Source organism: Dermochelys coriacea, chromosome 19 (genome assembly GCF_009764565.3).
Source record: "Dermochelys coriacea isolate rDerCor1 chromosome 19, rDerCor1.pri.v4, whole genome shotgun sequence".
Lineage (NCBI taxonomy): Eukaryota > Metazoa > Chordata > Testudines > Dermochelyidae > Dermochelys > Dermochelys coriacea.
Window position 1 is genome coordinate 9167226 of NC_050086.2, and position 72089 is coordinate 9239314.

The 72089-nt window shown below is 40.3% G+C and overlaps 1 protein-coding gene across 5 annotated transcripts; it reads left to right on the top strand.

Moving 5' to 3' along the window:
* The first annotated feature begins 1305 nt into the window (after positions 1 to 1305).
* Positions 1306 to 54858, top strand: MACO1 (macoilin 1). Of its 5 annotated transcripts, none has more exons than XM_038377662.2 (11): positions 1306 to 1603; positions 17649 to 17790; positions 20096 to 20222; positions 22576 to 22699; positions 26045 to 26223; positions 29333 to 29831; positions 44266 to 44424; positions 45555 to 45737; positions 49070 to 49190; positions 51407 to 51581; positions 52961 to 54858. In XM_038377662.2, the coding sequence occupies exons 1-11, from the start codon at positions 1524 to 1526 to the stop codon at positions 53161 to 53163; spliced, it is 1992 nt and encodes a 663-aa protein (XP_038233590.1). In that variant the 5' UTR covers positions 1306 to 1523; the 3' UTR covers positions 53164 to 54858. The 5 variants fall into 5 exon arrangements, with proteins under 5 accessions (XP_038233590.1, XP_043361987.1, XP_043361989.1 ...); XM_043506054.1 differs by lacking the exon at positions 20096 to 20222 and adding an exon at positions 11737 to 11871 and having other exon boundaries at positions 1461 to 1603; XM_043506053.1 differs by lacking the exon at positions 20096 to 20222 and adding an exon at positions 17504 to 17550 and having other exon boundaries at positions 1470 to 1603.
* The last annotated feature ends 17231 nt before the right edge of the window (positions 54859 to 72089 follow it).

Consider the following 72089-nt stretch of genomic DNA (forward strand, 5'->3'; position numbering starts at 1 on the left):
CACCCGGACACTTGCCCAGACGGATCTCAGGGCAGCAGGGGGTGAGGGATAGCTCAGTGGTTTGAGTATTGGCCTGCTAAACTCAGGGTTGTGAGTTCAATCCTTGAGGGGGCCGTTTAGGGATCTGGGGCAAAAATTGGGGATTGGTCCTGCTTTGAGCAGGGGGTTGGACTAGATGATCTCCTGAGGTCCCTTTCAACCCTGAGATTCTATGATTCTAAGAAAATCCATCAGCAGGGCTTCCGTTAGGACAGAGCAGACAAGCTGCGGCTCAGAGAGAGCCCCCGCGACTGGTCCCCTCCCCCGCCTCCATCTGCAGGGTCCTGCCCGCCCAGGCCCTGGGGAAGGGGGCCTGCAGGGAGGGGCGGGCGGTGACTGCCCCGGCGACAGGGAGCAACACTGAACCCCCTCCCTCAGCAGGGTCCCCGGAGCGATGGTAACCCCAGGCTGGCGGGGCCTCCTCGGGGGCCGGGGGCCAGGCGCAGCTCGCACCGGCCTCGCCCCTCCTGCCGACCTCCCATTGGCCAGGCAATTGCCACCCTTTCACGGCTCGTCCTATGGCCCAACAAGCCAAGGGAGGTAACCTCTGATTGGCCAGACGCTGGTCCCCCGTCCCTTTTTGATTGGCCTATTATAGGCCACGGTCCCCTCTCTGGTCCGACAGATGGAAAGGGTTGGACGCGTTCCCTTCCCCGTTCGGGGATTGGGCGGCTCAGCTGCCATTCTCCTGTGATATCTCTTCTGGCTGATTGGTCAAGCTGTCCGTCAGTCACTCTAGAGGCAGGGCTATGCGGCGTCCTGGGCGGCTGCGTTATGAGAGAGACGGAGCGGGACAAAGGACCTTGTGTCTTCTTACTTTTGGATACTGGGATTTCGCTCTCGCGTTCCTGATAGCCTATTGGTCAGTGAGGCTGTCAATCAAAACGTGGGGGGTGGGACTCTGTCAGTCCAAGATGGAATAAGCCCTCTTTTTGTCCGTTTCCGAACGGATAAAGTCCCGCCCACTCTTGTTTTTCTCTCCGATTGGTCAACCTTGCTATCACTCAGAATGTGGGGCGCGTGCCTGGTGCGAACGCCCGGGTGGGTGCGGTGAGAACAAAATCCCTTCAAGTAATTGGAGGGTGCGCTGTCAATTCACCCTTCTTTCTCTCTTCCAGACGTCACTCAGAGTTTGGGGCCGACCTGTGACCTGACGTCATGGAAGGGGCGGGATAAACCTTTTGATTGGCTCTCTTGCCCGTCCGTCCGACCGTCGCTGTCATTGATTGGTTTGACCTCCCGTCGATCCCATTCTGTCAGCCTCGGATTGGGTGTTGTCGGCCGAGGCGGGGCGGGGGCGCGGCGTCTGCGCGCGGGGACGCGGCGGGGAGGGACGGACCTGAAATTATTTTTATTTCTTTGTTTCCAAAGGGGGGAGGGAGGAGGAGAGAAAATCGGAAAAAAAAAAAAAAAAAAAAATCTGCCCGGCCTCGACTGGTGGCGCCGTGAGCCAGGCGGGTCCGAGCCAGCGCGGGGCCGGGAGGATGAAGCGGCGGAGCGCGGACTGCAGCAAACTCCGGCGGCCGCTAAAGCGGAACCGCATCACCGAGGGCATCTACGGCAGGTACCGGCCGGGTCCCCGCCGCCCTGCCTCGGCCGGCCCGTCGTCCCCTCCCCCTGCCGCGGGTCCTCCTATCCCGCCGCCCCTCCCCGCCGGGCCCCGGCTCCGCTCCGGCTGGCCCCTGCGCTTGCCCCGGCAGGACCCTTCCCCCGGCCCGGCTGCCTCCGGCCCCAGCGCCGCTCGCTCCCCCTCCTCAGGCTCCCCATTCCCGGCCTGTCAGTGTCCGCCCCTCCCCCTGCCAGCTCGCTCCCCACCCACCCGAGGGACGCGGCCTGTCAGGGTGGAACCCCCCCCCCCCCGCTCGCGGCGCCTCGCACCCCACCCCCGCCCCGGCCTCCTCGCGGGCAGCTGGGTCCCGGCCGGCTCGGCACCCGCCGCTAGGCCGCACTCGGGGCCCGGGCGGGTCGGCTTCCCGGCGGTCCTGCCCTGGGCCGAGCCCCGACGACGCCGCCTCGCGCCCCAGCACTGAGCCCTCCTGCCCCGTGTCTTCTGCGAGCCGCGCATCGTCTCCCCCCAGCCCTCCCCCATTGTCTCCCTTCAGCCCCTCACCCCCCACTGCCTCCTCCCAATCCTCCCCCATCCTCTCCCTTCAGCCTCCCACCCCCCACTGCCTCCTCCAAACACCCCCCCACTGCCTCCCCATCGTCTCCCTTCAGCCTCCCGCCCCTCACCCCCACAGCCTTCCCCCAGCCCTCCCCCATCGTCTCCCTTCAGCCCCTCACCCCCCACTGCCCCCCCCAGCCCTCCCCCATCGTCTTCCTTCAGCCTCCCACCCCCCACTGCCTCCTCCAAACACCCCCCCACTGCCTCCCCATCGTCTCCCTTCAGCCTCCCGCCCCTCACCCCCACAGCCTTCCCCCAGCCCTCCCCATCGTCTCCCTTCAGCCCCTCACCCCCCACTGCCTCCCCCCAGCCCTCCCCCATCGTCTTCCTTCAGCCTCCCACCCCCCACTGCCTCCTCCAAACACCCCCCCACTGCCTCCCCATCGTCTCCCTTCAGCCTCCCGCCCCTCACCCCCACAGCCTTCCCCCAGCCCTCCCCCATCGTCTCCCTTCAGCCCCTCACCCCCCACTGCCTCCCCCCAGCCCTCCCCCATCGTCTTCCTTCAGCCTCCCACCCCCCACTGCCTCCTCCAAACACCCCCCCACTGCCTCCCCATCGTCTCCCTTCAGCCTCCCGCCCCTCACCCCCACAGCCTTCCCCCAGCCCTCCCCCATCGTCTCCCTTCAGCCCCTCACCCCCCACTGCCTCCCCCCAGCCCTCCCCCATCGTCTTCCTTCAGCCTCCCACCCCCCACTGCCTCCTCCAAACACCCCCCCACTGCCTCCCCATCGTCTCCCTTCAGCCTCCCGCCCCTCACCCCCACAGCCTTCCCCCAGCCCTCCCCCATCGTCTCCCTTCAGCCCCTCACCCCCCACTGCCTCCCCCCAGCCCTCCTCCATCGTCTCCCTTCAGCCTCCCACCCCCCACTGCCTCCCCCCAGCCCTCCCCCATCGTCTCCCTTCAGCCCCTCATCCCCCAGCCTCCCCCAGCCCTCCCACATTGTCTCCCTTCAGCCCCTCATCCCCTACTGCCTCCTCCCAATCCTCCCCCATCCTCTCCCTTCAGCCCCCCACCGCTTCCTTTCAGCTCCCCCATCGTCTCCCTTCAGCCTCCCACCCCCCACTGCCTCCCCATCGTCTCCCTTCAGCCTCCCACCCCCCACTGCCTCCCCATCGTCTCCCTTCAGCCCCTCACCCCCACAGCCTCCCCCCAGCCCTCCCCCATCGTCTCCCTTCAGCCCCTCACCCCCCACTGCCTCCCCCAGCCCTCCCCCATTGTCTTCCTTCAGCCCCTCACCCCCCACTGCCTCCCCCCAGCCCTCCCCCATTGTCTTCCTTCAGCCCCTCACCCCCCACTGCCTCCCCCCAGCCCTCCCCCATCGTCTTCCTTCAGCCCCTCACCCCCCACTGCCTCCCCCCAGCCCTCCCCCATCGTCTTCCTTCAGCCCCTCACCCCCCACTGCCTCCCCCCAGCCCTCCCCCATTGTCTCCCTTCAGCCCCTCACCCCCCACTGCCTCCCCCAGCCCTCCCACATTGTCTCCCTTCAGCCCCTCATCCCCCAGCCTCCTCCCAGCCCTCCCCCACCCCCACTGCCCCCGTTCAGCCTCCTCCCAGCCCTCCCCCATCGCCTCCCTTTAGCCCCCCCAGGTCTTCTCCCAGCCCTCCCCCATTCACCTCCCTTTAGCCCCTCCCCGCCTCCTTTCAGGTGCTCCCATACTTCCTCCCCTTTGCCACTGCCTCCCCCCTGCCTCCTCCCAGCCCTCCCTCATTGTCTCCCTTTAGGGCCCCCCCATCTTCTCCCGGCCCTCCCCCATCACCTCTCTTTAGCCCCCCCACCTCCTTTCAGGGGCTCCCATACTACTTCTCCCCCACACTGCCTCCTCCCAGCCCTCTCCCATCACCTCCCTTCAGGATCCCCTCCTCCATCACCTCCTTTCAGAGGCTCCCATACTTAGCCTCCTCCCAGCTCTCACACATACACATTGTCTCCTCAGGCCCACCTCCCTCACACATTGTCTCCTCTCAGAGCCACGCTCCTCCCTTCAGGACCCCACTCTACTCAATTGTCCCCTTACCTCTCATAACTCCTCCCCACCCCCACACATAGACCCTTCTTAGAGCACCCCCAGGGCCTCCTCTCAGAGGTTCCCTTCCCCTCGCATTGCCTCATCTTCCTGCTCAGGGCCTGATCCCCTTTCCCTTCCTCAACAACTGTCTGAGACCTTTACCCTCCCCCTGTCCTTTTTACAGACTTAGTTGGGATGTTGTTTTGTTTCTATGTAGTGGTTTTCCCCCACCCTATCCTTTTTATATAAACCTGAGTGAGGGTGATTGGGGTGGGTGGGAGCTGCTGGCTAGGGTCCTGTTGGTGCTAATTGAAGGAGGCAGCTTGGGGAAGGGGATTTGTTCAGAGTTTTTGCAGTCCTTCCCCCCACATTTATCCTTCTGGACCATTACATCTGTGGTTCTCAAACTTTTGTACTGGTGAACCCTTTCACATAGCAAGCCTCTGAGTGTGACTCCCCCTTATAAATTAAACACATTTTTATATATTTAACACCATTATAAATGCTGGAGGCAAAGCGGAGTTTGGAGTGGAGGCTGACAGTTCGCAACCCCCCATCTAATAATCTCGTGACCCCCTGATGGATCCTGCCCCCCAGTTTGAGAACACCTGCATTACATGGTGTAGTGAGGGATTTAGTTTAATGTGCATATTTCAGGGGGCTCTCTGGTTCAAAGCTAACATTGGGGAGAGTTGTCCACATACCTCAAACAGAGCAGAATAATGTGACTTCAAGAGGTGCAACGTTGTAGATAACTTTCCATAACGGTTTGACAGCATGAATTTGCATGAGTGGCATTGTGGGTGCAAAGTTTTGGCGGACGGCAGCATCTAACATGTTAGCAAGGTTATGGAGTAAGGTTTTTCTGTAGGGTATAAAACCTCAGCTAGAAAGAAATGAAATTGACATATCACTTACTATGATGATCTTATTCTCAGAGAAGTTTATAGGACTTATAAAGAAGCATTTTGAAGAGTAAATTGGCTTATTTTAATCGGAATTAGTGCAAATTGTTTTCTCTAAAGGGACTGTCAATTTAAAAACATAATTCTTTATAAAATCTTATAAGAAACACCTAAGTTTAGTGTACCTGAAAAGGATGAGAGAAATACTTGTTTCTTTTTCAGCTTATTTATTTTGTGCTTTTGACAAGCTTTTATAGTCAGTTTCACTGTTTCTCTTGTTTGTGTGGGGATTTTTTAACAGAGGAGATAGACATTTTTAAAATATAAGAAAGTATGATTGGGTAAATAAAAAAAATGGTAGCAGCTTCAGGTACAGTCCAGGAAACTGACTTTTAACTCATTTAAAAAAAATTTACTAGATTACAAGTTCATGTGTCCCTTTTAAACTCGAAGAGTTTTTTGGTGATAAACATGAGTCATAAGTTAAAACGAGTAAGAAAATCTCAGATTGAGAGATCTGTTGATGGTGCTTTACTGTAAACAGTAACATTTTGGCGTGTGTGTGTGTGCTAGAAATTTGATTTTTACAGAGAGAATGGTGAATAGGTAGAATGGGTTTCCCCTTGATGTAGAGTCAAGTACTACTAATATATTTGGGCAAAAATTGAATGACCATAGAATTTGGTTAGAGAATTAGATATTTTGGTGCTTGGGAGTAACTACTGGACACTCTCTTTTGATGGTGAGAGGGTTGCAGGAGGTATTTTTTGCACATACTTCCCCCTTCCTCCCTGATAAGAGTGTGTTTGCCTTCCTTTGTCATAACCCTAAAATACTAAAGAGCTGTGTCTGCACAGAACTTTTTTATTAAAATTTTTATTAAAATTGTGGAGCTGCACCCCTAGTAAAAAAGATTGGAAGGTTTTTCATATGAAGTCATATGTCATTACTGCTCAGAGTAAATCTAGATGACTTGGTGGTAAAAAATGCCAGCAGCTGCCAGCTCCTTGTCCATGTTAGAACTTCTGGCTGTGGAGCTGAAACAGTGAGAAACTCTAAGAAAAAAGACTTGCTAGACAAATAAAGGAAGATAATTTGGTCAAGAACGGTTCTGAATATACTTGCATTCCATATAATGGCACGAGTCTTGACTTGTTAAATAAATAGCACTAGTTTTATTTTAAACTTTAACTTTAAATAATAATTCATTTGTAAAGATGGAAATTACAAGAATATCTGTACTATTTAGATGGCAAAAGGCACCTGACTTTTATGTGGTGTGAAATAACTGCATGCATTGAGGTGTTCCATTTATGATACATGTCAAAAAACCATAGAACATCTTTTTGAACAGCTGTTTTATAAAAACATGTTTTAATCTTGAGTATTTTAAAGAGCACAGTTAAATTAAGTTATACTTTATTTGCATATTAAACTTGGTAGCTTTCTTAAGTGGACAAGACACTGTCAACTAAAGCCCTAAACAATTAGGAGAAGACAACATTTTTGAGCTAATAAGAGAGGGATGTCAAACTCAGGTACACAGTAATTATACAATTCTTGACTAAGAGAGAAATTGATAGTCTTGAAACATCTATTGTTGAAAATTATGAGCTGTGATAATATCTCATTTATAGTTCAGTTGAGGTCTGTATTTGCAGTAGGTTGAAGATCTGACCAAATGTGCATAATATCAACATTAGCTTTAAAAAAGGGAATCATTTCATAGTGAACTCTGATATCATGAAATTCCCACAGAGTTTTGCTTCATTTCAATATGCAAATTGTGATTATTCTGATTATAGTGACCCTCTGCTTAAAAGAAAGTTGTTCTGTGAGAAATAGTGTCACTATAAAAGAGTTCCTTTGTATTTCTATATTTGGCTGATATCTGAAATCCCTTATCTATAAATCTTATTTACAAATAATATACTGGCACTTGTTTGCTAGTTTAATAATTTCTTAAACAAATTTTTCAGAAAAATATAATTTGTTACTGCTTACTTCATTAGATTCTTTTGATCCATTCTCTGTTTAGTCTTTTGTTCATGTCAAATTGACTGAAAATCTAAGAAAGAAGAAAAGGAGTACTTGTGGCACCTTAGAGACTAACAAATTTATTTGAGCATAAGCTTTTGTGAGCTACAGCTCATTTCATCGGATGAGGTGAGCTGTAGCTCACGAAAGCTTATGCTCAAATAAATTTGTTAGTCTCTAAGGTGGCACAAGTACTCCTTTTCTTTTTGCGGATACAGACTAACACAGCTGCTACTCTGAAACCTGAAAATCTAAGGACAATGTTAAATGTAGTATAACAAAATACTTCATTAATAATTTCAGAGTGTCTGTTCTTGAGCAAAATATGATTTGGAAGTTACAAAGTAATTTCATCTTCTGTTTATAAGATAATATTAAGGGAGCACCGTCTATTGGAAAATAGTTTATATGTAGGCAGAGCCTTCTAGAATCCTACGATCGGTTGCTTTTAAACAGAAATTCAACATTATATACCTTCTCTTACATTGGAACAGATTGAGGGGGCAGGGAGGTGGGATGGAATATTAGGTGGGTGGTTGCTTTTTTAAAAGAATCATACACACCTATGCTAGCTGTAGGTGTATCTCCAATACAGAGCATCACATTTCTTGTAGTAATTGTTTCTCGTGGAATTCTTTATTTTACACTTAGTTTTCATTTCATGTTGATATCTTCTGTTCTGAAAATTCAGACAGCTTCAAAGTACTATTCCAGTAAGAATAGTAGGCTAAGCTAGTGTGGAGGATTTGCTGCTTTGGTAACCTAATCAGCAAGAAGTGCTTTATATGGAACGTTTTTTCCTTTTTCCTCATCCCTGCTCTTGTTTCCCTTCCCTCTTACCATTTTCACTCATAGTTCAGTATATCATGATATTATGTAAGTAGTCTCTGATGTGACTTGACAGGGTTCTTAAACTTTCAAGATTGGTAAGCAATATCTGTGACCCACCTGAAAAATGGCAATAATCATTTTATAATATCTGGATGATAACTTAATAGGTTTTAGAATAGCAGCCATGTTAGTCTGTATCCGCAAAAAGAAAAGGAGTACTTATGGCACCTTAGAGACTAACACATTTATTTGAGCGTAAGCTTTCATGAGCTACAGCTCACTTCATCAGATGCATGTGTCCGATGAAGTGAACTGTAGCTCACAAAAGCTTATGCTCAAATAAATTTGTTAGTCTCTAAGGTGCCACAAGTACTCCTTTTCTTAATAGGTTTTGTTTGGTGAAATGGAGCCCCCAAATCTGATAGGTGAAACAAACAGACCATTGAATGCATCCTGACTCTATTGAAAACAAAAAACCTCCATAATGCAATGTTGTCTCCTCGATTTTGTACAGCAGCCAAGTGTCATTTATAAGACTCCTGCTCACCTAAGTGCTCAAAGCAGCTCAAAGACCCACTTCTGCCCTGCTGCCTATGCAGAATCTAGTTGACTTTTATTAAAAATCTCTATTTGTTTTTCCCCTTCCACTAACCACTGTCTGTATCTGTTAGACTGAGTTCTTTGAGACAGGACTCTGTCTTCTTGGTAGTTTGGAATGTGCCTTACGCTATTAATAATATTTTAATTTATTATACCAGTGGCATCTGAAGGCTCCCAACCAGGGTCAGGATCCCTTGGTGCTAGACATTATCAAAAACAAACAATGATAGCCTATGGTTATTCCTGGATTTGGTGGCTGAACACTAATAATAATATCTAATTGTTAAATATCTGGGATGAAATTGGAGAAGACAAAACTAAAAGTAAAATTAAGTAATGGTTAAATGGAAAGGACTCTAAGCTAGTTTTGAGGAGATGGGTACAGTGGTCCCTATGTTTGGTTTTTATAAAGATATTCAGATAACACTTAGACAGGTATTAGATTTCAATGTGAAATTTAATCTGGAATGCATTTGAATTTCTGTTAAAAATGTAACATGAAATTATACTATTTATCCTTCCAAATTTCTGAAGAGGACATGGTGGTTAGTACTTATACGTACCTAAATTTTAGGTAGTTTAAGGTACTGATTGGAAGCTGTATAGTTTAGTGAGTACATGCTAGACAGTTGGAACAATTAAAATTTGATGATTCTCTCATCTCTCTGCAGTGACTGTTTCTCAGTTTTACAGATGTTGTGGAGCCTCATGATCAATATATTTTAGGCAACAGGAAAGGAATTTATTTCTTCATAAATACCTTGTAGAACAGACCCTCAGAATTGTCAAATCGTAATTTACATGTGAAAATGTGAACTTCCTGTCTCAATGACTGGATACTATGTTTGCACACTCAAACTTGTGCAATATTCTTTTACTTAACTAATTAGTTTCAATGTTTAAGGCGTTTAAAATATGGAATTAGTGATACGTAACTGTACTACATACAGTGCTTTTTCTAGTGTTCATTCCATACATTAAATCAGCTATTTGTGCCTCAGGCCTTCAAGAAAGGGCCATTAAACTCTGTCTTTGAGCTGGTCTCCTCTTGTTTTTTTCCCCTCTGCAATTTTCAGCAGTTGCTCTCCTGCTTCTTCCTTTCTACTGTCCTTTCTTTTCCTTTTTTTCCCCATTTAGTCTGGTTCTTCATGTCCGATTTGAAGCTACTTCGGGCCATGATTAAGTGCTGTGTAACATGGTATGCTGGCACAGTTGCTGGCAGCTTTGTGCTTGTGTACTGCAACTGAAGCTTCAGATGCCAATGGTGCAATCTCACAGTTTAAAATGATCATTGCTTCTGAAGTATTGTGATAATCTGGACAGGCTAAAACTCCATCAGTACTATGTGCAAGTGTGATAGTTCTGTGCTGTATTGCAGGATTTACTGTACATTTTAAAAGAACTTCACTACAATTTAAACATACTGTGTTCTCCTAAATCTTCCAGTCAGCTTTCTAGAGAAGCACTTGCTCTTTTATTTTTCTATGAAATACAGTCAAAAGTCTGCATTTCCATTTTTTAAATTACCTATTCCCTATTTCACAATCTTTCTTGAATGGATCAGGTCTTTTACCCTTTGTACCGCACATATATTAAAATCTTCTTTATTAATCAAAGTACTCAGTGCAATTTGACACTAATTCTTTTTACCTCAAGTTTTGTTTTTTGTTTTGTTTTTTTTTTTGTTAGCTTGCTGTTTCTTGGTTTTTAGTAGTCCTCCCAAGACTCGTTCTTTCTTGATCTGTTTAAAATATTTCAGCTTTATTGCTGATACTGCTTGTTATATCCCTACTTAATCATGTTGATGCTTGATGCCAGTTTTATAGCTGGTTAAGATTTGAGATGAATTCCAAATGTACTCTACAACTGGTTTAACTTCCTCTTCAGCTGACTTTCCTTATATATCGTGGAATTCCAAACAACTTTCCCTAAAGCATTTTGTATGCATTCAATGTTGGCTTTTTTTAATACCATATATTGCCCTCGATCACAGGCATTTCCCTGGGCTGTCAGCCACAGGAATGTTTAGGAGGATGTGTATATGTCTGAAATCTTCAAGCGGGTAGTGAGAGCGCCACATGTCAAGTGGGGACAATATGTGCCTCTGATTGTCCAATATTTTTGTGCTGCTTTTCTTGGTGGTATGATCACTTTTTGATGAAATATTCACTAGATTCTGTGTTCTGCCTAACTTCTGATTTGGCATATATCCAAGTGATAAGCCTTTGACTATGCTGACGGCTCAATAAACTGTAAGGAAAAATGGTACGTTCTAACTCAAGGAATATGGTCTCATTTTAGGCTTTTTTTAATACATAAAGATTCTTCCCAATGATGATTTAATCTGGCACTTTTTAATCATCATCCTTTAACAGGAAAAACATTTCCTGTTCACCCTTCTCAAACTGCCCTGGAGATCTGTAACAAACCAACAGTACTACCTTTTTTGACCTTAACTTAAATCCAGATCTCAAATACAATCGGGCTTAAATTTAAATGTTCTACTATGTCATCCCCAATATTACAGGTAATATTGCTTCCCTCTGCATATGTGTCTCATTTTTCACACATTGCAGTTCCTCTGTCTGCTTTACTTTTACCTGTTCTATACTTTGATATTTTCAGCTAAGTTATTTTGTGGGTCTGACTGTGTCTATTTTTCCAATAATATCATACTTGTTGCTGAATGCATGCCTCCAGTTCAGCCATCGTGTAACATTCACTTCCAGAATTTTTGTAAAAGATATGTAACTTTTCCATTTCATCTTCCCTTACTCTCATTCTTCTTATACACAGATTTTCTCCATCTGATGCACTGATTTAGTACCAGGGCAGATCCCTCTCTGGATTCTTCAAATATCTCTTCCATATTGTAAAATATTTTCCATACACATTGCCATATTAGCCTCATTCTGTTTACTTCATGCCATTTATATGTATTCTGTCCTGTATTCTTGTTTACCTGCTGTTCTCCTTATACGCATCTTGTCCCTCCCCATTCTGTGTCACTTCTCTCCCCAAATCACCTTTGCACATATAAAGCATTTTTTTGATCTGAGAATCTCCATTCATATTTTCTAACTATGCAAAGTATTTTGGCTAGACTCAGCTAGACAGGCTTGAGATTTTGCTGACTGACTCTGATCTCTGTAGTAATTCTGCACAGGTGCTGCACTTCACCTCTCTGAAGCCTACCTTTGCATTTGGCACTTTGCCAGTTTCAAGATGCCTTCCAGTCCATTGTGTTGTGTGAGTCAGACTGCAAAATGAAACATGCCATCAATTCTGGTAAGATTCACTTTGCCGCCTTGGGGACTCACGGATCATGAAGGAATAGAGTGGATCAGTGTAGCTTGCTATTGCTTTGGATTTTGTGTGCACTGCAGATTGTAATATAGTTCTCACCAATTATTTTGGACATTTTTTTACCTTGCAGCACCCACACAATGCAATGGTGTAGAATAGTAAGGAGAAAATGAAGAATGAGCAAATAAGGGAGCAGCTCTGGCACTTAGGAAAAGATTCAGAAGAAATAATCTTTCGAAAATCCGAAGGGAGAGAGACAATTAATGTGCGGTTCAGAGTAAAATTGCATATTCATTGTATGAATATACTAGTAATCAACCTTTTTATTGGGTTTGCTATACTGGATCAAGTCACTGGTCCTTTATGGTCAACACTTCCATTTTGTCTTTACCCCCTCCAGCCTTCAATTGTATAATTAGACCCTATGTCACTTTTATAGGGAAAGCCCTGCCCTTGTCAGTTCTTGGGAAGATCACTGATTTCAGCTTTTTGTATGATGTAACAGACCAGAAAATTGAATATCTAAAATGCAGGGTAATTATCTACAACCAATTTGAGCATGAGAGTTCTTAATATAGAAGAGAAGAAACAACTTGGGGAATTAAAATGGGTGCAGGGTGATGCATTTGAGTCTAAGGTTAGAGAGCATTTTTCTGTGTGATAAATATCTGTAAGCGAGGATACTGACACAGCAGCTATCAAAACTGGAGAGACGTGTGGATGTGCTTAGAAAGATCAATGAATATGAGAGGGTCATAGATAATAAATGGCTGATGCTAGACACCAAAGGAATACCAGCTGTTTGACTTGCCAGATGTGCATATTGGAGGTGAGGCACAGTAGGGACAGTGACTAAAACAGTGAGAGAATGTAAAGAAGAATAGTGTCCAGAAAATATCGGCGCTTGAAGAGTACAAATGTTAAGGCAGTAGAGGGAAATAGTACAAAGCCAAGGAAAGGAAAAGAGCAATTGAGAAATATTGTTAGTAACGCCATAATAGAATATTATTTTTGTCATAAAGCTAACAGAATTGTGATTCGCCTACCAGAACAAGAGGTCATAGCATATTTTTTTTCTAATAGAGCTTAATTTTACCTGTACATCCATAACTATTGGAGACGTTTAAAGCGTACGGGCACACCAGCATAGGGGACAGCACTGTTTGTCTACTTAGCCCCTCTGATTTGGGTGACAAAAACTGTTAAGTAGACAATACAATTTGTCAGGAATAGCAAACACAGGTACATCATATCTGGGTGGAACAAGGGCATGCAAAGGTTCAGGTACTCTCTTTTTACTCCTAAGGATCACAACCATCTGGCCTACTAACTGGAAGAAATCACCAGTGTCAAAAACAGGATTAGTTTTCTGTCACTCTTTTTAACCCCCAGGTAGGATTATCAGAATGTGTATGTATGATTCTAATGTATATTGTGTGTGTTTCATGCATATTTAGAATACACTGTACAATGATACTTCTGCTTTCAAAGGCAGGTATTTCTTGAGGCACATACAAGTGTATAGCATCCCCTTTTTAAAAGAATAACCCCTTTGCATTCCAGTCCTATTTGATGAAGCTCTTAATTATCTTGAGTCCCTTGAACAACAATATACATCTGAAAAAATAGACTTTTTAATATTGGTGTGAGCAACCTTCTTGTATATGTTACATTGTAAGAGGCCCTCTTAAAAAGATGGGGAAAGTCAGCATGACTTTCAAGAGTTAAATGAGTTTTAATGGCTGTATTCAAAAGCTCTGCATCAAAAAGAGTTTTAACTCAGAGACACTAAATGATTAGTAGATTTGCATTACATTTGGCAAAACTAATTTGTTAGAGAACATGTCCATTATTATGGACTTCAGCTGCTGTAAAGTGCACACTGTTTCAAATGTCTTTGTTTCCCAAACAGTGCTATGATGGGGCAGTCAGGTACATTTGGATTGGCAATGGATATTTTTATATGTCATTCTCTTACTTTAATTTTTCAGTCAAGAATCTAGGAATGGAATTCTCAAATAACACACCTAACCTGAGCAATTACGCTTGTGTCCACCCTGCACATTCAGGTCACCCCTACCCCGCCCCAGCCTAACCCCAAGTGCAGTGCATGCCCTCCACAGCTGTTTTTTCCAGCCTAGTAGCTATAATAGCATCTGCATGAGGGTTCCTGGTTGTTGGATCTGCTTAGGTGCAAATCCAGTGGTGTATTCAGAACTGCCATGGATGGAATCTGCTTCCCTGGCGCACAAGGTTTAGAGGTTCTACTACAAAACCACAACACCTGTCCCCCTCATACCTGAGTATTGGAGAGGTTCTCTGTCATGGAGGGTCTTTGTACAGGTCCTATGTCAAAGGCTGAATTTAACCCCAAAAGAGTACAACATAGTATACAGCCAAAACCCACCTTACCAGATACTTTTTTAAAAGAAAAAAGTTGAAGTTATGAGATTTTTACGGTCATGCTGCTGCTCTGCTATCCACTGAGGGCATTATTTGAGTGCAACACTATTAGCAATGCTGCAATCACCTAAGAAATGTTAATCTCCTAGGTTAATGCCCTAGCATTATGTTAATGCTTGTTAATTCGTTTGAATGGGACTAGTCGCAGTGAGTGAGAGTTGCAGAACTGGGCCTTTAGTAGGTAATGTAATAACATATTAGGTGAGAAGGGAATATCCACTGTTCCTCTGCTCTCCAAGAACAGTGGAGTGAAACAGAAAAGTCCGTGAGTGTTCAAAAATGTCACTTTCGCATCCCATATAGTAATTTGATTTAACCATATGAACCCAACCATTACAAGAAATTAAGGTGGAGGAAGTATGGTGTTTTCCTAGTCTTAAATCTTGGAATCTGACCTAATTGTAGAGGTAAATTGTATGATGCATCACAGGAATGCACAATGTACATATCCATGCCTGACGCCTTTCACTTTAGCTAAGGAGTGGGCAAACTTTTTGGCCTGAGGGCCACATCTGGACATGGAAATTGTATGGCAGGCCATACATGCTCACAAAATTAACAATTCAGAGATATTCAAATAAAACATATTTAATAAAGATACATTTTAGTGGAAATAAACATATAACCTTACTTATTAGTATAAATATACCATCATAACAATGTATTACAATAATTAAACCAAATTAGCCCCCTTTCCACACTTGGATGTTCCAGCGTGTGAGGTGCATTTGGGTTATGCAGCTGGAGTAATATGCGTGCCCTCATGCCCATCATGCAGGTCCTGAACACGTGGGAGCGCCAGGCGGAGCGGGGCAAGCTCCCAACCCTGTTCCCCAGTGGGAGCGCCGGAGCGGGGCAATGGAACTCGAGGGCCAGATTAAAAGGTCTGATGGGCCAGATGTGGCCCATGGGCTGTAGTTTGCCCACCCCTGCTTTAACTCATATGGACCCCATGTGTACAAAGGGAATATTCCTCTTGTAACTTGCACTAACTTATTACTGGAGTATCTTCACACTCATTCATAGTGCAAAGAATCCAGCTCTTCATTCATATAAAAGGGGATGAACTACATAATGTATTTCTTTGTATAGTACCAGCTGAGTACTAGGCACTTTACAGACAAGTGTGAGTGTATGGGTGTGGGATTACTGCATACCTGTGTTCAAGCTTGCATTTCCTATTGATACCACTATAATCACTTCCAAAATACTTTAGCATTTTTGTTGTGGTTAGTAAAAAGAAAGTGCCACTCTTCCTCCACATCACAGTCATTCCATGGCTGCATACATTTGAAACTTCAGTGTTGCTATTTAAAGAATTACTGAAATGGTTACAGGTTGGAGGTTTCTGAGATGCACGGAGGGTTGTCTTGTTTAAAATAGTTGCTAATAGAGGCTATCCAGAGCATCATCATCTTTGATGTACATAGCAAAAAGGTGGGCAATTGCTCAGTATTTAGCCCAGTAAAAACTGTAGGTGGTGCACTTGTGGCACCTTAGAGACTAACACATTTATTTGAGCATAAGCTTTCATGAGCTACAGCTCACTTCATCGGATGAAGTGAAGTTGAAGTGTGCAGTTATTTGACTGGTTTCAGAGTAGCAGCTGTGTTAGTCTGTATTCGCAAAAAGAAAAGGAGGACTTGTGGCACCTTAGAGATTAACAAATTTATTTGAGCATAAGCTTTTGTGAGCTACAGCTCATGCTCAAATAAATTTTAGTCTCTAAGGTGCCACAAGTCCTCCTTTCCTTTTTGCGGATACAGACTAACACGGCTGCTACTCTGAAACCTGTAGGTGGTGCCTTGCTCTAGAAAAGAATAGTTCTCAGAGAATTGGTAAGCGATAATGGCGTCTCTTTCTGTGATGATTTGCTTCATCACCCTGAGATAAGAACATTGTTGAATTTTAATGAAGTGGAATGAAGTGATCTACCTGATAGGCAACAAGCTCAGTAATTTCCACCACTAGCTCTTCAGGGCTAACCGGTATTCAGTTGCTTGTAACCCACTGCTTATGTGTAAATTTTTTTCTTCACAGAAGCTTTCTTCTCTGTATCTTTTATCAAGGCTTTTATGTAACTTCCCAGATAATATGAATGGCTATGCAGAGTACAGAAACCTGAGACAGACAGTCCCGCACAGCATTGCACATGTTAATTCTTGGCTATTTCGCAGTAGACTTACCAGGGCAAAGTCCTATTGAGCTTGCTGACAGTGTGATACAGAGAAAGTGACTGCTTGAGGATACCATGGTAGAGCAGCTCTTGGTTTAAAAAAATTGTTTATTTTATGTATATTTATACAAACAACTTATTATACGAGTTAACATAATGTAGTAAGAGGTCATATTTTGAGGTAATGAAGCAAGATAATGGAGCTCTGATTTTCATTGCCTCTGGTACTCTTCACCTTTCTTTCTTCCAGCTTCATTGATGTAGCAGAACATATTAATTAATATGGTAACACTTGTAAGAATGACCTAAATAAGCACTTGAGAGACCACTCAGTGTTTGTCTCAGTATTTTGAGACCTGTATTGTTCAGTGGTTAAAGTGTTGGACTGAGAGTCAGGAAATATGGTTTCTTTTTCTGGCTCTTTCAAAGCCTGTGTGATTGTGCCTCCATATTCCTATTTTTTAAATGGACATCTTTACGTTAAAGAGCATTATGAAAAACAACACTTTGGCGGTTTGAAATTGCAACAGAATTCCTTATTGGTTGCCTGTCTTTAATTTGTATGATGCTATGTGAGTTCTAAGTTGTTAACATTATAACTGTGTGTGCGCGCATGAGAGAGAGAGAGAGAGAGAGGACCAAACTTCTGCAGCACTTTCTTGGGGAAAACACAGAAAACTACATGTGCTTTGCAAGCAAATATGAGAGAGAGAAATAGAAAAAATGTGGAGCCTTTCAGCTATGACAGTATTCATTTGAATGATAACCAGCTGCTAACAGAACTTCACTTTTATATATAAAAAAAAAGATAGAGTAGTAAAGAGAGGTTGGCCTAAAGCATTTTGTAACAGCAATAAAAGTGTCCTTTTCTACCACTTTGTAAAAACAAAAATTCAAAAGCATTTTTTGTAATTTTAAAGATTCCATTAGCCCAGGCCAGCTTGTGTTTGAACAAACCTCTATTTTGTGTTATAGGTGATCAGTCTCATTACAGGGAAACCATTATAAGAAAAAAGCATATGGTACATTTATTTTGATCAGAACAATATGTTCTCTTGTTGGCATCCCACTCTTTACCAGAAGTGTTGAAATTAATATCAGTTGTCTTTTTTCTTTACAGTACATTTCTGTACCTGAAATTCCTGGTGGTGTGGGCACTAGTATTGCTGGCAGACTTTGTCCTGGAGTTCAGATTTGAATATCTATGGCCCTTTTGGCTTTTCATCAGGAGCGTTTACGATTCGTTCAGATACCAGGGTTTGGTAAGTATAAAAGAGAAAACTGATTTTTCTGGTTGTGATAGCAAATACCCTGTAACAGTGGAGGAGTTCTAGATCTCATAGCAATGGAAAAGTTCCAGGGCTTATGGTACCCTCATACAACCAACTCAGCATGTGTTTACTGATCATTGCTCTTGAGAGAAACAGTGGTCTAGCAGGGAGGGCTCTAGCATAAGACTTCAGAGACCTGGGTTCAAGTTCCTTCTTTGCCACAGACTTTGTATTTTACCTTGGGCAAATCATTTAGCCTCTCTGTGCCTCAGTTTCCCATCGGTACAATCGGAATAATAGTGCTTTCCTACCACACAGGGGTGTTGCGAGTATAAATGCATTATAAAGATCGTGAGGCCCTCTGGTACCATGGCAATGGGGGCCATGTAAGTACCAAAAAAAGAAATTGTTGTTATCCTCTTGTCTTTTAAGAAGCTCAGTTTATTCGAAATAGCTTTTAGATCCTGGTAGTAGATTGAAGGTTAGCTTTGTGTTAAAATGATATTTAGACTGAATGTGTGGCTAGTCTTTTGTTTTGTACTTTCTGTGTCTCTGTCTGTCTGTCTCTCCTCCCTGTCCCCACCTGAAAAGTCTCAGGCCTTGTAATTGTGCTGCTACTCCCTCAAGTTGATTCCTTTGTTGTAGGAATCTGGCAGCCCTTTAAAAATTGAAAATAAATAGTGAAATCTAAATTCTTTGTTTAAATAAACTGTGATGTTCCTTACATGTGTAAGGAACATGGTGTTTAAAAATATGGGCTAGGGTTTTACAAGACGCCTTAGGGAGTTAAGTGCCCGGCTCTAATGAATTCCAGTAAAATTTGGGCTCTAACTCCCTGGGAAATCCCAGGCATGGATCCTAACTTGACACTGTCCCTTTAAGTTAAATTGGCTCAAAATCCACGTTTTACTTTACTTGACCTTCCCTAACAGGAAAAGGATAACAATATGTAGGATTTTAATTATTAAAAATAAGTAATAGCCATCCACTAATAACATTAACTCATAGTTGAAAATAAGGGAAATAAGTAAAGTATAATATGTTTTTATGTGAACAAAAGTTATAAAGATTGGTGGGTTTTTTTGTTTTTGTTTTTTTACTGAGGATTATATATTTTAAAAGTAGCTGAAAACTATTCTTTTAATGCAAATTGTTACTCAGCACTGGTTAATCTTTATCTCAAAAACCTTAGGAGTATATTTCACTTTTTAAATGCCCACAGAACCTGTTAAAGGGGCAGTTATGCCCGTGGGAAGAGAATATATTCCTTTAAATTATAATTTGGTATTTATAAATCACTTAATGGCTTTAACATTTTTATTTCCCAAAATGCTAACAACGGTTTTTGCTGGTTCATGTGAGAAACAAAATCTTGCTGGCCTTTCAGTTGTAGTCAAATAAATCAAAAAGAAAAGGAGTACTTGTGGCGCCTTAGAGACTAACAAATTTATTTGAGCATAAGCTTTCGTGAGCTACAGCTCACTTCATCGGATGCATTCCGATGTAGCTCACGAAAGCTTATGCTCAAATAAATTTGTTAGTCTCTAAGGCGCCACAAGTACTCCTTTTCTTTTTGCAAATACAGACTAACACGGCTGCTACTCTGAAACCAGTCAAATAACTGCACACTTCAACTGTAATGAGGCATGAAGTCAAAAGCCAAGTGTCTCCAGCACCTCAGAATAGGAATGATCTCACAATTCTGAGCTCCAGAACCTGGGAAGCATCATACTATATTAGACTAGTGGTCCATCTAGGCCAGTGTCCTATCTAGCAGTGGAAACAAGGAAAGTTTTTTCAGAACTGCTGTCAGTGATTTGGCTTATGTGCTGAAGCATCAGGATTTATATCCTTATATATTTTTATCCCATTAATATAATCTGGATGTTCTCATCCATTTACATACCTAATCCTTTTTTGTAAGTGTGTTATCACAAAATGGCATTGTTGACATCAAGAGGATAATATAGTAATGCCAAGGCCTGTCAACAGTACAGTTGAAGTCCTACCTGCAGCTGTGTTCTCACACACTGATTTTGTTTGAAGACCTGCTGGCAGAGTGGATAGGACGAACACAGTTTTGAGTTGTGTGCTGTTTGTCACATAAATGTATTGGTTAGAACTTTCATGAGCCAATCAGATTGCTCTGTCCCATGTTATAAATAGTAGTAACCTTTTAATGTTGAAATAACCCGGATGTCATGTATGCTGTACTTCATATTTAGCATATAAAGCAGTAGTTTTATCTGGAATATAATTGAACCATTAAGATGCTTTCTTTTTTCCCTTTTCTCAGGCCTTTTCAGTATTTTTTGTTTGTGTAGCATTCACATCAAATATAATATGTCTGCTCTTCATACCAATACAATGGCTATTTTTTGCTGCCAGCACGTATGTATGGGTACAGTATGTCTGGCACACAGGTAGGTCAACATTCTTTTAGTTACAACTTATTAGTTAAATATAAATCTTACCATTGCATTGCAAAATTCAGAAATATAGTTTGTGATTTATTAAAACTTATTTTTTCAGCTAGAGTTGTGCCTTCCGTTTGTTTCACAGATCTGTTTTGTGTCCCTTTTTTATGGGAATGAATTAATTTAGTTTCAAAATAACCTTAACCCAGTGACTTGTTTGTTTGAGATTTCTTTGTATGCACTTTTTTTTGTAAATAGTAAGACACCTTAACTAGTGGCATGAAAAGTGTATCTAGAGGAGTCCCCAGAACAGCAAAAACTAGCTCTGAATGCCTGACCTTGCTGCATAACTGTTTTAACTCAAGAAATTTGGAGCACTAATAAAAAACAAACAAACTGGAGTTTAGTGAAACAATACTAGCACTGTTCTTGCTATTTGGTTTAGAGCTGTTTAACTGAGAGATTAATGATGAAGCAAATGTTGTTTCTTTTCCCCCTCCTTCACTGGTAAAAAGAAAATGCTTACCAGAACATGCTGTGTACCTTTTTATTTAAAAGATTACTTTAGCTAGCATCATGGATATTTGCAGGTTAAAGCACTTATCACAATAACTATTTTTATTGCAAGGACAGTGTTGCTGATGCCAAGCATTTAAAAAAGAGTCAGATCGCAAAAAATCACGATTGGTTTAAAAATCCTCTGAATATTTTAAAAATACATTTTGGGGGGTTTTATTTGGCTTCTAAACCTTTAGGGTGCACTATAAAGTTTTCAAAATTTTCTCTACAACCATGAGGGCTAAAAACTTTTTTTTAATAAAAGTGGAGATTCTCACCTAATCACACAGTACCTCAAAAAGCTGGGGCTTTAAAAAAAACACCAAATAGCACAAGATGTCATAAAATCACAAGAGTTAGCAACACTGCAATGATTATTTCTCAGCCCCCTGCTGGAGGCAGCATCTTGCCAACAATTTTAATCATTTGTAATAATAGCATGTGGGAGCCCAGTGGAAAAAACTGAGAACCAGTTGCTGCCCATTTTTAATAATGTTTTAAACAATCCTAAAATAACTCTAGGATTTAAAAAATATTTAAAATGATTGCCCAAAGTTTTTTTTTATCAAATGATGTCACTTTTCAGGAAGATGATTGCTTATGCCAGTAGACTTGGGAACCCTAAAGCAGTAACTTAAAGGATAGTGTGAGCTTTCCCTATTGAGATCATTTAAAATGTTCCAAGAGTTGCATGGAATTAATTCATAAAACACTTGCGACATCAATAGCAGTTCTGTGGTTAAATACCATGCAGCAGAATAAATCATTAGCATTCTTGCTGGTGATTGCTGAGTCAAACTGTCCATCAAATATTTCTGTATTCAGCATGTCTGGGATAACCCTAAAGTAGTGGCTCTTCCCTGTTGAAATCTAGCTGGAACTCCCTTCCCATTTAGCAGTTGTGGACAGGGAGGATGGTGACAACTCCCTGGAAGTTCATGACCTCCAGGTTGAGAATCCATGCCCTAAAGTTGCATCCATGTAGATGGAAAGCTGTGTAGTAAACTACTACTGGATGATATGGATGGTCAACAAAGAACAAAGCGTATTTAAGGTAACAGATTACAATTTAAATTGGCCTATAGTATAATCACTATATATCAGATTAATAACATTTACAAGTGGCAAATTCTGTTTTCTACTGGCCAAGAAAAGTTATCTCCCTCATTTTGTATGACTCCTAATTGCACTAATGAAAGAGTAAAATGTGAGAGTAGTACAGAAAAAAGTAATCATGTGCTCCCAAATGCCCAGCTAGTCTAAAATGTGTGTCAAGGAGACTGCTGCCTGCATTTGGGGAAGGAGCTTGGTCTATTGGGTAACCAGTGTTCTGCTTACCCACTCATGTCTTCTCAGCTACCAAAATTGCTCACATTTATTATTTTAGCCATACTTACATCAGGTACTAAGATGGGTAAAATGGGTATTCAGTCTAATTTTAATAACCTTGATACGAAGATCATAAACTATAACATGGCCCCAAAGTTCTGCAGTCTTTCTCATTTGGGCTCAGCCATATTGTAGGGGTTTGGGCAAAGGTATCTCATCAGATATGTCTTTCTGTTTTATATTTCTGAGATACCTAACATTTGAATCTAGATGATAAAGCAGAGCTTTAGAGCTAAACTCTTAATTAAAACATCTTTAGTTTTTTGTTTTGCAAGAGCTAGTCTTTATTTAATTCCATATTGACATCTGATTTGACTAACTTCCTTTTATTTGAGTCTTCTAAAAGAATAACTTAAAAGTACTTGCTGTCTTTAATGTATTGCTTATGCTTGCATTCCTCTTTTCTCCGTAGAGAGGGGTGTGTGTTTGCCAACAGTATCGCTGTGGATACTTTTTGTTTATATTGAAGCAGCAATTAGATTTAAAGATCTCAAAAACTTTCATGTAGACCTTTGTCGTCCTTTTGCTGCACACTGGTAAGTGTTCTTTCCCTTCTCTTATTTGTAATGAATTTTTATATAACTGCACAATATTAATAAAACCAGCTAAATGTTACAGCCAAAATTACCATCAAGAGGAAAAAAACTATCAAGCACATTAACGACAGAGATGAAATACAGATGACATAAAAGGCAATAAAAATAGAGAATAAGCAGATGCAGGAAATAAACAGAGGACTGGATTCACACTAGGACTTAAACATCTAACTGCCACTTTAGGAACCTGAATCTCAGAATCAGGTCCCACTGGGATTCACAAAGCCCCTGCTCAGCTGCCACTGAACCGTGTAGGCAGCTAAACTTGCTCAGCACCTAATTTGTTTCAAATGAAAGCTCCCTAGTCGACTGACAATGTTTCTTTCTCTCAGTATGTACACTGCAGCCCCTCTCCAAGCATCAGGATGCCTAAGCCTCAGTGTAGTGCATGAACCAGGGAAAGGTAGGCATTTGGCTGTCTAACTTGTCTATGTGGCCCAATCCAGTAGGTGTGCTCAGGTGAGAGAAGAAAGGGAGGGGAGACGGCACCAGAAGATCCTTCTCTTAGTAGTTAACTTGATGCCATCGTACAAATTCATGGTAAAATTTATCACCATTAGCTATCATTAAATATTTTAGACATAAAGTGAGATGAAACTTTATCCAGGTGCAACAAACACATTTGGAGACAGTTTTTGCTTGTGAGATGGGGAGAATTACAATATTACAAAGAGATTTATACCATTTCTTGAAACTTTTTCATAAACATACTGTTAAGGTTCCTTCCCCACTCTGAACTCTAGAGTACAGATGTGGGGACCTGCATGAAAAACCCCCTAAGCTTATTCTTACCAGCTTAGGTTAAAAACTTCCCCAAGGTACAAACTTTACCTTGCCCTTGAACTGTATGCTGCCACCACCAAGCGTTTTAAACAAAGAACAGGGAAAGAGACGTCTTCCCCGAAAATATCCCCCCAAGCCCTACGCCCCCTTTCCTGGGTGTAGATAAAAATCCTCACCAATTTGTACAGGTGAACACAGACCTAAACCCTTGGATCTTAAGAACAATGAAAAATCAATCAGGTTCTTAAAAGAAGAGTTTTAATTAAAGAAAAGGTAAAAGAATCACCTCTGTAAAATCAGGATGGTAAATACCTTGCAGGGTAATCTGATTCAAAACATAGAGAATCCCTCTAGGCAAAATCTTAAGTTACAAAAAGACCCAAAACCAGGAATATACATTCCATCCAGCACATCTTATTTTACCAGCCATTAAACAAAGGGAAATCTAACGCATTTCTAGCTAGATTAGTTACTAACTTAACAGGAGTTGTAAGGCTGCATTCCTGATCTGTTCCTGGCAAAAGCATCACACAGACAGACAAACCCTTTGTTCTCCCCCCCCCCCCCTTTAGATTTGAAAGTATCTTGTCCCCTCATTGGTCATTTTGGGTCAGGTGCCAGCAAGGTTATTTTAGCTTCTTAACCCTTTACAAGTGAAAGTGTTTTGCTTCTGTCCAGGAGGGATTTTATAATACTGTATACAGAAGGGTGGTTACCCTTCCCTTTATATTTGACACATACAATATACATATTTACAGAAAGAGCATATTGGAAAAATTTGTACAGAAATTTTTAGCTTGATGTGGGCAAAAGTTTGTTGGTGTTACTTTGGTTAATTAATACATTTTTCCCTTTGTGAATATCCTGAAGTATCTTTGTGTACAAATAAGGTATTCAGCTTCTTCCAGGAACAAGGAAGTAAATTTAAATTAAACAAATTAAGGCCCCTTTAATTTAGAATGAGTTTCCACACACAGATTTAATGCAGTTTAATCTACTTTAAATTCACACCTTTAGTTAATTTGGATTAATTTTCCTGAGTGTCCCCATGAAGACAAGCCCTAACTATATATTGTCCACACTCTGCAATAAATTCCAGGGGTGCTGGACAGGGGGCCCATGGTCCCATCACTTTTTGACAGCCATAAGGGCGAGCAACGGGTTAGGGGGCAGAGAGGAGCGAGCTGGGGGCAGGGCCTCGGAGGAAGGGGCAGCATAGGGGTGGGGACCATGATTCAGGTGCTGGTGGCCCCCCCCCCCACACACACACACTCTCTCTCTCTTTTAGGGAGCTTCCACCACTCCTGGATTACAGAAGCTCTTGAGAGGGTTTTTTGCCTTGTAAATTGGATTAAAACATTCCAGCATGTCATCAGAGTTTTAGAACTGTAGCTACAGGTAGCTTTACACAGTATAACAAAAGAAACATTAGCAAAGATAACATCAGTTATTTATGCAAATAATCTTTGCATCTGGCAGTATGTTTGTTTGCAACTCAAATTTATTTACATAGTGTGTCATTACTAAGCAGAAAATAAAAATACTGTATAACGGTTAACAGTTACCTGCTGTAACTGAATTTGTTTCTGATCTAGGACACCTGAAGTATATAAAAAGCTGAGTTCCTAGTGAATGTATGTTTAATCCTAGAAAGTAATCAGTGCCATATCATTGCTGGTAGCTCTATTTCAGGGTCTGTTAAGTACTTATATTGGGATAAAGAAACTGATGGGAAGCCTAAAACAAATATTATAAATCCTCTAAATATAAAAACTTGCATGAATCTAGTTTATCAGCCTTGATCAGCAGAATTATACTTTCTGGAAGCAGAGCTATAGATACGGGCATGCCTCTACACATTCTTCAAGACCTCTTTGGCAGAATATTAGCCTAAATCAATTTAATATGGTTTTATTTGCTAGCAGGCTTCTTTTTTTGCTAGTGGATGAGACTTTTTTCCATTCTCAAATTAAAATAAACACATTTGACATACTCTTATCAAGGGACAGTTTCCCACTGGTTAAGTGTCCTTGTTAGCACAATTAATGGCATGATCTGCTAGCATTCTGTATTGCTCAAATTCCTGTTGGCTAATAACAATATTTAGGTCTTACATGCTTTACCCCAAGGATATGTAAGTAGTAGTATCCCCATTTTACTGATGTGTGCCCTGAAGCATGAAATAATTTGCCAAAGCCCATATATAAAGTAAGTGAAGAGCTAGGTTTAGAAATCTGAAGTTCCTGGCTCATAGCCCCAGGCTCAATTCTATAGACCATGTAGTCTCTTATCTCCTTAAGTGATGTATTTTGCCCAGTCTGACAGTTAAAAGCTGTCTTTGCTTACCAAAATAAATAAGTCGCTACATCTTTAATAATGAATACGAATATGACAAAAGATCTTTTACCACTGTAGACCATGTCTTTTGTAACAGGTGCAATCCAGATATATTTATAGCATGCTGTCCATTTTATTAACTTGGTAATATGGTCTTCTTTCTAGTATTGGCTATCCTGTTGTGACTTTGGGCTTTGGCTTCAAAAGTTATGTCAGCTACAAAATGCGATTAAGAAAACAAAAAGAAGTGCAGAAAGAGAATGAATTTTACATGCAGCTTCTCCAGCAAGCTCTCCCCCCAGAGCAACAAATGCTACAAAGGCAAGAGAGAGAGGCAGAGGAAGGTAGGTTATACTGACTACATAATATTTTGCTGCCACCATCAGTAATTAAAAGAAATACTGTGTGTTGTCAGTTGTTGGCTGCGTGTGTGCGCTCTCTGTATGTTGCACTGGCTCAGCCAGGTAGCTGGTACAGCAGACTTCGATCGAACTTCCCAAGAAGACCACAGATTCAGTTTAGTGGGGAAGGCACTTGGCCAGGATTATTGCCAACAAAGCACAGCATTAGTCCCCTGTGTGTGCTACGGGTATACTTAATACAGGTATGCCTGTGACAGTGGATCAGCTCAGTGAGTGGTGGGACTTCTGTTCCTTCCCCCCCACCCCAAGGCCAGAAAAGGACACTTGTCCTGCTTACTCCTCTTTTATACATTGATACAAACAAGTTATGTATTACCTCTCTGACGTGGTTAGTTACCACTCTATAGCTTGCACCTGCTTGTTCGATCAAAACATCTCCATCCATTACCCTGTCTTCCTAATCTTATCTTTAGGAGGGATCAGTGTGTCCCTGTATCATCTTTGGGGAGTGTGTTTATACCATAACTTTGTATCAGGGTGTTCTGGTATTACCCTTCTGGATCTGCTTACATGAATACATAAAGCCTAGTACCTGTTATGAGTGTCTGTGTTTTTGCAACACCAGCATGTTATTGCCAAGTTTATATACCAGACAGTGAACCTGCAAGCAGGCATTTGTTTTGTAACAGGGCCTGACTTTTGCTCATAGCCTGATTCTTGCTGACTCTGCTTTGTATGAGCAGGGCCTGATTTTAGTTTGGGCCTTAAGCCTTATACCAGGCCCCTCATGTCTAAGGCTCTCTTTCTATTCCATTGTGCATGCTAAAGCAGACCTTCACTAATCCACATGGTTTCTATAATTAACACCAAAAATCCCAGACTCTTCCCACTTCAGATTTAATAACAATATGCTGTAGTGAGTGTATTACTCAGATTTCATTATTTTTATCAGAGACTATAATACAAGTACTAGTACAATATGAAGAGCTATTAATTACAATTGAAGAAAGGTGAAATAAAGTACATTTTGTGACAATTATCCTTACTTTTTTAATTTACTTGTTAATTCCCCAAAGAGAGCGTGGTTTTTTTTTTGTTTTTGTTTTTTTAAACGGGTCTCTCAGACATTAATAAGAACTAGCAAAGTCTTTCTTTGTTTATTGAAAACACTTGCATCATTGCCTTGTAGAGGAAAAAGGGGTCTCAGTTTTAGAAATAGTTAAATAATATTTCTCATCTACCTTGTGTTTTCTGTTCTGATAAATGTAGAAGTTTAAAACTTGGCCTTTCCTCTCTCATTAGCTGGCTTAGAATAACCTTACAATGGCAACAGTTAATTACTTTTTTATTATGTTTTTAAACATAAATGTTCATGACAAAACAGCAGGTGAAATGTACCAAATTCATGATCCATTTTGGTCAATTTCTTGGACATAGGATTTTAAAAATCATAAATTTTTATGATTTCAGCTATTTAAATCTGAAATTTCACTTTGTTGTAATTGTAAAGGTCTTGACCCAAAAAGAAGTTGTGGAGAGGTCGGAAGGTTATTGTAGGGGGGGTTGCAGTACCTCTACCCTTACTTCTGCACTGCTGCTGACGGTGGTGCTGCCTTCAGAGCTGGAGAGTGACAGCTGCTGGCCGGGATCCCAGCTCTGAAGGCAAAGCTGCTGCCAGCAGCAGCGCAGAAGCAAGGATGACATGGTATGGTATTGCCACCCTTAATTCTGCACTGCTGCTGGCGGGGCGCTGCCTTCAGAGGTGGGAGCACTCTCCAGCCACCCAGCTCTGAAGGCAGTGCAGAAGTAAGGTGTGGCAATATTGTGACCCCCCCCAAATATATCCTTGCAACCCCTCTGCAATTCCTTTTTGGATCAGAACCCCCAGTTTTAAGAAACACTGGTGTCCCCCGTAAATCTGTATAGTATAGTGTAAAAGTACACAAAAGGTCAGATTTCACGGTCCATGATGCGCTTTTCTAAGCCGTGAATTTGGTAGGGCCTTAACCTTTACTAAAAATAGTGTGAAACTAATTTTACAAAATGGAAAAACCAATTTTATAACGCATCTTTTTTAGAAAAGCCTCCATAGGAAGTTTCACTTTTTTGTTTTGTGTTTTGTATATTGGTCTAGAAGCTTCATGTACAAAAGGTGTATTACATTAGTGAGTGTCCATTGCCTGACTCTGATGGTATTGGGTATGAAGCAGAACAGAGTTTCTAACCACCAGAAATAACTATCATACTGAAATACACTTCCTGGGCTGTCTAACTGCTGTAATAAAATGGAGATCAATTAGACCAGTAAACTTACTGGGAATGTTAGACTTGGATATGAACATTCATCTTAAACCTCTGGAGATCTGTAGACATTTCATATTCTTAATTAAGATATGTTGGTAAAATCCTCCTTTTCTCCAGATAAATTTAAAATCTTGTCCTCTTTTTAAAAATACAAGTCTATGAACTTTCAGACTCCTGTCTGACTTTTTTTACCTGGCATCATTAATAGTAACAAGTAAAATTGCCGGGGGTGGGGAGGCAGGAATCTTTCTGCTTTTGACAGCACTTTGTGTGTAGTCAGTTTCACAGTTTCCCCTGTTGAGGTCTTTCACACAGTAAAAAAGGAGAGAAATACTTTAAAAATTTTGTAAAACCACACAAAATGGCAGGGGTTGGAGGGGACTTGAGGCAGAAGAATTAAAAGTAGTTTTAGATAGCACAGGTCTTTTAAAATTGATTAGATTTTAAGTTAATTCTCTCTAAATTTTCATCAATTTAGTAGCAACTTTTGTAATTTGGTCAGTTAGTAGTATTTCCGCTTTACCATTTAGAGTAAGTATTTACAACTGAACTTGTTCATATAGAATTGTCTGTACCCAAAAATTAATGAGTTTGTTAAAATTAGTTTTTTAAATATCTAAGTGTATTTGATATGTTTTTTTCCTAAATATAATCTTGGTGTTGGTTGTCACTAAAAAGGATTGCCATTTACTTAATGATTGATTGATTTGATTTAAAAAATAGATACACAGTTTATTAAAGCCACAGAACAGATTGATTTAATCATCTCGGTTTCTTGCTATTGCAGCAGCCAAAGGATTATCTGATATGGATTCCTCAGTACTTTTGCAACACAATGGAGGCATTCCAGCCAATAAAAAATTATCCACAACATTGCCAGAGCTAGAATATAGAGAAAAGGGGAAAGAAAAGGACAAGGATGCCAAGAAACACAACCTTGGAATAAATAACAATATTTTACAACCAGTAGACTCTAAAATACATGAAATTGAATATATGGAAAACCATATCAATAGTAAAAGATTAAATAATGATCTTGTTGGAAGTACAGAAAATCTCTTAAAAGAGGACTCATGCACTGCCTCATCCAAAAATTACAAAAATGCCAGTGGAGTTGTAAACTCCTCACCTCGCAGTCACAGTGCAACTAATGGGAGCATCCCTTCCTCATCTACTAAAAATGAGAAAAAACAGAAATGCGCTAGCAAGAGCCCAAGCACACACAAGGACTTAATGGAAAACTGTATTCCTAATAACCAGCTAAGCAAACCAGATGCACTGGTAAGGTAAGTTTGATATGTTCATTGCCTAACAACCTCTTTCTCTCATCATGCTTCTTTTTCAGTAGATTAGAAATCCTTTTTTAGGAAACCATTAACAAATCAATTTATGGCTTTGATAGAAAGGCTGCATGGCGTAGTGATTAGACAAATGGACTGGGAGGTGGGTATCTTGTTTCTGTTGCTAACTCTGCTATTGGTTTCCTGTGCGAGCGTAAGCAAATCACTTCACTGTGCCATGCCTCAGTTTATCCATCTGTAAAATGGGTATACTCACCTACCTCACAGGGTTGTTGTGAGGCATAATAAAGTGTTTTACCAATCCTTTGATTAAAGGCACTATAGAAGTACAAAGTCACATTACACATTTATTGAACACTTTTAATCAAGTTCTGCCCCATATGTCTTTTACTTCTTCAGTGCAGAAAGGGTGGCATGGTACTTGAAAGTCTAATGTTGGAAATGCTTGCTTTAAAAAAAATAAAATAAAAAATCTTCAGTTCACAGGTCTGAATGCAAGTCATGAGCTGCTACATTATCAAAGGAATATATTTACACTCCACCTGCAAGTCTGTTTTACCTTGCTGGTCTGGATATAGTACACAGAAATTTAATTTCACTGTCTTATGGACTATAATGATTTGAAAAGTCACATGTCCTTATGGTTGCTAATCTGAGAGTTAAATAAAGATGGAAAGTTGTTGGGTACTTACAGTGCTGTTAGTTGGGATAGAAATGGGAAGTTGGTGGTGGTATTTTCTACTGGAGTACCTCTGTGTGCCTTTCAAGAATGTGCATGGTAAATGGCATAATGCTGTCTTTGATCAAAGATTCTATTTTACTAAACAGTGATACAAGCTAATAACAGAACTGAAGTTGTATTTTGCCTGTGTGTGTTTTCACTAATGTTTCCTGTTTCCACTCCCTGACCAGCAGTTTGGGGAAATAACTAAGTCTCACCATACTGCAGGGGTTCTCCAACTTTCATAGCATGAAGTATATTTTAATATGGTAATTGTCTCATGGATAGTCTGTTCATTTGTGTTTCTTACCTCCGATTTGCAGTCAAATAACATCTCTCTGGCAGGTGTCAACATGGAAAAGTAATATTAGGAGAGCATTTTAATGTATTTTTAGTTTTTAATGCTATTTAACAGTTGAAACAAGGAAAGACCACAAGTGCCTTGCGAACCACTGGTAATCCATGGAGAGCAGTTCAGGAATCGCTGCTGTAAAATATAATGGAAAAAGTGAATGTTAAAAAATGTGAACTGCTACAGTTGGGTCCCATTGCTACACACACTGCCTATTTGATGTCAACCATAGCTGAGTCGTGTTGTTGCTATATTTGCAGACATATCAATTACTTCTGTTGCACTGTTTATCAGAACACTTCTAGGGAAAAAAACAGTAAGAGGGCCATGTTTGCTGTTGATCTGTAAAAAGTGATATCCTGCCATTGAACAACAAAGATCTTCTTCCCCTAAAAAAAAAAAAAAAAGACCAAAACCTAACACCTGCTGCAAGCTCTTTACATATTATGTGTAAGCACTGAGGCCTAGAATAACCGTCAGTTATAATTAAACCAAAACAAGCAGAGAGCATCAAATTTGGTATCAGTATTAGGCAAAAGCGTAGTAAGTGACTCCTCTTCAAACACTGAATGCTCTGTGGTAAAGGATTAGTACCAGAAGACCCTCTCTGTGTAGCTTCTGTGGGAAATCCATCTAAATATCTTATTGTTGCTGCCTTGTTAGCAAATAGAAAATCAAAGTTCTTTGTGCGAGCTCTGTGTGCTACTGCAGATCCATTTTAAGGAAAGAAAACAGCATGTAATTGGGATGGAACAGGGATAGAACCTGTTAGAATAAGTCTGTAGCACCTTCTCCCTTGCCTCTTTCTTCCTCCCCCCACCCCATCTCACTATTAGCATCTCCTTTTTCTTTTCTATAGTGTTGCATGCTCATTGGTCTAACTTCAGCAAGTCCTTGTTGGGTAATGTAATTGGCAAGTCAGGCTCACAGTTTCCCTGCAGGAACCTTTAGGTAATTGGAATTTTGACTCTAGTTTGTCTCTGAAGATTCACAGTATGTGGATACAATTTCTTCTATGAAAATACCCTTTTCACTTCTGATAATGATTATATCCACTAATTGGCATACCTTCTGCCGATTCATATGGCTTCTTCTCATTTCTCTACTTGAAATATTCAGATCAATTCTCACTTATAGTATCTGCAGAATAACTGCATGAATTAGCTAGCTTCTAGCTTGCTTAAACTTGGAAACCAAATTCAGCCCTGTGTTAATGGGATGCAGATGGCAATGCCATCAGTAGAAGTTGTGCTTATATAGTCCAGACAAAGATCAGATAACTCTTCTGCTTGCTGAGGAAAAGAAGAGAGCTGGTCAGTGTCCCTAATGTCACAATTAGAGCTGAGTGAATAATCTTTTTTATCTTTTTGTTTCCGGGTGGGGGAGGGGGAAACTGAAAAAAATTTGCTAGGGTCAAATGAAACATTTCAAATGTTGATTTGAACTCTGTTGAAACATTTCACTTTGACGCTTCTGAAATTGTTGTTTGCTGGGAGAGAGAGGTTGGCAAAAATTCAACCCAAATTTGAAATAATTTCAGTGCCACAAAAATGCCTTTTTTTTTTTCTTGGCAAATTTATTATTTGCTGAAAAAATGTTGCCCGGCTCTAGTCACAATTCCACTATTTACCAATGAACTGATCATAGGGACCAAGAAGAGAGAAGAGCGGTACCAATTCTCCACGTTATAGTATGGCCTGCCAGCCTGTGTATGAAAATATTTTATTCTGTATGTGTCCATGAGGCACCAGATTTAAGATGCAAAATATTTTAATGTGTTTAAATATATGTTGAGATTCTTAGATACTGGGCCACAAATGTTAGTTTGCATCAAGTTGTCATTGTGATTACACTGAGATTTTAAAATACTAATTTCCTGTTTGCTGCTGCTTGATATTATTTATTACCAATGTAAATAACTGAAACAATGCATCAGTTATTGCTTCTGTTTACACTATCAGTGTAACTCCTAGTTTACATTGGGTTTCTGACTAATGTGTCTTTAGATACATACAAAAAAAAATTTGCTTCGAAAAAATTTTCCATGTGGAGGCATAGTTTAATTTAAATTAAACTCAAGCTGTTTATTTTCACTTGTCACTGCCCTTGTTCCTATATTGTAAAGCATTTATTCATTGTTTTCTCCACTTTAAGTGGCATTAATTACTGAACTTCTAACTTGTGTGGTTAAATTGTGACTCTAGTCTAAAAAGCAACCATAAAAAATGCAGTGTTAGGTTCCATGTTTGTCTCAGTGACTGCTGATCAATCTGTTCTGTTTTCAAATAAAAAGATGCTTTTCATAACATTCAAACTCACTCTAGGATCTCCAAGCCAAGTTGTGTTCTTTTTTGTTCACAAGTATGGCCCTAAACTAACTGATCCGTATTAGATAAAGTTCCCCTTATGGTGGCTATTGAAACAAGATTATTGCTGGTTCTTCAGATACAATAAATATGAATCCCTAAAATGCCATTTTTAGATTTACTTTTCAGAGTAAAACCACATGCTCTATAATATTTTCTCTAAGTTGATATTGCATGGTATGCTATAATATTTAAAAGGGCAATATCAAGTAATTTTTTTTTAGTAGCTTAATTTTTTTATGCATATTGTTACCCCTCTCTGAAGGCAGGACATTTTTTTCATTCTGTGGTGTCCTAAATTTAATAAAAAGAAGGGAAAGCAGTTAATAAATTTGGAAGATTTTATCTAGTTAAAATGTTTGTTTCATGTCAACATTTGACCTACTTAAAGTGTCACATTAAGAGAAGTGAAACTCTCCTTGTTTATGTGAAGACAGTTTGCCCTAACTTCTCTGGAAACTGACAAAAAAATAACTAATTTGTTAACACTTCAGTTCTTGTTCCCACTGATTTCAAATAGTTCACTTTAGTACATAAGCAAACCAAAGCTCAAATATGATATTGAAATGTAGAACCTAATCACCATCTTTCAAAAATGGGGGTTGTATTTTATCCTTATAAAGAAGGTTTTCAGTTTTAATTTATGTATGTGAAACTTATTGTATGAAACTACAGAGATGGTCTTCACTGTTAACTATTTTAGTACTTGTACTTTTCTGGATAAGGAGTTATAGTTCCCTTTTCTTAAAAATGTGTCATTAGGTGTTGCAATTAACATTTCTTTGGCTAATGAAAGGGAATGGTTGTGGTTCAGCTAGATACAGCAGATGGATTCTGGGGGTTTAATCCTGGCAGTGGCATTTGTCAGCTCTGCGACACTGACCTCTCTCTGCCTCCATCAATAAAATGGAGATATTCCCAACCTCTTGTGGATGTTGAGACCTGTTTTTTATGTTTGTAAAAGCACTTGAGATCTTTGTATTTCTGTAGCAACTTTCATCCAAACTGTTCATTTTACATCGTTATATTAATCAGGCCAATGGAGAGATAGAATCTGGTACCTCTTTACACATCATAGACTCAGATCATTTCCTAATGGCTACTAGAGCAAGTTAGTTTAGCATCCTGTATCCTCTCACTATCCATTCTAGGGGACAGGCAGATTTTCCCTCCATTTTATGGATTTGGACTGTGTTACAAGTACAAATCATTATCATTGCTAAAGCTTTCATTCTTCTGTAGTGCAAAAAGTACCAGAAAAGCTGGGGTTTGCCACAGCAAGATGCCTCTTTGTAATGATCACAACTTGCTGCTGGCTATTTGCCTGCAAAAAGAGAGGCTCTAAAAGCGCAGCTTGACAAAAGTGTTGACATCCACTGAAGTGCTATCTCCTGGCTTATGAAGTATTGAACCCAGAGAAGCAGCTTACTCTTGCATTAGTTATCCTTGTGGATATCTTTGAATTCTTCAGGTAATTGGGCTACATTTGTACATAGGGGAATATTTGTGGAGCAGGGGATGGCTCATGCCCTTTCTTCCTCCCTGCTCTCACAAGACTTGGGGTCTACCCTCGGAGCAAAACTTGAAGGTGTTAAGGTAAATATATTTTCCTGTATTTTAGCTCTAGATTTTTTTTCCATTTTCTATAGCACACTAATGTCCCCAGAGCTTCTGAGCCTATTTTTTCTACACTGCTGTCTGTCTGAAGTAGCTTTAACGTACCCCAAAGGCTTTTATCCCATCAGTTGCAGTAGGGGACATCCTCAAAGCCTACTGAGGTATAATAGGTCTAAGGCAGGCAAGAAAAATAAACCGGTTCAGGAGCTCTGGGAACATACATCGGAAATCAGGGAATGGAAGGAGGTAATTAGATCTGGAATAAAGTGAAGAGTTTATAGCTGGGAGTAGAGTTGGGGTCAACATAAAGAAGGGGGTCCGAGTGTTAGGTAGCAGCATTTGTGGAGCCAGGTGCTGGCTGACATGCAAGCTGTTTACAGCTGTGTCACCCTTTCCTTTCAACTCCCATATGTTCAAATGTTGTCGCCAGAGGGATGGTCTGGATCCTGTGATTGGCCTAAAACTGTGTTTATCCACCTAACATTGCCTTCTTGCCTTTTCTGTTTTTCAAGTTACTGCAATATTCACAGTTTCTCCCCCCAAAATGGGATTTGACCCACTTGGGTCCTGTAGTCTTTTTATATTTGGGAGTGGACTGTCCTAACATGTAAATTAAAATAAGTCAAAAACATCTAACAATGCCATAGGTCCACAGTTCTCAAACTTCATTGCACCGTCACCCCCTTCTGACAACAAAATTTATAACACAACCCTAGTAGGGGGGATTGAAGACTGAGCCCCACTGCCCCGGGCGGGGGCCAAAGCTGAAGCCCAAGGGCTTCTGCCCTGGGCAGGGGCACGGAACCTTAGCCCTGGGTGGTGGGACTCGGGTTTCGGCTTCAGTCCCGGGAGCTTGGGCTTCAGATTTGCTGGGGCCCAAGGCCAACACCAGCCTTGGCGACCGCATTAAAATGGGGTCCTGGCCCACTTTTGGGTCCAGACCCACAATTTGAGAACCCCTGCCATAGGTAAAGGAAGAAGGCTATCATTGCCTCTTGCTCTTTTTTTTTTTTAATGACCTTCTTTTCTCAGTTGTGACAAATCCTGAAGAAGATTCCATTGCAGACTAGGAACCTGAATTTAACAAATAGATTTACAAAAAGACTTTAGATTTTGTAGGTTTGGGGAAAAGATGGGTTCAGTGCTAGTGGGATGGTCTGTGTTAGATCAGAAATAGAATTCTTCCACATTTTGAGAAGACAAATGTGGGAATTGGAGACAGCTGAGAGAGTTCATACAGAGGCAGGAAAGAGTAGGGGTGGGAGGGAGTAGGTAGATGGGAAGGCATGAGGGACCTTCTTTCCACATCTTCTTACATTAAATACAAAGTTTAGTGCTGAAGTGTTGTCATTCTTGCCTGACATTTTGAATACTTGATCATTTGCACTTACTCCGGATTTGTCAGTCTCAGAGAGTTAGGCAGGAAATAAGCCATAATGAAGTTTAAGATTTTCTGATATTTCTCCCAGGTACAATATTTGTACTTTTGGGGGGGGCGGGGGGAGGGGGTTGGTTAGCATGTACCACTTGGAAAGGCAGACGAATCCTAGTAGACTGTTCCACATCAAGAAACCTGACAGATTCTTTCAACCTTTTGGATAACATATAACACAGTTAAAAAATCTGTTTGTATCTGTTCATAAATATTACATTCAAATATTTAATTAAACAATCCATTGAACAGTCCAAAGGTGGTTTGGTAACAAATTTCAGTTTTGGGTTACATGTTATGCATAATACCTTAGCCTAGCTGAGGTGTTTTGTTGTTTGTTTTTTTTTAATCAGAGGTATTCCTAGGATCCTTTTATATAACTTCCTTGACACTCCTTCTGCCAAACCATGGATTATTCAAAAGCAGCACAACCTTTTGAATTGCTGACCACTTAGAGCAATTCTGACTCTACCTTTTGTTCTAAACAGAACGAAGGTTTCTGTCTGTAACTATTTGGTATATAGAAAATGCTCAAAGAAACCACTTATGGCAGCATGTTACTTGTAGTGGGGAAACTTCAACTTAGTGTAATCACATTGGTGGTTTTAAAGTGATAGCATTACTGCAGGGAATATTTATGACAGCAGGCTAGGCAAGAAAAGGAACATAATAAGTCTCATAATACTAGGTAGAAGAGCATTTCAGAAAAAGAAAAGGAGGACTTGTGGCACCTTAGAGACTAACAAATTTATTTGAGCATAAGCTTTCGAGAGCTACAGCTCATCCGATGAAGTGAGCTGTAGCTCATGAAAGCTTATGCTCAAATAAATTTGTTAGTCTCTAAGGTGCCACAAGTCCTCCTTTTCTTTTTGCAAATACAGACTAACACGGCTGCTACTCTGAAACCGAGCATTTCAGAGTTTGTCATTGAGTCTTTTTTTTTTTTTTTTTTTTTTTTTTAGGACTTACATAGTTTTAATGAGTGTAAGATGCCCAGGTGCTTGGAGATTTTTGATAATCTGTAAAGTGAGTAAATAAACTAAGCAACAAGGAATTTTATGCATTAAATGGGTGTACATATCCAGGAGCCTTTGTCTGAAACAGAGTTATTTTTTCAGATCATCCTCTGTTATTTGAAATAAGTATGGAAAGAGATCCAATCTTGGGGTGATGAACTAATGAACTGTTTTAGTACCTGGGATCAAGAAATTGTATCTTGCAGGATCAGGCCTCAGACAAGGAACCCAGAGTGGTAACCAATCTGCAATTAAGCCCTTATTTTAAAAGTAACTATGTTTCAAGATGATTTGCTGCTTGTACAGCAACAAAAGGAATTGTGCTCTATAAGTCATTTTTTTTTCCTTGTTGGTTTACTGGGAAAACACAGTAGGAAAAAAAAGTGCGGGGGACCTAAGCAGACACTAGTGTAGTAGAAAAAATAATAATGCCTTATTGGGTCATTCATCCTTGTAACAATAGTACAAAGTACTTTGGGGAATAGAGACAGAGCACAAGCCACACTTCTAACAGCAAAAATACCTCTCTGCTATTGCCCTGGTTTTCCTTGATAATGTGTTTTGTTTTGGGGATGGGGTAGCGGAGAGAGAATTTTAAAAATCTTGTATTCCCCTGAAAATGATTTATTCCCCCTGTACATAGGGAAGACCTTTATATACTGGCTCTCTACATGAGAAAATGTCTAAGCTAGAAACGTTTGCTTGATTAGTCTTTGTAAGATGGATGGGCCCTCAGTTGATGCAGGGAAAACAAGAAATGGGGTGGGGGGGTTTGAAATGAAACAGTTTTTCTTTTGTGCTGATGTTGGGTTTAATATTTCAGGAAATGTGGTATCCAGGTTTCTTAGTATGGTGGTTTTCTCACATTGTGACAAGATATTAACTTTCCATTATAATGAGATTTTTAATTGTACTTTTTAGATGCTATTGTGACTGCTATAGCAAGTTTTTATTTTCTCTGTAAATTGCATTAATAGTGCTTAAACCTAGAGCTGAGGTTATAATAAAATACAGTATAATGAAAGGGGATAGTTGTAATCTGTTTTTTAAAATGTTGCCCAGATTATTTTTTTAAATAGTTTTTCAATCAATTCTTTTGTAATAGATGCATTCCCCTGGGATTTTATCAGCCATTGACTTTAAAGAAGCTTGCGTTCCTCTTTGTACTGTTTTTTTTGTTCTAACCATTCCAGGTTCCTGCACTACTGATTATCTACCATCTTTCAAGTCTGTGGCCATGACCTTTGGATGCTTTGGTCATAGTAATGTTTTCAGTATTGATAATTCTGTTTCATGAATGAATACTCTCCGTAACTTTCTGGAATTCCGAATTTGTGCTCTCTGGTTTCCATTACATGGCAATCCATTACATTAAAAACACATAATGATGAAGTTTTACAGAAGCATTTTAAGTCTCTCGGTTAGTGCAGGAACTGAGAGTTAAGACTCTAGATCCTGTTCTTGACAATACCATAGGCTCAATGTGCTATGTCTGGCAAGTCATTGAACCCTTTGTGCTTCAACTTTCCAACTGTAAAATGGGTTTAATAATCTAATGGGCTTACATGGAATTTACAGGACTTAGGTGTTAAAATGTTTGAATGTCAGATGGTGGGCACTCAAGACAATATAAAAATATTTTAATTTGAGTCCATGAGAGTGGGGGGTGTCAGTCATCTAATCTATTTATTTGGGCACCCTTCTGGTGAAAGATTTAATCCTATCCACTGACACATCACTGATGGTTTGAGTGTTCTTATGGAAAGGTTTCATGGTCAAAAGTTCTTGGCTCCTTCAGATTCTCAGTGGCTTAATAGTAAGGTTTCCGAGTAGGCTGGGTTTTGTGATTGCTGAGAGAGGAAACAATTTTGCAGAGTAAGAAACTCAATGTTATAGGTATAGTGAATCCAAGCAGCACCATCAGCTTTTAAACACTAATATTCTGCTGGAACATAGTTCATTGGACTATGTTTCACCTCAGTAGGCCTTACAGACCTTTCTTAGGCAATAGGGACTCCCAGAGTAGGATCAAAATTTTGTTTCTCTGAAGCTTAAGCTCACCAGCTTGTTGGCTGGTAATGAATAACTTAATGAAGCCAGACTTGTGTCAGATCTCAAGAAGAATTACCCCAAGCCCTTTAAGCTCCTTTAGGATAAAAGGAACTATGTTTGAGGCTTTGGAGCCCACTTGTAAACTTAACTGCCAAGTCCCTGGCTCCAAAAAGCTTATGCTACAAACACCCTCCGCATGAAACACAAAGTAGAGATGAGAGCTTTATGGGTATGTCCTTGTGTCCAGTTTGAAGTGAGAGCTTGACTCGGGTATGTAAAGTTGGAACTCTGGTTCATACTCTCAATTTAAAAAAAATAATTCCCATGAGAGTCCATGAATGTGGTTCCATCTGTGGATGGACACTCCAGCCTCCTTCAACAATAGGTTCCAGTTAACAGCTTTAGATATTAATGGTCATGGGGCTTGAAAAACTGATACACTCACCATCTCCTGAGCAGGAAGTCCTCAGATCTGTTTACATTCCTTCCTTTCCTTCTTTTTGGCCCACTTTGTGTATGTTCTATACTGGTCTTGCAGCCTACTGCTTTCTTTTCAGCTCTATTTGGACCCAGCCCTGCAAGCTCTCCAAATGTGGAACTCCCATTGCAGCCAGGTGGCTTTCCATATACAGACAGCCTTAGGAATTGGGCCTAATGTCAATACTTCTGTTGCTGTAAAACTACTTGTACTGTGACCTCTTGTTCATTCACACTTAACCAGACCAGTCCTATCTACCTGGGAATCAAGGTTAAAGACACACTCCTTGGGTATTTGGAACAGATGATGGATGAAGTATCCCCCCCCCCCCCCCAAAAAAAAAAGCATACAAAAACCAAGAAATCCACAGTTAAGGAGGCATTCCAGATTTAAGATGTGGTCTGAGCACCAAACAGGAAGTTAAAAACTCCCAAGTTCTAATCCCAGTTGTGACATTGATTCCATTTGTGTCATTGGATAAGTCAGTTAACCTTTCACAACAAAGCTATCTGTAAAATGGTGTGTATTAAGCTTCACCTTACGAGGGCATTGTGAACCTTAATGTTAGCACTTTAATTATTTATTCAAAGCACTATATCCTCCGTTCTTGGGGAGAATTGGTATACCCTATTACTAGCCCAAGAGGTGTTAAAGATGGGATTTCAGTATTTGCTATGAATTTCTCAATTTTTATACAGTTGTGGTTAAGATGAACTCTTAATGTTCTGGTATAGTGAACAAATTTGCTTACAAATGTATACAAAGTAAAGAGTGAGATTCTTTCAGGGTTCTTCATTGCTGCTTTTAGAGGCTGGTGTATTGCATACCATTCTGTTCGTCTAATAACTTCAAACCAGTAAAAGAGGAAGGTAGCTGATCAGAAATTTTACTGTATTTTTTTCTGCTCAAATAATTCTTCAATCATTAAGGTTTTTTCCAAATGGGATTTACCACATTTACCCAACCATTAATTTGTCTGCATCATTCATTTCACATCTTCTGTTAAAGATTCTGAATATACTGTATTTAGATATCTAGTTTAGTATAGGCATCAAAACATCAGCTGAGAAAATAGGATGGAAGTCTTGAAATGTCTTTTCACTTCTAATTTACTCTTTTCATTGGTTAAAACTAACTTGTTTGTATTTTGTAGTTTAACAAATTACGGGAGAGTGACCGAAGGGACTTCATAATACGGTTTTATCAAGTAATCCGTGCAGCACATTTATTTTTGGATGATTTCACCTTCTAAGCAACTATAGTAAACACAGTAAAACTTAATACAACTCAGTCAAGGTATTCTCAATGCATATGGTTTTAGGAAACGAACAGGAATGACATAATGTCTCTAAAGTTACTATATTTGTAATAGTGGTACCTTAGAGACTAACAAATTTATTTGAGCATAAGCTTTCGTGAGCTACAGCTCACTTCATCGGATGGGTTTGTTAGTCTCTAAGGTGCCACAAGTCCTCCTTTTCTTTTTGCAGATGCAGACTAACACGGCTGCTACTCTGAAACCTGTCATGTTTGGAATGGCTATTTGGGGTCCTTGTTCAGGATTTATGTGCTCTATTTTCACTTTCTCTCTCCTTGGATATTTACAAAAAGAATTGTCTACTTATTACAAACTCCTAAAAGAGGAGACAGTACAGTCTATCTTGTTGGAACAAGTTAGGCAGTGGAGTTTCATTTATGGAAAAAATCTTTCTGAAAATACTTATATGCAGATTAAAGCAGTCCCTGACCAAGTATTGTTTTCATGATTATTGCTTGCTTTGGAGAGCTGTAATGGAATTACTTTGGATACTTATCAATGTAAAGTCTGTGAATTTGATTCATTATATACTCAGTCTTTTCCCATACCTTACTCCATCAACCACTGTTCAGGTTAAAATAAAACTGTTGGTATACAATAGGCTATTAATCTCTATTGTCTTCTGCTTGTCACATTGTTCATCTCTGATAGTTAAGTCCACAGCTCACCAAAGAGCTGATCATAGGACAGCAGAGGAGGAGGGTGAAATACCAGTGCCGCAGTTTAGGTCTACTAGCTAATATTATATTAGACATAATGAAAATGCACATGTAACGATACCATTTTGTAGTGTTTTGTCATGTCTGACTTTAAATGTGCTTTAAATAACAATCCTGCACTGAATAAACCATTAATTGGCCAATCTTTCAGTTTCTATGTTTGGGGTTGGTTGGTGGTTTTTTTTTTGTTTTGTTTTTTTTAAACCAGTACAGGATGCTGAAATTTGTGGTCTCCAATGCAAATGTCCTATCCGTTTAATACTGTGTGGATGTGTGATAGGCTGGTCATAAGCAGGCAGGTCAGATTGGGGAGTGTGTGTGTGCATGTGTTTAATCTGCAGGAGGGAGTTGGGGGGGTGGTTTTTTGGTTGTTAAACTATGATTGGCTTGGTTTAGTCAACAAGTAAGTTCATCTTAATACAATACCAAATGCAGCCAGGAGTTTAGCTCAGTACCTTTTTTTTTTTTTTTTTTTTTTTTTTAAGTGGGTGTTTGAGTCTTTGAATGGATTATCTCTGAAATTAGTACATGTGTATGGTAGTTCTCACACTTTCTGGTAGCATGAGATTTGCTTTTAATTTACCAGCAGACTACTTGGGCTCAGTTTCAGCCTTTGTTAACATGTTTTTATAACATTCCATGAATACATTTCAGGATTCCACATTAGCCTCCTAACACCTTGAATCAATCTTTTCGTATGCTTCTCACCAGTAAATTTTGCAGTGGCGCTTAGGTCTGGATTTTTTTAACACTTATGCCCCAAAGGCTTAAGTATGTCAGTATGAAAACAAATGGCTATTATTACCTTTAGTCTGTATAGTGGGGTCTGTTTGCTTCAGTTTCTGTTTTCCAGTTATTGATTTTTCCACCTCTAAATACTTGAACTTCCATTAATTCTGCACACAACTTTTATTGAAACTACCTATAATACACTGTTTTGATTGGCCTTGTTTAAAGTTTTGTTTTTTGTTTTTTTAAACTAGCCATTGACTATCACTGAGCACATGGGAATTACATGTGTGTAACTAAAAATCATATTTGGCTCCATCTTAACTCGTATGTAATGCTTATACTTGTAAGAGATGATCTTTTATTTACCTGTGCAATAGCTGTTATTGTCTTATGCACAAAGGATTTTTTAAAATCTGAATAAATTTTAAATCCATATTCTGATCCTTCATTCATATTAACCTAATGGGTGTGATTATTAGACCATTTTTATTTTGTTTCAAATGCTTTAATTTCAGTTTGGGCAATTCCTTATCAAATATTATTTATAAACATAAAACATAGCAGAAGGTCTTTGGTCAGGAAGGATTAAAATTAAATTTCCTTTTTTCTCAACCCTTGTATATCTCTTTGTGTGTATTTTCCGTGATTACATGAACAGAAAAATATAAAACTGAATTATTTTTTATCTGGAATGCAGATTAGTATTTTTATCCTTTACCAGATTTTGAGTAGATATTCCAGGCACTCTTTTTAATGGAACAGTTGGGATGTGCAACTATTCTTTGTATAAAACCTTTACTAAATACATCTTGTATTTTGGTTCTACAGATTACATGATTTAAGGAGAAATTAACTGTTAGAAGAAAAGTACTAATATGCCATAGTTTGAGCCATTGGTAACTTCAAAGCAAACTCTTACCTTGGTAAAAACGTTAAACATTGATTTATTTGTACAGCTCAGTGTTTACACTTTTCAAACTTGTATGTTTCAGTTCTGCTGTGAGAAATCATAATTCCATAAGATTTGTGTTACAGCGTCACAATACTTTGTATGAGGAAATTAGAATATACATGCTGCTTTTTTCAGGATAAATATAAAATTTGAAAAAGTTATGAATGTTTGTTACTGTTTGGGAAGCGAAAAGGAGCGTTATTTGTTTGTTGAAAAAAATAGGTATCTTTATTACCATGCATTTTAAAGATGTAATTCCTGAGCACAGTGCTCTGTATCTGTCAATGTAAAAATGTCATACAATACCCCTGTAATGTAGTATGTGGACTGCACTTAATAAGGATACTTTATATTTTTGTTCGATATCATAGGTGTGCAATGGTGGTTTATAAGAAAATAAAATTAACAGATTTTTTTCTTGCAACCTAAATTGCACCTAAAATAGCAAGGGATGACAAAGGATAGGGAAGAGAGGGTATGGTGGGACAAGGGTTACGCACAATGGAATATCAGGAGGGATGTTTACTGTTTCTTTTTTATTTTATTTTATTTTTTTAAATGTGTAAACTTTAATATAAAAATTGGGCTTTGGGAAGGATGGGGAGTTACAGTTGAAATTCTCTTTTTTTTTTTTTTTTTTTTTTTATGCTTCTCCTTATCTTAGGTTGGAACAAGATATTAAAAAGTTAAAGGCTGACCTGCAGGCAAGCAGGCAAACTGAACAGGAGCTGCGGAGTCAGATCAGTTCTCTGACTAGCACGGAGCGGGGAATTCGATCTGAAATCGGACAGCTCCGACAAGAAAATGAGCTGCTTCAGAACAAGTATGTTTTGCTACAGACCTGTGTACAGACTATGAACTAAGCAAATGCAGCATGTTCTGCTTTGTTAAAGGCTGGCAGCATACTAACCTGGATACTGGGGCAAATCCTATTTACCTTACTTTCTCACCGGTGGTCATATATTAGTCAGTATAACCTTATCAGAATAAGGCAAGCAGGATTTGTCCCTTTTATCTTCAAGGCATCTGATTATTTAATAATAGGGCAGTTTTATTAGAAAGTGGAAATGTGGCTTTCCAAATGTAGCCTAATCATTTTCAATTCTAGCTGAAAGTGACACATTTCTAAAACTCCTATAAACTCTCTATCAAAACTTTTTCCTTGGTGAAATTGGTAATCTGTTTTCCCTGCTGTGCCCTCTCAGGTTAGAATAGTCTTTCAGCATAAAGTAAGTTTAAAAAAAAAAAAAAACCACGCTCAACCAAGAAGTTAAGTTTTTATACAGTTCAAAATTGGCCATCATATAAACATTTCTTGCCCTCACCTTAAAGGTATTTCAAGCTCTTTGCAAGCAACATAGGTTACATGAGTTTTCCAAAGAATTAAAGAGCTTTATTTTGTCTTCACCATTTACACTTTTAAAGTGACATTGAAAATATATGTACAGAAATGTCTGAAGAGATTGCTTTAAAGGTCATACAACCCATTTTACTTTCTCTTTTGTAGTAGCCTCTTAGAAGTCTGAAAGCTTTTCCATACAGATATTATCTTTATTTGTCAAATAAGAATTCTCCTCTTTTTTCCAGTGGTGATGAAATCAAACACAGTACCTTTTTGTACTGGTATCATTGGATCCAATCATGCATCTATTCAAGCAAATGGGAATTTTGTCATTAACAAGAATGGTGGCAGCACCCCTTTTATTGAAGTAGCAATAACAACCAAATACATGGTTTCCGCTTTCAGCACACCCACTATAAAAATTATTCCAGCACTTCTGCCAATAGGAGTTTAGGATGCTCAGGATCTGCCAGTAGACACACGGTACCTCTTAAGATAGGGCCCAATGTGTACTACTGAGACCATGGAGACAGTTCTCAGCATTGTGGTGTTGCCTTGTGAATCTTCAGCATCAGAAGCTATTTAAAAAGCATATACCTATTCCTCCTCAGATTACATAATGCCGTACAAATGAAACAAAAAGACAAGCAAACTATCAGCCAGTTGGAGAAAAAACTGAAAGCAGAGCAAGAGGCACGAGGCTTTGTAGAAAAGCAATTGATGGAGGAGAAGAAAAGAAAGAAGTTGGAAGAAGCAACAGCTGCACGTGCTGTTGCATTTGCTGCTGCTACCAGGTACTTGCCTCTGTTTTATTCTCTGGGCTTGTCTCTGCTTACTGTGGATCGACGCTGCAGTGATTGATTCATCGGGGGGTCAATTTTAGTGGTTTAGTGAAGACCCGCTGAATCGACTGCAGATTGCTCTCCCGTCGACTCCGGTACTCCACCGGAACAGGAAGCATAGGTAAATCAATGGGTAGGGTGACCAGATGTCCCGATTTTGGGGTCTTTTTCTCACATAGGCACCTATTACCCTCCACCTCCTGTCCCGATTTTTGACACTTGCTGTCTGGTCAGCCTATCAATGGGAGAGTTTCTCCCGTCGACCCAGCGCGGTGTAGACGCCACAATAATTCGACCTAAGGTACGTCAAATCCAACTATGTTATTCACGTAGCTGGAGTTGTGTAACTTAGGTTTACTTAGCCTCATAGTGTAGACCTGCCCTACATTTTGCTTTAATAGCCTTTTCTTTGGGATTGTAGAAACTGAAAAGGTTTTAGATTATTCCACTCACAAAAGCAAGATGTCTTTTGATAGAGAGGGAGTCAGATGGATATTAAAGGGACACCATCAACTTAAAGATCTCACTTTGTGTGCTTTTTTTTTTTTTTTTCAGCAGTGGCTAAAGTTAAGAGTAATGTCTAAGGCCCCAATCCTGCAACTGGTTTGCACAGCAGATCCCTGCAAATATGTAGAGCATAAAATCAGTGAGGCTCTATGTAGGCACAGGGGTCCACCCATGTAGAGCGACTTGCAAGATTGGGGCCAAAGATTCCTACAGTTGCAAGATTAAAGGGCAAAATATTTTCCCTGATTTATTCATTTTGTTTATATGGTGCATTGAACAGCACTTTCGTGTGAGCATTTTTACAGTTTCCTCTGAATATACAGTGTGTCCTGTCAGTTGTGGGCCCTTTCACACAGCAAAAGGGAAGAGAAATACATGATTAAAAATAGGAAAATGTGATGTGACAGAAAATGGCCAGGGGACTTGACATGTAGTGTGTGATGATGGATGTAAAAACTGACTTTTTTAGCTATTATTAAATAGACCAGATTTCTTGTTGGTGATGCCCCTTTAAGTTGCAAAACATAACAGACTTGCTAGCTTATCACTATATTTTCTTTGTTTGAAGAGAACTTCTTTTGTTTTAGGATTTATATAGTTTATGAAAGGAAAAATATTTGTTTTTGTAAATTGATTCTGAAAATAATTAAAATATTTTACATAAACCCCACTATGTTTTCACTTATTTTGATCTTAGTTTGTGTTAGGTGTGCAGAATACTATCTTTCTATAACTCTTACATGAGCTTGGTTTGTATGTAAAAAAGTAATTTACATATTGACCTTTGGCATATGTTAATAGAGTATTTAATTGGGAAATTGCTTTTTTTCTGAAGGTAAAATACTACAAAGGGAATCATTGCACACATTCAAGAAAGCACCGTTGGTCAGAGGTTCAGTGGTGCTCTACTTGTGCTCTCATTCGTTTTTTGAAGAACTATCTTGCTAAATTGAAGCTGGCCTCTAGCTTGCTAAATGTCCAAGAAAAGTTTGGTGTGAATAGGGTAATTGCCAAAGCAATTGACTGCAATTGCGTGGCTTAATCCATCTTCACTTAAAATATAGAAAATGTGTTGTAGTGATCTGTCATGTAGGGATGGATGAAGGGGAGGAAAGAAGTGGCGGTATATTGGCAGATTCTTTGAGATGAGCTAAAAGTAAATCTTTGATCACTTGGGACTTCTGGTCTCTGGGTTGGTGGCAATTGAGTGAGTCACTGAGATATCACACTTAGTCTCTAAGGGCCCGATCCTGTAGGGCCCACTGAAGATTTTTGTGCTCAGCACTGGATTATGTTGTCAAGGGAGATGCTGACAGTATCATATAACCATTTGCTGTCATGAAATGGTATTGATAGCATCTCTGAGGGCGGCCACCTGGTCTACCAGATTACCTGCAAGGAGAATCTTGAAGTTAATGAAGTGCTTCAGGGATAACTGGGTATACCTGAAAGATCATTGATACAAGAGACTTTTTAGAGGCAAAGGCAAATCTGGGGAACTCCACAAGGGGAGTTTTGCTTTAATTTAAATTTCTGGTACTGACATGAGCCATTAGCACAAAATTATTAGTTTGTACCATAAAACAGAATCATAAATTTCAGCAACTGTTTTTTTTTTATCATTCTGGTAACTATCCAGTAGACATGTCTTAGTGAATTCAAGTGTCTAGAAATAAATTACTTTGTATGCTGAATAAGCATATGAAAATGGGTATCATAAAAATCTTTCTCACAGTAACTTAGACTTTCATCCCTAACACAAAGCTAACGTTTTAATGGGTGAAATAAAATTTTAAAACAAAGCAGTTATATTAGCATCCTCTGTGTAATTTTTCTTCAGCCATACTAGGAAACAACTTTTAAAGTCTACATTTTTCATGATTCTAGAGCATTAATCAAAATATCTAAGGCTTGAAAACGAGCCCTGTTAATGATATATTGTAGAATATAGCTGACATGCCTTTCTTTTTTTCTACATAAAGGGGGAATTTGCAGGGAGCTGACTTCGTTTTTTTGGTGGGAGGGGAATCAAATATCTGTCACGGTATCGAATCTTAGTTTATGTAATTTTTTGCATAAAAGCAGTGGGAGGAAGTAGGAAATGTTTCCTCATGTAGTTCTGGGTGATGCGTCTTAGCACCCAGCTATAGTAAATTCATGAGATCGTGAATCCTGATAATGTATATGCTTGACATTGATCAGGTTCATGCAGAGTCATTGTACTATTTGTGTTATGTGCATACCTAAAAAACAAAGGCCCTACACTAAAGTTCTTTTTATATGAATCAAGATTTGACCTGGCATCTTGACAAAAATTTCTTCTCTATCACAGACCTCCACTGTTGTACCCAAGGTGCCATGCTCTGGCTGGTTACCACTCTCCATTCCAGAGGTGGCTGCATTTTGGTGATGCTATAGATAAATAATTGGAAAGCATTTTGGGATTCTTCAAAATGAAAGGCACTGCATAAACATAGGATGGCTTTAATCCATTGAGCCCCCAAATATCTGAAATACTAATTCTTGCTTTTTCTTTTCTATATGGCTCACAAATGTCCCAAACTTCCTAAAGTTTAAGGCATAACCTTGGGTAATGTTTTTGCATCCTTTTGTCTTAACTTCATAAGGGAAATTCTCTCATTTTAAAAAAAATATTATTCTCCTTTCTCATTTTATTCAGGAATATTCACAGTAACTAGGCTGATCTGAATCTTTCAGGGACAATAATATAAGTCATTTTTGTTTCACTCTCTTTTCTGATAACACTTCCTTCACAGAGGAGAATGCACTGAAACTTTACGGAATCGTATCAGAGAGCTGGAGACAGAATGCAAGAAGCTAACAATTGATATAAAGCTGAAAGAAGACCAGATACGAGAACTAGAAATGAAAGTTCAGGTAATAAGGCACTCAGGGCTCAGACCTGCAATCTGTTGAGTGCTTCAACCCTCAGTTAAATTGGTGGACCTTCCTAGGAGACTTTTGGCACAATTGAGCCCTTCAGATGTGTTGTGCACATCTAACATTAGGGTTTCGGGGTGAGGAAGATTAATAGTTTCTTACCTCCTCACCACCTTGTTTACTTGTAGGTTTTTTTCCCCCTAAACTAGCTGATCCAGATAAGTTAACTCAGAATTCTAACCCTGCTTGCCCCTATCTAGGAACACGTTGCCAACCCAGAAGCCCTTGTAAGATTCCTCTTCCCTGATAAGGAATAAGGTTCTTACTACGATTAAATAATGTTTGGTAAAAGTGGAAAAGTTGAAAGGAACAGATTGAAATCAACCTAGTTTTAAAAAACTTCAAAAGCAGAGTCTGAGGCTGCATCTGTCCTTGAACCTACCTGGTATTTCTGTTTTGCAGTCAATGGTTTCCCATTTTTTTAAATGTTTTCGTCTCCCCTGTTGCTGCTTGAAAATCCCACAGAAACTGATTATAGAGGGAAGCAGTGAAACTGCATTGATTAGACACAGTACAGCCAAAGTAAAACTGAAATATCTTTTTCTTTAATTTTTGTTAAAATTATCTTAAATTATCACACTTATCTTGCTTGTAACAAGAGTGGGTAAAAAAGTTCAAATGAGTGAGATTTTTTTTCCCTTTAAAACACATGCTTCTAAGGGCACAGTCAGATAGTGAACTGAGAATTTGTTTGTCAGATCCTTAACTTTGATATGTGGATATTTTTTTTACTGTGTACTGTCTTCTGACATGTTTTTTAATCTTCATGATCTGACTGTGAGCTTTTTACAAATAGCACATGTACATCCCAGCTTTCCATGGGATTTCCAAAATAGGTATTCTGAAAACAAGCACAGTCTGTTTTACAAGAATGTTTGTTTGTTTTGAAAAATTAGCAGTCATTACCAATCATGACTGGGTTTTGTTTTTTTTGCGTTTTTCAAACTGTTATTTCTCTGTAAGTTTTGTTGTCGCATTAATATCTTTTCTGCAGAGCCTTTCTCCATATTTTGTTTTACACATTTCTCTCTTTAAAAATACTAGTTTTTTAATATTTCTTTTTTAATTGTGAAATATTTATATTTGTATTTCCAGCCTTATTGGTTGGTTGTCTTTGTGCAAAGTAATTATTTTTCTCTTTTAATTGAGTTCTGGATTTGTGAAATAGTTAGAAAGCCCAGAACAGTCCCCAGGTGAATTTAGAAATGTGATTACATCTTGGTTCTTCCTGAGCAACTGTAATAGCTCAGTGTGTAACATTTACTCATTGTCACTTTAAACCATAGGTTTTCAACCTTTTCAGACTACTGTACCCCTTTCAGGAGTCTGATTTGTCTTATACCCCAAAATTTCACCTCGCTTAAAAACAACCTGCTTACAAAATCAGACATAAAAATACAAAAGTGTCTCAGCACACTATTATGGAAAAATTGCTTTCCTTCTTATTTTTACCATATAATCATAAAATAAACCAATTGGAATATAAATATTGTACTTACATTTCAGTGTATAGTATACAGAGCAGTATAAACAAGTTATTGTCTGTATACAATTTTAGTTTGTACTGACTTTGCTAGTCAGTTGTAAAACTAGGCAAATATCTAGATGAGTTGATGTATCCCCTGGAAGACCTCTGTGTGTCTCCAGGGGTACATGTATCCCTGGTTGAGAACCACTCTTTTAAACGGTATACAGTGGGAGCAGATCTTTTGTTGTCCATTTATCTACATCAGTTCAGATAACAATCTAAAGTTCTTTATATAAAATTCAAATTTTGGGGTTCTGTTTCCTCATCCCAAACCTCAATTGTTCATGTTCCACAGTGAGCAACTCCTACTTCCCCAGCTGGCACTCCAAGGCTGGTGATGAGCTCCAGAGAGAGCAAAGATTGCAGTAACATAGAGCTGAGGGGTTGGGTGGGGAGAGTAAATGGGTTTTTCTCACATCTTTGCGTTGTGTTTGTACAGTATTCTTATTCACTTGTACAAAGCCACATGTAATTAAGGGTACTGTAATATCACATGCAATAATTAACTACCATTTGACAGCATATTAGGCCCGGTGGTGTGCTAAGGGGGAAAAAAGAAAGACCTGTCTATACATCTCATGCTTAAAGTCCACGACTGATGTTTTTGTCTTAATTACTTCTGCAGGAACTGCGGAAATACAAGGAAAATGAGAAGGATACTGAGGTGTTAATGTCAGCACTTTCAGCCATGCAAGATAAAACACAGCACTTAGAGAACAGCCTAAGTGCAGAGACAAGAATTAAGTTGGATCTGTTCTCTGCATTAGGAGATGCAAAACGGCAGCTTGAGATAGCCCAAGGTAAAGTACAGTAGTTTTATTCACCTACTACTATTAACTGAAACAGTAAAAAATATACTGTAGGGATAACCCTGTCCTATGTGTAGGGATGAATTAGATGTCCTAAAGGATTCACCTCATTTGCCCCTACTGTTGAATCAAAGACAATAAAATCCTCTGTTATTGGTGTGAGTTAATTATATCTGAATGCATACGTTCCTCATACTGTAGAAATCTCTCTAACCAGAGCAACAAAAAGCTTCAAAAAAAGTTATTTGCAGTATAGTTGTAGTCGTAGTCGTGTCAGTCCCAGGATACTTAGAGAGACAAGGTGGGTGAGCTAATATCTTTTATTGGAGCAACTTCCATTGGTGAGAGAGACGAGCTTTCGAGCCACACAGAGCTCTTCTTCAGGTCTGGGAAAGAAGTCATTACCCAAACCTGATGAAGAGCTCAGTGTGGTTCGAAAGCTGCTCTCTCTCAAGAACGGAAGATGGTGCAATAAAAGATAGCTCATCCACCTTGTGTCTCATAAAAAAAAAAAGTTAGAAGGTAAAAGTTAAAAGAATTGTGTCAAATACTTTAATACCCAATTCTCATATCTTAATTACCATAATATTTTAATAACTGTGTGGCAAATATTCTCTAATTATTTAAAAAGAAGAAAAAAAACCCACCATGATATCTTTGAGGAGTGGGAAAGAACACAGTGTTTTTAGGATGTGTGCACTGTTGTAGTCTGCCACTGCAGCCAGAAGAGGGAGCAAAACATATTAACTAACCAACCCATTGCCAGACCTGTGCTAATATCTACTTGTCTCTGCTGTGCAAACAAGGAAGAAAAATGAATTGGATTTTCCATTTAATATTCATCAGAGCATCCTTACAGAAGTTTACTTGCCTACAGCAATTTATTTTTTTTATACTAGTAAGGTAGATACTTGTTAGGTTTCAGTCATTGTGGGGTTATTTTTTGCCTGGGCTTATAAATAGTCAGCATGGTCTTGCAAGGATGCATAAACATATTCTACACTTAAAATAGGAAAAACAATATCTTCACGTTTCGTTTTTCCATCTGCGTGCTAGTGAAGGGCAAACTGAGAAAGTGTGGACATCAAGATAATAACGTTGTGCTGAAAGATTATTTCTGCTACTGAATTCTAATAGTTTAAACTCTCACCGTCGTTATGGAGGAGTACAACTTGACATTAACTTTTGTTCAATTTTAATAAATCCAGTATATGTATGGGTTGCCAGGATGGTGTTAGAACCCTGAATTTCCTTTGATTGTTTTGCTTAGTCAGTTTCTCTCTCCGCTTTTCTCAAACTATCGTCTGTGGGATGCAAGTGGTGGATGAAAGTGTGCTGCTTGTTCTAAGTGACACTCTTTGCTGTTCCAGGGCAAATCATTCAAAAAGACCAGGAAATCAAGGACCTAAAACAGAGGATAGCAGAAGTTATGGCAGTGATGCCCAGCATAACATACAATGCAGCCACCAGCACCCTGAGTCCTGTTTCCCCACATTACTCTTCCAAATTTGTGGAGACCAGCCCTTCTGGACTTGATCCCAATGCCTCCGTTTATCAACCCTTGAAAAAATGAATGCCAGCTTTCTTTTTGCCCAACAATTTTGTCAGACCGAAGGCATCGCACAGGAATATCTCTTGCAGTCAAGATGAAATTGTATTGTGTGAGACTGTATTTGTCATTTAAAACAGAAAGGGGGGAAAAAAGAACATCAATATTTGACTAGAACTGCCCATTGTTTTTTCTTGTAAATTTTTAGAAAACCTCACAGAACTTTGCGATTTATTTTTCTTGGCCAATGCATTAAAAACAACTCTTGGTTTTCAAGTAGCCGATTTTGCCTTGTTATGTATCTTGCATGGTTTCCTCTTGAAAAACACAGGGCTTTGCTTGATTCTGAACCCTTTCTTTTTTTTAATAATCAAGCTAAAATTGCAAATCAGAGTCATAAGGGATAATGATGAAAATTCTTTAGTTTTTAGAGTAAAAGGGTTAAATCTAACAAAGCTTTGATTTATAGGTTTATTAAATAAAGGTATGTCATGTTGCAGAAAATAATTTGATTACCCCTCAAAGGACCAAACAAATTTAAGGGGCATCATTTAAGGGAAAGAATAAGTAATGAGAATAGATAATGTGACGGTGGTTGTGTGAAATATAAATATTCCCATTGGTGTTTTTAGTCATTGAGAATTGCTAACAGTCTTGTTCACAGTGCCTTGGGAGAAGACATTTCAAGAGGAAACTTGATAGTTAAACTATTTTTTCCCCCTTCCCTGTCATCTAGTTTATATATCAAGCTCATTACAGAGTCTACTGCAAATTGTTCATGGTAATTTGGATGTTCATTAAAAACCATGGTTACATCTTCTGTTTATTTTGATACAAAATCAGCAGTGTTCTGTAACTTGCCTTGATTGTAATACATCCAAGAAGGCACAATATTAATACAGGAAGCGTTATTGTGAAGGCAGAATTGTGCAATGTATTGTATACAAGAGACTGCAAAGCTGGCTAATAAATCTGCAGTTCTGGGGGGTTTTTTTATTTTATTCAGCTGTAATTTATATTTACAACATCTTGTATTTGACAATTTAAATGGAGCTGAATATTTCTCAGCTGTTGTGCCAAGGAGTTTTAAAGAGGTTTTTAAAAGCAACTCATAAATTGCACAAAGATTAAAGTAAAAATGTATATTATACATTGGTAGAAAGTGTTTACCCTGGCAACTTCTGAAGGGTTTAAGATGGTGGGGGGGAAGCAAAATTGTATTGGGAAAACTAGCAAAATTACAAACCAAACATTATGATTTTGCAAACCTGCAGTGGACTCTGGAAGGACAAAGTTCTTCTTTTAAAAAAATAAATAAATAAATAAATAAAGGTTTCATGTTAATTGGCATGTATGCCTCATTTAAAAAATGAAGTAGGACAAGAAAATAAATCCAATAGAAGTATTAAAGATTCATCATTTTAATCACAGTTATTCTTTTGGGATAAAACTTCTAGCTTTAGCCAGGTGTGCATGTTGCTGTCATTTGCATTTTTGAATCATCTTGTGTAATTGTCACCATGAAAGTGTTACTCAGAAATGTCATAGGTTTTTCATCTTTGTGCAAAACATGAAATATTGTCACTGATTTTTTTGTGTTGAGGTTCCCCCATTTTGCTGCCTTTCTGGCACTACTTTCGTTAAATACTTGGTCTTGGCTGCATTATTTTTTCTGTGGGGTTTACAAAGAATAAACATTTTCTTGCAGATAAAAAAAAACAAACTTTGCCTTTTTAACTGACCTGATTAGCCGGATATGAGAGGTTCATTTTGTTTAAAGAATTATCTAAAATTGGTAACTAATCTTTTTGCACATTATTTCTCTGCTACTCCAGGTAAGAATTCATCTGTGCAGTATGACTTCACTCTTATAAAGCAGAAAGAAGAGCATAAGTTTCTTATATCCTGATAGGCCGTATAAACCCAGTATATCGTTTCTGTGTGTGGAGGCTTTTTTACCATTGTCTCTTTAGAATCAAAACAACATGTTCTGTGAGGTTGGGTGACAGATCCAACCCCTTGCCATTATAGTCCTTTTCCTTCTCTGACATCAAACACATGGAGAAAACTTTGAAGTATAACCATCATGCTTGTCTAGGACAAGATATGAAAGACAACCAACCCCCCAGCTTCTGGCTCTATCTGCTTGAGGGGAGTCCTTTGCTATTGGATCTTCAGTTGCTTTCACCCATAGGCTAGTTTCTTCTATATTGAGACCTCTTCATCTGCCTTTGTTAGTTTCTTTTAGGAAAGCCAGCTGTCTGTCTAGTACATCTTCTCATTTTGGCTGCTGCGGTAGGTGATCCTAGTTTGGAAATTCTTTTTAGGCCCCTCAAACTTTGAGCTCCTGTTCTTCGTCCCATTTTGATTCTCAGCATTTAGGCCTCCTCAGAGAGACTTGCCTTGGTCCTTTACATTCTGCAATGCCAGTACACCCACCCCTTATTCCTGGGGGAGATTCTGATCCATTTTCCTTTTCATATGACAGGGGATACCTCATTCCTTTAGGGCTTTTTCTGCCAAAGTGTGCAAAGAAAAGAAGCTTATAAATATACTCTAGATAAACTTGTGGTGATAAAAATCACATTGCACTGCAGTGGAAGATGGATTCTCCACTATCTCCCTCTGGATGATTGGGAAGGATAATTTGCATTCCAATTAAAATAATTACTTAAGAAAGGTGAAATTGTTTGCGGAAGTCTGCCAGCTATACTATTTAACCAAGATAAGTGGTATGAGTGGAATGAGATCATTTAAACCGTCAAAACTTACATTGACCAACCTTTGAGCTGTAAATATTTAACTGCTTGAAGTGGAGAATATCTTAATGGTTGATCGTAAATGGTATTTATAAGACTAATGTACAGTGGATTTAAGAAACTAAGACTAGAGAAGGGGCTTAGATTCTAACAAGTCAGTCGGAAATAGCACTTGGTAAATAAATCTAAAGAGATCTGCTAAAGTAAAATGTAATATTTCTCCCAAAACCACTAACCACTTCCAAACAAAACTTTACCTGTACTTGGAAACCAAATCATGTGAAGAAAGAATCACTAACAACCTTATTTGTAACATTTAATTAAGTACTTCAGGACTGGATGAGTACCTCATTGATTGAATTTTTAAATGAAATCTGAACAAAATACATAATTTTATACTGCATATTGAAAGAAATTATCCTTCTTGATTCATAGATGCCATTGCACTCATTTTATTAGGATAAATTTTAGCTCCTTTTTAAAACTCTCTTTCTGGAGCCAGACATAATGAATTCCGGCTTACTGCCTTAAACAGCTAACCTTGAGGAGTTTGAGGAATAAAAGCTGTTGATTCAGCTGAGCCACCATTTATGGGCCGCTGAAAATGGGACTTAATTTGTGAACCCGGCAGTATGGAACCTCCGTGTGTGGCTATAAGCAATCTACCCAACTTAATGTCGGTGCCTCATGAAAATATTTAATGTTAAAAAACTGATGTTTCTTCTGATGGTCAGAGCAGGTTGGAAAGTTGCTTAGTCTCTGAAACTTGATCTGGGCCATTCTAAGGGGCCGGTCACATTAATATCTACGACAGGTTTCAGAGTAGCAGCCGTGTTAGTCTGTATTCGCAAAAAGAAAAGGAGTGCCCGTGGCACCTTAGAGACTAACAAATTTATTAGAGCATTAGATGCTCTAATAAATTTGTTAGCCTCTAAGGTGCCACGGGTACTCCTTTTCTTTTTATTAATATCTATGTATAAGACAGTTTTTAAAGCCAAAAGGACCATACTTTCCAACCATTCCTCATTAAACTGCTTTCTTCAGTGGGATTGTAGTTGGCCATCTCTGGCAGCTGGCTGTCCTATATTTGCCACTGTTGGTGAAAGGTGTTTGCAGAGATGGGGCTTTTCGCTTCAAGGTGACGAGAGTTGGGCTCATTCAGATCTCAATTAGTAAGGAGTTCCACAGAAGGCCTTCCACTGGCCTCAGAGTTTAATCCAAGGTTCCTGTATCCAATACTGTAGCGTCTTTTATTATTACTTTATTTTGATTGCCATGGAGAATGAGACTTTCCAAGATGAGGACTAGTACCCTTAAACTTTATAGGGAGCCACTATGGGGTGGAAGAGGTTCTTACACCCAGAAAACCCACCTCATTTGACATCGCCCATAGGGGTTTGCATACTGCCAGCATTCCAGTGGCATAGTCTGGTAGCATGTAGCTTCATACCTTCAGCAGTAGGTTCATACCTGCTAGTCATAGTCATGAAGTTCATTATCAAAACGGTGTCAGAGTTTATCACATAGAAGTGCTTCTTGCCTAGTGTGCTCTTTTCCTTTGACTGCACTTACGTTTTTATTCCTATTTCTAGAATCAAAGCCAAAAAAAAAGAGAACTTAAGCAAATTGTAATACTAATTAATGTATAATAGATTACAAAAAGGGAATCTGAGATGTCTTATATCTTAATTGAATCAGAGCTGCTATAATATGCTGTAGCAATACACAAAAGCATTCAAGCAAATCATTTCTAATAAAGGGGGGGGGAAGGAGAGAACTCTTTCCAATCAAATTGGAAGTTAAGTGGCTCATTTGTATATAATTTTCCATGTGTGTGAAACTTGGACTCAGTTATAGGGGCATGTTGTCATGTTCAGTAAATCCTCATTACTGCTTACAGAAAATTCCTTTTCTCTTTAAATTGGGTCTACGATCCTTGTATAATTAAAATAGTTATTTCCCCTAGAATTTATCTGTGTTTGGATAATGATGGCTCTGTTACACAATAAAAGCTTCAGGTAGATAGATGCTTTCTTTTCCCCTTAGGTATCTGGAAATGCTCCAAGAATATTATTTTTTTTACCATGAATTCAGGTTTTCATGTAGTACCCCTGAAGTATAAACCTAAGCCTCTTTTGTCTAATAAACATATCTTTCTTACCCAACAAACCAACTTTGACATGATCAGCTGCCTTGGTCTCACAGAAAGACCCAGATTAATTCTCTTGTGCTTTCTCCTGAGTATCAGTCTATTGGGACAAAGTCCAATTCTGGTGGTTCCTATGGAAAATGTCTGGCAGGCCATTGGGACAAAATCCAGTTATTATGTTTCCTATGGCAAATGTCTGGGAAGTCTTTCAAATTCACCAGATCATCTCCTTCGACACCATAATGAAGCAAAGGGATTCTTACAAGTACATTAATTAGTACTTTCAAAACCTCCCATTCTTTTTATAATTGCTGCCTTAAACTGGACTGTATTTTCTGCCATATTTGCTACTGTGTCCTAATTTTCAATAATCTTAATTAAACAATTGATCTCTTTATGCTCTTCTTTTCAGGCGGTCTTTCTAATTTTTTTAGATTCTTCAGGTGCATCTTAATTTTCCAAGCATTTGCTGATCTATAATTCCTTCTAAATAGCTTTGTTTCTGCTTAGATTCTCCTCCAAAAGAATTAATGCAATATAGAATGGTTGCAAACAATTTTATCATTAAAAGACTTTTAAAGTCTGCTTGTAATTGCAGATATCAAAGAGCTTACCAAATTGACTAGATAGAACACCTTACAGAGATTTATTCCCATTAGTAAAGAAAGCTTTTGCTTTCAGAAAATGTTGATACATCCAGTGAACATTCAACATTTAGAGCATACAGCTACAGTATGGAACTCTAATACTTTTACTCAAACTGTTTCTTCCATGGGAATTCGTAGATTATTTCAGTGGGAAGGAAGGGTATTCTACTTGGACTTAATCCCAACCAATATCTAATTGCTTATCCAATTTTGAAGGGTCAAGACTAAGCAGAAGTAAGAGCAGGATAAATTTACCTGTAGATCTCGCTTCAGTGAGCTCTCCTGTCCAGTTGGACCCACACACATTTTCGAAGATGGAAGGAGGAAAAGGAGACGTCTTTATAATGTTTGGTTTTGTACCCTGTGTTTTAGAGAGTCACTGCTTTTGGGAAAAGTTGAAATTGATCTTGATATTAAAGGACTGTGTGCCTAGTGGTTATAGCCAACTGTGGGGATTCAGGACTCCTGTGTTCCCTTCTGACTCTCTGTGAGTCCTAGGTCAGGTCACTTAAACTCTCTGCTTCAGTTTCCCTATCTGTAAAATGAGTCTAATACTGCTCTACCTTATCAGGGTATTGTGAGGCTTAGTTGTCTGTAAAACACTGAGATATTCTGATGAAAAATGTTATAGAAGCTCTTAGTAGTAGTAGTTGGCTATCGGAGATTAGTGCAAACGAAAACCCCAGATCTGAACATCTCTGAACTTAGAGTAAATTTGGATCCGGGATCTAAATGTAGCCGTTCATATCTATCTCTAATTATCATGTATCATGGAAACAACCTGGGATTTTACTGGAAATTTAAAGTTGCAGAAAGGAAATGTACTTTTTGCAGAAATAACCACAAGAGGGCCCATGACACCTATGGTAGACTAGACGGTCTGATTAAAATGTGAAACATGAACATTTATTCAATAGCTAAAATATTTTTAAAACTCCTTTTTTTTTTTTTTAAATAGGCATCTCAAAATTTTATTTCTCGGAAACTTTTGATGTGATGGAGTGTCAAATTCAGTACAGGCATGCACACATGCCTTGATTTGTGTATGGATTATATTTTTGTTATAAGTACACTTTCCTTTATGAATGCGGCTATGTACTGATTTAAAAACTGCTTCCCACGGTATATTCAGAAGCTTTCTTTTAAAGCAACGGAAGCAAATGTAGATTCTTGTTTGAAGCTTACTATCGATGCAGGTAACTATATTGCTGTATATATGTCTGACGAATTTCAAACGAGTCTCCCATATATAGTGCTAGTATCCATATGATAAATACATTTATTTTGCACCTCTGCCCTTTTCAGCTGCATTCTGCCCATTATCTATCGCCCTCAACTTGTAGCATTACAAACCCCTAATCACAGGGAGCTTTCAAAGAGCTGCTGCTATTTTGAAACCTGCCAGCCTTAATGCTGTTTCCATAAAAATGTGGCCCCCTCCCCAGAAGGAAGTTACTGTTCAGAAGTGCAAATGGGCAATATTTAATCTGGGATCAGTGACTAGTTTAAAGGCCCAATAGCTCATGCATCATGAGGGTTAGAAACAGGTGGAAAGGAGCTGGGAATCTCCTCCATTTGCAATGGGATACAGCACTTTCTCTAGCTTTGAGGGATAATTGAGTTTAATTGTATTTACTTGTACAGAAAAGCTATTTTAGCCCATTTCAAACATTTGTCATGGTTAATTAATTTTCTTCCTTTAAGATCTGTACAGTTGGACTCATGCTAATGAAGATAATCAGCTTTCAAGGTGGAGCAGACAAAGTACAGATATATTTTTTAAAACAATTGAAAAATAGTCTCCATAGCATTAAAAATACACACAGTTCTTGTATGATGGTTTTATTGGCATTTATGGGAGTGATCTACATCTGCTCACACTCCTGGCTTCTCTACTGCAATCGTGCACAACTCGTGCCTTTAAAACCTTTTCAGTGCAACACCAACACAGCCGTGCATGTGTGATTAGGACTCAACCAAAATTGGGGCTCTTTTGTGCTAAGTGTTGTATGTGTACACAGAGAGAGAAAGTCCCCAGCATTGAAAAGTAAAACAGTCTGAAAAGACGCACAAGAAGCAATAGTTATTCCCATTTGACAGATTAGGAATTGAGGTGCTGAGACACTACCAGATTTTTCTAAAGAGCTCCGTACAAAATTGCTACCATGGTGGTCTGATTATCAGAAAAGCTTCAGCATCTATTTGGATGCTTGGATGTTCTTCTGAAAATCTGGCCTTAAGTGGCTCGCCCAGATTCACACAGGAAGTCCGTGGCAGAGCTAGGAATTGAATTCACAGCTGAGTTTAGTAGCATGTTTCACCGTTAGTCTATGTCCCCTGCTGTGAAGTTGTTCTGGGTGTGGCAGTGTGTGTGCATATGTAAAAAACTGACTGACTTACATTTGCAAAAATCTCTGAGCCCCACCCTTGTGTTGTATAGAACCAGCAAGGTGAGGCCTTAAAGTTCATTCTATTTGAGCAAAGTTGCTGTGATAAATACAAGCAGCTCTGTTAGTTTTCAGGGAGAACATTTTTCAAGTGCATGGCGTTCAGCTATGCAGAATGCAGTCAAGGGTCATTTAGTCTGTGTGTATATATAAACCTATATATTTCTAGAGTGCCAGTCACCATGGTATCCAGATGCACTACAAATACATAGATAAAGGGGATCTGCCTGCATTGTGCATATCTGCATAACACAGGTGTTTGAAATAGGGCCTTGTTTTTAAATATATATTAAAAGAATCCTTTGTAATTGTTGAAATGAGTGGTTCAGCTAACCGGAATCTCGTCCTTTAGCATTATATCATCTGATCCGATAGACTTATAATTAAAAATCCATTTTTATGATGTCCAATCTGTTCTGGATTTGTTATAATTCCTTGGTTACATATTGGGCTGCAGAGCGTTGAATTCAACATTTAATAAGATCTAGGAACCAGGAACTTCTGAAGTCTAATTCCAGCTCCCTCACTGACTTCTGGGTGACCTCAGGGAAATCACTTAACCTTTCTATATCTGTTTCCCCATCTGTAAAAAGGGAATCTTATTTACTTACCTGCCTTTGGGGGGGCAGGGAGGGAAGAGGTGATGCTGGGGATGTTAGGAAGATCAGTTAATATTTTTGTCCAGCACTTTAAAAGTTCAGAACCCTGGGTAAGTGCTAAGTATTAATGAGGTGGTATTCTACAGGGATTGTATACTGGTCTACATGAGGGAATTTATCTCCCTTGAAGATGAAGACTACTTGGCTTTCCCATGTGATGTGACTTGACTTGCCCGGCAGCAGCAAAAAATTTACTGAGAAGAAAAAAAACTAAATGTATATATTAGCAAAAGAATTTGATGCCTTCTGGTGCCTCTATTTTAATTTGTTTTTGATTTACGATAGCTCAAAAGAAGGAGGGAAGGAAATGCAGCAATGTGATGGAGAACAGCGGGAGTCCCACTTGGGTACTGACAGGAGAAGCAGGAGAAATTGAAACCAGGAGTTTGACTATAGTTTTATGACTTGAAGTAATGCATTACCAATCCTGATTCTCACACTACAATTCTAAATGGCAACAATACTTAGACAAAATTTTCTCAACACAAAGGCAAAGGTTAGTCACTGCTAAGGGAGTTTCTGCTCAATAATTATCGGGCGAGTTCCCAATCAACTTTCATACTAAAAATGCAGAATTATCTAGGGGCTAAAGTATAGGTCTGCAAAGTCCTGCGATATAGGTACCATTCCTATTTCTGGCACCTTAGAGACTAACAAATGTATTTGAGCATAAGCTTTCGTGAGCTACAGCTCACTTTATCGGATGCATTCAGTGGAAAATACAGTGGGGAGATTTATATACATAGAGAACATGAAACAATATGTGTTACCATACACACAGAGTGATCACTTAAGGTGAGCTATTACCAGCAGGAGAGCTTGGGGGGGGGAGGGGAGAACCTTTTGTTGTGATAATCAAGGTGGGCCATTTCCAGCAGTTGACAAGAACATCTGAGGAACAGTGTGTGGGGGGGAGGGGATAAACATGGGGAAATAGTTTTACTTTGTGTAATGACCCATACACTCCCAGTCTCTATTCAAACCTAATTTAATTGTATACACTTTGCAAATTAATTCCAATTCAGCAGTCTCTCGTTGGAGTCTGTTTTTGAAGTTTTTTTGTTGAAGAATTGCAACTTTTAGGTCTGTAATCGAGTGACCAAAGAGATTGAAGTGTTCTCCGACTGGTTTTTGAATGTTATAATTCTTGACATCTGATTTGTGTCCATTTTGTTCTTTTACGTAGAGACTGTCCAGTTTGGCCAATGTACATGGCAGAGGGGCATTGCTGGCACATGATGGCATATATCGCATTGGTAGATGTGCAGGTGAACGAGCCTCTGATAATGTGGCTGATGTGATTAGGCCCTATGATGGTGTCCCCTGAATAGATATGTGGACACAGTTGGCAACAGGCTTTGTTGCAAGGATAGGTTCCTGGGTTAGTAGTTCTGTTGTGTGGTGTGTGGTTGCTAGTGAGTATTTGCTTCAGGTTGGGGGGCTGTCTGTAAGCAAGGACTGGCCTGTCTCCCAAGATCTGTGAGAGTGATGGGTCATCCTTCAGGATAGGTTGTAGATCCTTGATGATGCGTTGGAGAGGTTTTAGTTGGGGGCTGAAGGTGATGGCTAGTGGCGTTCTGTTATTTTCTTTGTTGGGCCTGTCCTGTAGTAGGTGACTTCTGGGTACTCTTCTGGCTCTGTCAGTCTGTTTCTTCACTTCAGCAGGTGGGTATTGTAGTTGTAAGAATGTTTGATAGAGATCTTGTAGGTGTTTGTCTCTGTCTGAGGGGTTGGAGCAAATGCAGTTGTATCGTAGAGCTTGGCTGTAGACAATGGATCGTGTGGTGTGGTCTGGATGAAAGCTGGAGGCATGAAGGTAGGAATAGCGATCGGTAGGTTTCCGGTATAGGGTGTTGTTTATGTGACCATCGCTTATTAGCACCATAGTGTCCAGGAAGTGGATCTCTTGTGTGGACTGATCCAGGCTGAGGTTGATGGTGGGATGGAAATTTTTGAAATCATGGTGGAATTCCTCAAGGGCTTCTTTTCCATGGGTCCAGATGATGAAGATGTCATCAATGTAGCCCAAGTAGAGTAGGGGCATTAGGGAACAAGAGCTAAGGAAGTGTTGTTCTAAGTCAGCCATAAAAATGTTGGCATACTGTGGGGCCATGTGGGTACCCATAGCAATGCCGCTGATTTGAAGGTATACATTGTCCCCAAATATGAAATAGTTCAGCCACCAGGTTTGCCGTGACATTATCAGGGATACTGTTCCTGACGGCTTGTAGTCAATCTTTGTGTGGAATGTTGGTGTAGAGGCTTCTACATCCATAGTGGCTAGGATGGTGTTTTCAGGAAGATCACCGATGGATTGTAGGCTTCAGAGTAGCAGCCGTGTTAGTCTGTATTCGCAAATAGAAAAGGAGTACTTGTGGCACCTTAGAGACTAACAAATGTATTTGAGCATAAGCTTTCTTGAGCTACAGCTCACTTCATGGATTGTAGTTTCCTCAGGCAGCCAGTGGTATCACAAAGATAGTTGGGAGTGCTGGTAGCGTAGGGCCTGAGGAGGGAGTCTACATAGCCGATAAAGTGAGCTGTAGTTCAGAAAGCTTATGCTCAAATAAATTTGTTAGTCTCTAAGGTGCCACAAGTACTCCTATTCTTTTTGCGAATACAGCCTAACATGGCTGCTACTCTGAAACCTTTGATCTAGCTGGCTCTGTTAACAATAGCAGTGAAGCCATGGCAGCGAGGGTTGCAGAAGACCTTTGGGTATCCACTGGAGGGGCTGTCCCTGCTATGGTTATTTGATTAGCCAATCTAGCTCTGAGCTTGCTGTGTCTACAGGTGCTGCAGTCAGACCTCTGGTTGACTGCTGTGTTGACATATCTTTAGGTGACAAGGTGGGGAAAGTGGATACATTGAATAGGGGTGGGCGCAGCCAGCTGCGTCTGACTTCACCTCGGTTATTGGCCACCCCCTGGCAACTACTGATGTGCACCAGACTGTGATCCTGGAGGGGCTGCTAGTGGCCCTGTTGCCATGGGCCAGGGGAAGGTGACTTGTCCCTGCTGCTGGTCTGTTTTAGTGGGAGAAGAAGGGCCCTTTTATGGGCTACCCTAGGGAGGTGAAGAAGGGGTCTAGCACAGGGATGACTGGTGGAGGCTTGTTGCCCAATCTCAGCTCCAAGAAGGGAGGGCTAAGTGATTCCCTCTCTACAAGCTCATTAAACTGCTTTTACATTTGTATTGCACCTGCCCTTAGAACCCTGCACGAACACAGAACAAAGAAGTCCCTGCTTGGAAACACTGGCAATCTAAGTAGTGAAATCCTTTTCTTGCTTAGTTCAGGCTATCTGCCACCCTGCAGGTAGGAATTACCTGTGCCACATGTGCACAGAATACATTTGGGTGTTTCTCTCTCCACTCTCTTTGCTCTGTAAAAAAGATGACCCTTCTTCCTAGAGGAGCTCATTAGTCCCCCAGGTGCTGGTGTCCCCCTCTGTTTCCCTTTCTTTTGCTGATAATCGACTGATGAAGCTTTGGATCTCTGAAAGTGTGTGGCCTGTCTTGATCTGGATTTTGACCGGCGTGGCTACCAATGATCCTTTCTCTCAGAATTTCTGCTTCAGAAATCCCTGCCCTTATGTTTGGCGGCTGAGTTAATGAGCTACACAATTACAGTTCTAGGAGCGAATCCAGTCCCTTTAGGAAATGCAGTGGGCTGTCGCTGCCCCCCCTTCCCTTTTCCATCTTGAAATGGCTTCTCCCCGATGGAGCAGAAATGGCAATCAAATTAATTTGAGAGACTTGTGATTGGAAATGGAGCTTGTGGATTAATAAAAGCGTCAATTATTAAAGACTGCAAATGCTCCCTAATGATTGTGTTGCTGCAAAGTTAATGTTTGATTGGAGAAGGTCCATTTGCAAGCTTGAGCAGAAAACCTGTTTCTGTGATAACAGGTGAGAGCACAGTTTTCTTCTTCTCCTGCAGCCTGCTGGCTCCTCACACAGGGTTCCCCGGTCTCCTGAACATCATCCACCTTCTGAAACAATGATCTCTCTGAAAGAGAGCTGTTTTGCCACAAGACAGTAGCAACTAGAAAGGTCACCCTTTTAATTGGGTGGGAGCAATTACATCTGCTTATGTGCCTCCTGCAGCAGTGGAAATGAACTGCAAGCTCAGGGAGGCTGCAGATGTGTCCCTGAATGGCTGCAAAGCAGATGACTTCCAAAGAACTCGGTTTAACATGCTGCAGAAGTGAAGAAGACACAAGCAGATGTCACATTTCACAGCCAGGATCTGTGCGGGGAACAGCCAAAGCTCCGAAATGCCTTGCAATTTTCTCTATATGTTGTAACAAATCCAGGCTGTCCTCTGCTATGGTGATGCTTATGGTATAAAAAACCTACACAGACATCTGCCCACCTAGGAATTTGATGTTTGTCACCGTGCTGCATGCTGTGGCCACTCAGAACATCTTGGCAACAGCAGGAGTCCTCCTCCAAAAGTCCAGGTGCCTGTCACTTCAGCTAAAGGAGAATCTCCTCTGTTAACATTATGGGGCTGATAACATGTAGTTAAGCTGGTCTGATTCCATCTGTGAAGGGCAGGTTGCAAATACAGACTAGCCGTCAGTTCATGATAGTACTTCAATATCTTAAACTCTTCTTTGACTATTTTCTTTTATTGAAGGTGAATTGAAAGGGCCTTTAGACCTAGCAAGAAGCTAGCTCAAGGTTTTGATTTTCCTGCAACAAAAGCTGGTGCCCATCGCAGATAGAGCATGGTGGATGGTCACCTGGGGCAAAATCCACCAGGAAACGTGAGACCCACGGAGGCAAGGACAGAGCTTTGTCACACTACACACTGCAGTGAAAGGCTCCAGCAGTGTGGAAAGACTGTGTTGGGGTGTGGCAGCTGGACACGACACTGCTAAAAATAGCAATGTAGATGTGGAAGGCACTGCTTGGGCATATAGATAGGTGAATGGGGGGTTCATGTGTGTAGGACACGCTACTTTACTCACCTAAGCCATGCTTCACTGTCTACTCTGTTATTTACACCCAGGTTAGCTGGAAGTGGAGTGTCTGTATTCTACACATCAGCGTAAGGGTAGACCCATAATTTCACCCTGATGGGAACCAGCAAAAAGAGCAAGAACATTAAACATTGGAAATGAGGACTCCGGTTCATGTAATACTAAAATACTGCTAATGAAATAATGCATCAGTGGTGCTTTCTACCCCCTCATATTACTGATGGCACATGATAGAAAGAAATGTTTCCTGTTTAGACATGAACATTCTGATACCTAGTCTCTGACACCTCCCCTCCCCATCCTGATTTACACATGTTCAAAGCAAAGATGGGCTTGTGCTGCAAAATTAACAGCTGGATTGAAAATACGTAAAGTTGTGGAGCATCAGGATCCAGAATTCTGGTTCAACCTATTCTAGATAAAGGTCAGCCATGAACCTTGGATCCAGATCATTTTGACTGTCTGGATCCACTGTTCTGATCTTGGTCCATTTCTAGGCTGCCAACCTTAGAGATGCAAAAGAAAAGAAAAAATATATCAGAGGGATAAATACAGGAGAGGGAGAGGAATTATTTAAGCTCGGCACCAATGTGGACACAAGAACAAACGGGTATAAACTGGCCACCAGGAAGTTTAGACTTGAAATCAGATGAAGGTTTTTAACCATCAGAGGAGTGAAGTTTTGGAATAGCCTTCCAAGGGAAGCAGTGGGGGCAAAAGATCTATCTGGTTTTAAGAGTCTACTTGATAAGTTTATGGAGGAGATGGTATGATGGGATAATGGGATTTTGGTAAGTAATTGATCTTTAAATATTCATAGAATCATAGAATCATAGAATATCAGGGTTGGAAGGGACCCCAGAAGGTCATCTAGTCCAACCCCCTGCTCAAAGCAGGACCAAGTCCCAGTTAAATCATCCTAGCCAGGGCTTTGTCAAGCCTGACCTTAAAAACCTCTAAGGAAGGAGATTCTACCACCTCCCTAGGTAACGCATTCCAGTGTTTCACCACCCTCTTAGTGAAAAAGTTTTTCCTAATATCCAATCTAAACCTCCCCCATTGCAACTTGAGACCATTACTCCTCGTTCTGTCATCTGCTACCATTGAGAACAGTCTAGAGCCATCCTCTTTGAAACCCCCTTTCAGGTAGTTGAAAGCAGCTATCAAATCCCCCCTCATTCTTCTCTTCTGCAGACTAAACAATCCCAGCTCCCTCAGCCTCTCCTCATAAGTCATGTGCTCTAGACCCCTAATCATTTTTGTTGCCCTTCGCTGTACTCTTTCCAATTTATCCACATCCTTCTTGTAGTGTGGGGCCCAAAACTGGACACAGTACTCCAGATGAGGCCTCACCAGTGTCGAATAGAGGGGAACGATCATGTCCCTCGATCTGCTCGCTATGCCCCTACTTATACATCCCAAAATGCCATTGGCCTTCTTGGCAACAAGGGCACACTGCTGACTCATATCCAGCTTCTCGTCCACTGTCACCCCTAGGTCCTTTTCCGCAGAACTGCTGCCGAGCCATTCGGTCCCTAGTCTGTAGCGGTGCATTGGATTCTTCCATCCTAAGTGCAGGACCCTGCACTTATCCTTATTGAACCTCATTAGATTTCTTTTGGCCCAATCTTCCAATTTGTCTAGGTCCTTCTGTATCCTATCCCTCCCCTCCAGCGTATCTACCACTCCTCCCAGTTTAGTATCATCCGCAAATTTGCTGAGAGTGCAATCCACACCATCCTCCAGATCATTTATGAAGATATTGAACAAAACGGGCCCCAGGACCGACCCCTGGGGCACTCCACTTGACACCGGCTGCCAACTAGACATGGAGCCATTGATCACTACCCGTTGAGCCCGACAATCTAGCCAGCTTTCTACCCACCTTATAGTGCATTCATCCAGCCCATACTTCCTTAACTTGCTGACAAGAATGCTGTGGGAGACCGTGTCAAAAGCTTTGCTAAAGTCAAGAAACAATACATCCACTGCTTTCCCTTCATCCACAGAACCAGTAATCTCATCATAAAAGGCGATTAGATTAGTCAGGCATGACCTTCCCTTGGTGAATCCATGCTGACTGTTCCTGATCACTTTCCTCTCCTCTAAGTGCTTCAGGATTGATTCTTTGAGGACCTGCTCCATGATTTTTCCAGGGACTGAGGTGAGGCTGACCGGCCTGTAGTTCCCAGGATCCTCCTTCTTCCCTTTTTTAAAGATGGGCACTACATTAGCCTTTTTCCAGTCATCCGGGACTTCCCCCGTTCGCCACGAGTTTTCAAAGATAATGGTCAAGGGCTCTGCAATCACAGCCGCCAATTCCCTCAGCACTCTCGGATGCAATTCGTCCGGCCCCATGGACTTGTGCACGTCCAGCTTTTCTAAATAGTCCCTAACCACCTCTATCTCTACAGAGGGCTGGCCATCTCTTCCCCATTTTGTGATGCCCAGCACAGCAGTCTGGGAGCTGACCTTGTTAGTGAAAACAGAGGCAAAAAAAGCATTGAGTACATTAGCTTTTTCCACATCCTCTATTCAGGGTAAATAGGACTAATCCCCTGAGATGGGATATTAGATGGATGGGATCTGAGTTACCCAGGAAAGAATTTTCTGTAGTATCTGGCTGGTGAATCTTGCCCATATGCTCAGTGTTTAGCTGATTGCCATATTATTTGGGGTCGGGAAGGAATTTTCCTCCAGGGCAGACTGGAGAGGCCCTGGAGGTTTTTCGCCTTCCTCTGTAGCATGGGGCATGGTTGACTTGAGGGAGGCTTCTCTGCTCCTTGAAGTCTTTAAACCATGATTTAAGGACTTCAATAGCTCAGACATAGGTGAGGTTTTTCATAGGAGTGGGTGGGTGAGATTCTGTGGCCTGCGCTGTGCAGGAGGTCGGACTAGATGATCAGAATGGTCCCTTCTGACCTTAGTATCTATGAAACTATTCCTGCCTCTGCCGCTCACTCACTGCCTGGCTTCCGGCAAGTCACTTAACTTCCCCTGCTTTAACTGTCTCCTGTGTAAATGGTGGGTGGTAATATGGGACTGAGGGGAAAGCATTCTGAGGTCCTTTCAGGAAAGGCTTTATTCTAAAGCTTCAGAGTTCTGGCGGTGGTCTCCTGCTCCCAACAACAGCTATTTAACTCCCTGATTCATCACAGTAGAGCAGAGAGTTGCATTTAACTGCTTGGTTTTAGGTGTTAATGATGTTACAAACTCTTACAAGCCCAAATTATGTTGATTTAGCTGAGGGATGAAGCCTGTGTGTTTTGCGAGAGGAAGTCTAATAATAGAATGGACTTCAAGAGGTGAGAGTGTGCTGGCAATGAGCTGTCAGTAAGGGGGTGGGAGAAGCTGCTTCTGAAAAGAAAAGGGCATGTACCAGCCCAGATACTGATCCTTGCCACAGCTCTGGGTAAAAGGGGACCTGAAAATAGGGTTCCAGCTCCAGGAGTGGACCAGCTGGGCATCCCCAGATTCTGCTCATCTCCCCAGCCACAAACGCACCAGGATCAGCAGCCTAAATTTAAGGCAGATCAACCAATTCCCTCTCCATTGTCCAAAAAATTGTCACCTGACCTAGAGAGTTGTGATCAGGAAAGCCACAGGTTGCTCAGCTCCTGGAGGAGCTATGTTGTCTAGGAGTGGCATGGCAAGGGCCTTCCGAATTGAGGCCTGGATATCTGGGTTATGGGGGAGGTGGGGAAGGCTTAACCACTTCCATAAAGGACAAACTTTGCTCCCACTGGAAGAATTCAAAGGAGAGGGTCTAAATTTCAGCAACTGAAGTTTCCATTTTCCTGGGCAAGAATGACCCACGCTGCAGAGAATGACTGCCTACAGTGGAAAGGTTGGTCTCGTGGTTTAACATGCTAGCCTGGAAGGCTAGTGAGATCTGGCCTCGAGAGCACTGAAGTCATCGCTGGTCACTGCCAGCCGGCACCTTTTTAGTTATGTTGCCTCCTGCACATCGAGCTGTGAGGACGCTGCCCAGTCAAGTACTGGTGGAAGTCACCCACAATTCACCTGGCTGCACCAGCTCGGTAATAAATCCAAGGCGCTCTGACGCCCAGAATAAAGCCGTACAGTGTGGTCACGGCACACGGTGCTATGGACCTCCTGCTTTCTACCGTATTGCTGCTGCTGTTGTCCTGGGAGCCAGAAGTCTCCACATGAGCACAGATTTTCTGTTACGTTGGGCAGTTCCCTTTGCCTCTCTCTGCCTCAATATCCCCGGATGTAAAATGTGAGAGACACAGATGGTCTGAGGTTTAACCCACCAACACTTGTAACGCACATTGAGAGCGTAGGAGGAGAGGTGCCGGAGGAATGCAAATAATCATTATGAAATAAGATTGGAAGCTCTTTGGGGGAGGAGCTGTCTGTCTTTGTACAGCGCCTTGCACAACGGGTCTCCTAGGCACTATCGCAATATGAATAATCATCACGGAGGAACTCAGTGCTTTGATCCTTTTCTCGCCCTAAGCAGGATAATCCGTGTATGATCATGAATCAGAAAGGGGCGCAAGGGACAGCTTTGCTGACAACGAGGGAAGTCTTCCACTAAAAGCACAGTGATGCTGTTATCCCTCCAATCAAAACCAATAAGGTTCTCCCAAGCTCTCAGTATGGAAACGGTGCACCCCAGGAGACAGCCCATGAAGTTGCCTGATGCATCTCCTTTGACATGTGACATTAGAAGAAGCTGCATCAATCTGGGAGAGATCGTTCGGCAGGGATAGAATGAAAACTCCCCTAAGCTGAGGAACGCTTCTGCCCTTGACGGATTGCCAGTGAATTGTTGGAAAACCTTTGGTTTGGCCTCCTCATTCCATGACTTTAACCTAGCCAGCAAAGAATAATCACATAGAATCCAAGGGGCACAGGCTCCTGTCTTAGTTAAACAGAAACTTCCAGATGGATTCTGGTAGCTAGAATGGATGTAGGCCATTCATCTGGTTTTAAGCCAGACAGTCCTGTTTTTCTATGGCTTGTCCCCTGTCCAGTACTGAGACAAAATCGCATGTGGCGTTGCCCGGTATTACACAAGGACCACACAGTTTTGAAGTGGGCCCTGCCTCCTCCCCCATAGTGTGACCCTTGCACACACTGCATGTGCAAGGTCATGGCAGTGGGGTGGAGTGGCTCAAAAGACATCCTCCCTGTGGCGTGATCTTGCGCACAGCATAAATGGAAGTCGTGGCAGTTTTTAATTAAAAATACACAGTTAAAGCAGCCCGGTTGAGATTTATCTGCACTATTCTTGCTATAATTCATAGGCATGTGGGAATGGTTCTGTTGCAAT

Coding starts and splice junctions, on each gene's coding strand:
- MACO1 (XM_038377662.2), top strand. CDS start 1,524: ATGAAGCGGCGGAGCGCGGACTGCAGCAAACTCCGGCGGCCGCTAAAG. Junction 29,832..44,265: donor AAACCAGATGCACTGGTAAG/GTAAGTTTGATA, acceptor TCCTTATCTTAG/GTTGGAACAAGATATTAAAA. Junction 44,425..45,554: donor AATGAGCTGCTTCAGAACAA/GTATGTTTTGCT, acceptor ATTCCTCCTCAG/ATTACATAATGCCGTACAAA.